Raw genomic sequence first — 72,089 nt, 5'->3', positions numbered from 1 at the left:
CGAATGAACAGCCCCCTATCCTGAGACTCTGCCGTAGTGTTTTAGATTCCCTGACCAGTGGAAACAATCTCTCAGCGTCCACCCTATCAAACCTATTCACAATTGTGTGGGTTTCGTTGATATCACCGCCCAGTCTTCTAAACTCCAGGGAATTTCAGCCCAAATTTCTCAGCCCCTTTACATAGGAAAACCCTGTCATCCAGAGAAGAATCTCGTGAACATTTGCTGTACCACCTCCAATGCAAGTATATCGTTCATTCAATGTGGAGACGGAAACTGCACACAATATTCCAGATGTGGTCTCATCAGAACCTGAAAAGCTGCAGCAAGAGTTTAAGTACGACAAAGCTTAGCAGCATGCAGAAGACTGGAAGGAGATTGTGACTGTGGCTATTCGGCACTGCACACATTCCTGTATCAGTGTCCGGGGGGAAGAGGAAGATGAGATCCTGGTGTGGTTTTACCTTCTCATCTGTAAACTCCATCTCTTCTCAATACGTTGTGTCCTACACTGCCTGTTCCTGCTTTGGAGGCAACGCTTGGGTTCGCCAACTGTCTGTTTGTATCAAGCAGCGCATTGACCCTGGGATATGGACGGACGGAGGGATCTGGATAGGTGAGGTAGCGACAGAAGCAGAAAGAGGTGTGGCATGAATGTGTTTGGAATTTCATGTGTGTCAGTTACTTCCAGTGATGAATATCTGCCGTATGTTGTCTTGAATGTTTCACAGGAGCCGCAGGGTTTTGGAAATTGTAATTGATACATGAGCAGCCTGGAGTACTGTCTCACCTCACTGTCACTGTCACTCCAGCTGAGAGCAATCGGTGTTGCCATTGGCTGCAGAAGTCACTTGTATTACAGCTGTCATGGCATATTGTCGGAGATACTTGTCTCGAGTGCAAAAGGTCAGAAATGAAAAGTAAATGCTCTCCTTGATGAACTAAGTGAAAATGAAATGAAAATAGTTTATTGTCGCGAGTAGGCTTCAATGAAGTTACTGTGAAAAGCCCCGAGTCGCCACATTCCGGCGCAGGTCGGGGAGGCTGGTACGGGAATCGAACCGTGTTGCTGACCTGCTTGGTCTGCTTTAAAAGCCAGCGATTTAGCTGAGAGAGCAAAACTAGCCCCTGCAAATGAATAAACATTCATTCCCTGACCGGGAATCGAACCCGGGCAGCAGCGGTGAAAGCGCCGAATGCTGACCACCAGGAACGCTGATCTAATTAAGCGGGACGTTGCCCCAATTCTCTGGTGATCTCGTGGATTCGACCCTGGAACCACTCCGGCCTGGGCACGAGTCCATCAAGCTGATAAGCGAACCTGAACTGCTTCCTGATTGAATCGATAATCAGTGGAAGCAGAGCTGCATTTCCCCATAGGGGCTGGAAATGCTACATGCGCAGCAGGTCGGAAACAAATCCAGAGGAGAAGGACACTGATAGGCTTCAACGAACTGACCATGGCGATTGTGCAGTGAGGTAAAATCTGGGTGGCAATTGATCAGAGTTTACACATCACACTGACACAATTATCTCCCAGATATGGGTCCACATTTAATTCAAAATGACAAGAGAGCATTAAAATCTCCGACTTCCAATGACATAGAGGCAATTTTCACTCATAAACCAGTAACTGTGGTACCAAGAAAGCGGGATGGAGACAAGACTAAATTTGATTGGTGACACTCCGGCAGGAATAGAGAGCTGGAGTTCATCCTTGAACGCAGCAACGTTTAAACAATTGCGCAAAACGTGGGGCTCCAAACCACAATCCGAAACTCAGGCTCCAATGACTGAGCTAGTGGGCACTGGAATAGCAGTTGAACCAATGTCACTGCCCTGCCTTCGCAATGATTGTTGCGAATAGTGGTTCCTTGTTCTACTTGTTAAAAGCAGGAGCTACACAACAGGATCAACGTTGAGTGGCACTGATTCTGCAGAAGAGAACAATTACCTCAGCGAAACTGCATGAAACTTTCACAGCAGTGGGAATCAATCCCACATTCCTATATAGACTGGAATCGAAATCCTCTGTCTTGCACAACTTGTAAGAAGTCTTACACCAGGTTAAAGCTGTGCTCCGGAAGCTATGATTCCAAATAAACCTATTGTACTTTAACCTAATGTCAGAGGCAGTTTCTTTATTCAGAGAGTCGTAGGGGTGTGGAACGCACTGCCTGCAACAGCAGTAGACTTGCCAAATTTAAGGGCATTTAAGTGGTCACTGGATAGACATATGGATGAAAATGGAATAGTGTCGGTCAGATAGGCTTCAGATGGTTTCACGGGTCGGTGCAACATCGAAGGCTGAAGGGCCCTTATTACGCTGTAATGTTCTATGTCGTAAGACTTCTCCCTCTGCCCACCGCCAGCATCTCCATATCCGTGGATGGCTTGGCCATACTACCAGATTCTGGATTTTTTCTGACACTGGGAGAAAGTGCAAATTGCTCAGTCACCCGAAGCTGGAATAGAACCCGGGACGGATGAGCTGTGAAGCAGCAGTGCGACCATGTATGGTGAACCAGCCCAGAGACGCTGGTTTGCTATTCAAATGTTCTCTGCTGCGAACTGAACATTGAATTGCAGAGTTCCTCACACGTTGCAGCAAAACAACCGCTCTAGGTGAGGATCGAACTCACAACCTCGGCATAGCTCGCTGTCTGCACTGCTGTATAAGTACCGCGCGCTAACTGATTGCGCCACTGAAGCCTTCAACATGCACCAGTTCTTCAAAGTTTGGGAATCCATTGAATTTTGTACCGCAGATCTCCGTGAATCCACAGATCTTGCAGATATTGTAGCGTCGGATGGAGAGATTGTTGGACCCGAAGGGAATTAAGGGTTATCGGGATCGTGTTGGGAATTTGTTTTAAGGCTGGGGATTCGCTGTGATCTTATTAAGTGTCAGAGGAAGCGCAAGGAGGCTATTGGTCGATTGCAGCTCCTTAATTTATGTTTTATTTCAATGGCATTAGAGCAAACAGAATGGTAAACGGAAAATCCCCGAATCTGGTCGTCTGGCGAAGTGGTCCAATGATGTGGAAATGCCGCCATTGGACTGGGCTGGGCACAGGATGAAGTCTTACAGCACTAGGTTAAAGACCAATAGGTTTATTTGGAATCACTAGCTTTAGGAGCGGAGGTTTAAACTGATGTTGTAAGACGTCTTACAAGTGGTCCAAAGCAGTGGATTTCGATTCCTGCCTCCATAGCAATGTTGGTTTGATTCCCACTGCTGTCAAAGTTTCATGCAGTTTATCTGTGGTGACTGAATGTGCTATTCTACACAATCAGTGCCAACCCAAAGTTATGATGTGGAGGTGCCGGCGTTGGACTTGGGTGAGCAGAGTAAGAAATCTTACAACACCAGGTTAAAGTCCAACAGGCTTGTTTCAAATCACTAGCTTTCGGAGCACTGCTCCTTCCTCAGGTGAATGAAGAGGTATGTTTCAGACACATATATAAAGAGACAAACTCAAAGATGCAAGACATGCTTTGAATGCGAGCAACTGCAGGTAATTAAGTCTTTAGAGATCCCGAGATCTGTAAAGACTGTAAAGATTCGGACCTGAACCCAAAGTTAATCCAATTGTGCAGCTCCTGCTTTTAACAAGTACAACGAGGAACCAAAATTCCAATAACAATTATTTCGAAGGCAGGGCAGTAACATTGGGTCAGCTGCTATTTCAGTGCCCAGTAGCTCAGTCGTAAGAGCCTGAGATTCGGATTGTGGTTTGCAGCCCCACGTTTGGCGCAGTTGTTTCAACGTTGCTGCTTTTGTGAATGAACTCCAGCTCGCCATTCCACCCGGAGTGTCATCACTCAAACTTAGTCTTGCCTCCATCCCGCTTTGTTAGTATCAGGGTTACTAATTTATGAGTGGAAACTACTTCTGTGTCTCGGGAAGTCGGAGAGTTGAATGTTTAATTCAGCAAGATCTTAGGATCAAGGAGCTGCCAGATGCAAACAGGCAGTTCGGGATCCCGAGCTTAGCCTCGAAAGTAGGAACAGGCAGTGTAGGACACAAGGTATTGAGAAGAAATGGAGTTTACAGATAATAAATAGGAAATAGGAATGTGCGCAGTGCCACATATTCACAGTCACAATCTCCTTCCAGTCTTCTGCATGTTGCTCGGTTTTGTCGTCTTTAATGTCTTGCTACAGCTTTTCTGGTTCTGATGAGACCACATCAGGAACATCGTGTCAGTTTCGGTCTCCACATTGAAGAGACTATACAAGGGGGCATAACGATAAGATTGAGAGTGCGAGATATAGGAGGGATATCCGATATTGGTTCTTTGCTCCGAGAGTGGATAGGGTGTGGAATGGACTGCCTGCTGTGATAGTGGGGTGGAACACTTTAGTAACTTTCAAGCGGTCTTTCGATAGGACCATGGCTACAGCTGTCATGATGCTAATTGTATTGACATAAAATGATAGAATTATCTTACACAGACTGGAGCCTAAATCCTCCCCCTGAGCCCAATCAGTCACGTTACCACGTCTTTGTTTGCACTGGAGTGCTGAGCTTGTGGCATTTGAGTGCTACAGTGAGAGTTTGGTGACTGAGGGAGTGCTGAGCTTGTGGCGTTTGAGTGCTACAGTGAGAGTTTGGTGACTGAGGGAGTGCTGAGCTTGTGGCATTTGAGTGCTACAGTGAGAGTTTGGTGACTGAGGGAGTGCTGAGCTTGTGGCATTTGAGTGCTACAGTGAGAGTTTGGTGACTGAGGGAGTTAGGTGAGGAGGGAGTAAGGTGCTCCTTTCATTTCATTTCCTATATTTATCAAAGAGCGTGAAGGGAGCCAGGAGTTTAGAGTTCAGCTGGAAGTAGAGTCGGAGGGCGGAGGTCCAGTTGGTCCACGGGGCAGCTAATTTTGTAAAGTAAGAGGTGATGGAGGCTAGGGCAGTTGCATGCTCCTCCTGTAGGATGTGGGTGGTGAGGGATACCACTGGTGTCTCCGCTGACTATACCTGCGGGAAGTGCACCCAACTCCAGCTCCTCAGAGACCGTGTTAAGGTACTGGAGCTGGAGCTGGATGAACTTCGGATCATCCGGGAGGCAGAGGGGGTCATAGAGAAGAGTTATAGGGAGGTGTGCCACACCAAAGGTACTGGACAAGAGTAGCTGGGTTACAGTCAAGGCAAAGAAAACTAACAGGCAGACAGTGCAGGGATCCCTCGTGGCCGTTCCCCTTCAAAACAAGTATACCGTTTTGGATGCTGTTGGGGGGGATGACCTACCGGGGGAAGGCCCCAGCGGCCAGGTCTCTGGCACTGAGTCTGGCTCTGGGGCTCAGAAGGGAAGGTGGGAGAATAGAAAAGCAATAGTAATAGGAGATTCAATGGTTAGGGGAATAGATAGGAGATTATGTGGTCGCGAGCGAGACTCCCGAAAGGTATGTTGCCTCCCGGGTGCCAGGGCCAGGGATGTCTCTGATCGTGTCTTCAGGATCCTGAAGGGGGAGGGTGAGCAGCCAGAAGTCGTGGTGCACATTGGTACCAACGATGTAGGTAGGAAAAAGGGTGTGGAGGTAATAAACAAGTTTAGGGAGTTAGGCTGGAAGTTAAAGGCCAGGACAGACAGAGTTGTCATCTCTGGTTTGTTGCCGGTGCCACGTGATAGCGAGGCTAGGAATAGGGAGAGAGTGCAGTTGAACACGTGGCTGCAGGAATGGTGTAGGAGGGAGGGCTTCAGGTATCTGGATAATTGGAGCGCATTCTGGGGAAGGTGGGACCTGTACAAGCAGGACGGGTTGCATCTGAACCAGAGGGGCACCAATATCCTGGGGGGGAGGTTTTCTAGTACTCTTCGGGAGGGTTTAAACTAATTTGGCAGGGGAATGGGAACCGGATCTGTAGTCCAGCAACTAAGGTGGACGATAGTCAGGACGCCAAAGCACATAGTGATGCAGTGGGGAAGGTAACAATGACAAAGGAGAGTACTTGCAGGCAAGGAGATGGGTTGAAGTGTGTATACTTTAATGCAAGAAGCATCAGGAATAAGGTGGGTGAACTTAAGGCATGGATCTGTACTTGGGACTACGATGTGGTGGCCATCACAGAAACTTGGATAGAAGAGGGGCAGAAATGGTTGTTGGAGGTCCCTGGTTATAGATGTTTCAACAAGATTAGGGAGAATGGTAAAAGAGGTGGGGGGTGGCATTGTTAATTGAGATAGTATAACAGCTGCAGAAAGGCAGTTCGAGGGGGATCTGCCTACTGAGGTAATATGGGTTGAAGTTAGAAATAGGAAAGGAGCAGTCACCTTGTTGGGAGTTTTCTATAGGCCCCCCAATAGCAGCAGAGATGTGGAGGAACAGATTGGGAAACAGATTTTGGAAAGGTGCAGAAGTCACAGGGTAGTAGTCATGGGCGACTTCAATTTCCCAAACATTGAGTGGAAACTCTTTAGATCAAATAGTTTGGATGGGGTAGTGTTTGTGCAGTGTGTCCAGGAAGCTTTTCTAACACAGTATGTAGATTGTCCGACCAGAGGGGAGGCCATATTGGATTTAGTACTTGGTAATGAACCAGGGCAGGTGATAGATTTGTTAGTGGGGGAGCATTTTGGAGGTAGTGACCACAATTCTGTGACTTTCACTTTAGTAATGGAGAGGGATAGGTGCGAGCAACAGGGCAAGGTTTATAATTGGGGGAAGGGTAAATACAATGCTGTCAGACAAGAATTGAAGTGCAGAAGTTGGGAACATAGGCTGTCAGGGAAGGACACAAGTGAAATGTGGAACTTGTTCAAGGAACAGGTACTGCGTGTCTTTGATATGTATGTCCCTGTCAGGCAGGGAAGAGATGGTCGAGTGAGGGAACCATGGTTGACAAGAGAGGTTGAAGGAGACTTATATAAGGCTGAAGAAACAAGGTTCAGACAGGGCGCTGGAGGGATACAAGATAGCCAGGAGGGAACTGAAGAAAGGGATTAGGAGAGCTAAGAGAGGGCATGAAAAATCTTTGGCGGGTAGGATCAAGGAAAACCCCAAGGCCTTTTACACATATGTGAGAAATATGAGAATGACTAGAGCGAGGGTAGGTCCGATTAAGGACAGTAGCGGGAGATTGTGTATTGAGTCTGAAGAGATAGGAGAGGTCTTGAACAAGTATTTTTCTTCAGTATTTACAAACGAGAGGGGCCATATTGTTGGAGAGGACAGCGTGAAGCAGACTGATAAGCTTGAGGAGATACTTGTCAGGAAGGAAGATGTGTTGCGCGTTTTGAAAAACTTGAGGATAGACAAGTCCCCCGGGCCTGACGGGATATATCCAAGGATTCTATGGGAAGCAAGAAATGAAATTGCAGAGCCGTTGGCAATGATCTTTTCGTCCTCGCTGTCAACAGGGGTGGTACCAGAGGATTGGAGAGTGGCGAATGTCGTGCCCCTGTTCAAAAAAGGGAATAGGGATAACCCTGGGAATTACAGGCCAGTTAGTCTTACTTCGGTGGTAGGCAAAGTAATGGAAAGGGTACTGAGGGATAGGATTTCTGAGCATCTGGAAAGGCATTGCTTGATTAGGGATAGTCAGCACGGATTTGTGAGGGGTAGGTCTTGCCTTACAAGTCTTATTGAATTCTTTCAGGAGGTGACCAAGCATGTGGATGAAGGTAAAGCAGTGGATGTAGTGTACATGGATTTTAGTAAGGCATTTGATAAGGTTCCCCATGGTAGGCTTATGCAGAAAGTAAGGAGGCATGGGATAGTGGGAAATATGGCCAGTTGGATAACAAACTGGCTAACCGATAGAAGGCAGAGAGTTGTGGTGGATGGCAAATATTCAGCCTGGAGCCCAGTTATCAGTGGCGTACCGCAGGGATCTGTTCTGGGTCCTCTGCTGTTTGTGATTTTCATTAACGACTTGGATGAGGGAGTTGAAGGGTGGGTCAGTAAATTTGCAGATGATACGAAGATTGGTGGAGTTGTGGATAGTGAGGAGGGCTGTTGTCGGCTTCAAAGAGACATAGATAGAATGCAGAGCTGGGCTGAGAAGTGGCAGATGGAGTTTAACCCTGACAAGTGTGAGGTTGTCCATTTTGGAAGGACAAATCTGAATGCGGAATACAGGGTTAACGGTAGGGTTCTTGGCAATGTGGAGGAGCAGAGAGATCTTGGGGTCTATGTTCATAGTTCTTTGAAAGTTGCCACTCAAGTGGATAGAGCTGTGAAAAAGGCCTATGGTGTGCTAGCGTTCATTAGCAGAGGGATTGAATTTAAGAGCCGTGAGGTGATGATGCAGCTGTACAAAACCTTGGTCAGGCCACATTTGGAGTACTGTGTGCAGTTCTGGTCACCTCATTTTAGGAAGGATGTGGAAGCTTTGGAAAAGGTGCAAAGGAGATTTACCAGGATGTTGCCTGGAATGGAGAGCAGGTCATACGAGGAAAGGTTGAGGGTGCTAGGGCTTTTCTCATTAGAACGGAGAAGGTTGAGGGGCGACTTGATAGAGGTTTATAAGATGATTAGGGGAATAGATAGAGTAGACAGTCAGAGACTTTTTCCCCGGCTGGAACACACCATTACAAGGGGACATAAATTTAAGATAAATGGTGGAAGATATAGAGGGGATGTCAGAGGTAGGTTCTTTACCCAGAGAGTAGTGGGGGCATGGAATGCACTGCCTGTGGGACTGGTTGAGTCGGAATATTTATGGACCTTCAAGCGGCTATTGGATAGGTACTTGGATTAGGGTAGAATAAGGGAGTGTAGGTTAACTTCTTAAGGGCAGCATGGTAGCATTGTGGATAGCACAATTGCTTCACAGCTCCAGGGTCCCAAGTTCGATTTCGACCTGGGTCACTGTCTGTGTGGAGTCTGCACATCATCCCCGTGACTGCGTGGGTTTCCTCCGGGTACTCCGGTTTCCTCCCACAGTCCAAAGATGTGCAGGTTGGGTGGATTGGCCATGAAAAATTGTCCAAAATTCTATGATTAACCTAGGACAAAAGTTCGGCGCAACATCGTGGGCCGAAGGGCCTGTTCTGTGCTGTATTTCTCTATATCTATATCTATATCTATATCTTATTATCGATTGAATGAAATTAAATGTAAAGATTCCCAAAATTCCCAAGTGATTTTCCTGTTACACTTCTTCTTTCGTTTATTGCCAAGGATTCAGTCAGAAATGGAACATGTAAAGTAACACTGGGGTGAAACCATTCACTTGCACTCAATGTGACAAGAATCGCAGTTATCCAACCGATTGCCAGTCCAACAAATTCTCACTCTGGAGAGACTGTTCACCTGCGCCCAGTGTGAGAAGGGATTCACTCAGTTCTGCTCCCTGCTGTCACACCAAGTCCACACTGGGGAGAGCCTGTTCACCGGCTCAGAGTGTGGGAAAGGATTCACTGCCGCATTCCACCTGCTAAGGCATCAGCTAGTACATACTGAGGTGAGAGCTTTTTAATGCCCAGACTGCGAACGTGCTTTAAATCTTCAGGTTGTTGGTTCGAGGCCACCCAGTGACGGGTTTTTTTGCTGTTTTCTCCCCATCAGAATTCATTGTTCACAGTTCTGGGTTGTTATTGGGTCCTTGGGCAAAATATGTCTCAAGTGTTAACGGCTCTACTGTGTTCCGGTTTTGCCAAAATAATTCAGTCAATGAATATTCATGAGAAACATATTACATGTAATAAAATATGTATTTCAAATATGCGATTAAACTTGATAACTGGACTTAAAGCTTTAAATGTTGGCTGATCGTCCTACACAATTCCATCTTCCCACAGCTCACCTTCATTTCCGAATAGAACGAAAAGCTTGTCTATCCCAACCTGAAATGTGTTCAATGATGGAACATGTACAACCCTCTGGTGTTGAGAAGTTCAAAGGTTCACAACCTTTTGAGTGAAGTAATGTCTCCTCATCTCAGTCACGAATGAACAGCCCCCTATCCTGAGACTCTGCCGTAGTGTTTCAGATTCCCTGACCAGTAGAAACAAACCCTCAGCGTCCACCCAATCAAACATATTCACAATTGTGTGGGTTTCTTTGAGATCACCTCCCAGGCTTCTAAACTCCAGGGAATTTCTGCCCAAATTTCTGAGCACCTTTACAGAGGAAAACCCTGTCATCCAGAGAAGAATCTCTTGAACCTTTGCTGTATCACCTCCAATTCAATGTTATTGTCCATTCAATGTGGAGGCCGAAACTGCACACAATATTCTAGATGTGGTCTCATCAGAACTTGCAAAGATGCAGCAAGACTTTAAGTAAGACAAAGTTTAGCAACATGCAGAAGACTGGAAGGAGATTGTGACTGTGACTACTTAGCACTGCACACATTCCTGCATCAGTGTCCGAGGGGACCAGGAAGATGAGATCCTGGTGTGGTTTTACCTTCTCCATATGACCATAAGACATAGGAGCGGAAGTAAGGCCATTCGGCCCATCGGGTGCACTCCACCATTCAATCATGGTTGAATTCAACTCCATTTACCCGCTCTCTCCCCATAGCCCTTACTTCCTCGAGAAATCAAGAATTTATCCATTTCTGTCTCAAAGACACTCAACGTCCCGGCCTCCACCGCCCTCTGTTGCAATGAATTTCACAGACCTACCACTCTCTGGCTGAATAAATTTCTCCTCATATCGGTTCTAAAGTGACTCCCTTTGATTCTAAGGCTGTGCCCCCGCGTCCTAGTCTCCCCTGCTAATGGAAACAACTTCCCTACGTCCATCCTATCCAAGCCATTCATTATCTTGTAAGTTTCTATTAGATCTCCCCTCAACCTCCTAAACTCCAATGAATATAATCCCACGATCCTCAGACGTTCATCGTATGTTAGGCCTACCATTCCTGGGATCATCCGTGTGAAACTCCGCTGGACCCGCTCCAGTGCCAATATGTCCTTCCTGAGGTGTGGGGCCCAAAATTGCTCATAGTATTCTAAATGGGGCCTAACTACTGCTTTATAAAGCCTCAGAAGTACATCCCTGCTTTTATATTCCAAGCCTCTTGAGATAAATGACAACATTACATTTGCTTTCTTAATTACGGACTCAACCTGCAAGTTTACCTTTAGAGAATCCTGGACTAGGACTCCGAAGTCCCTTTGCACTTTAGCATTACCAATTTTGTCACCGTTTAGAAAATAGTCCATGCCTCTATTCTTTTTCCCAAAGTGCAAGACCTCGCACTTGCCCACGTTGAATTTCATCAGCCACTTCTTGGACCATTCTCCTAAACTGTCTAAATCTTTCTGCAGCCTCCCCACCTCCTCAATACTACCTGCCCCTCCACCTATCTTTGTATCATCGGCAAACTTGGCCAGAATGCCCCCAGTCCCGTCATCAAGATCGTTAATATATAAAGAGAACAGCTGTGGCCCCAACACTGAACCCTGCGGGACACCACTTGTCACCGGTTGCCGTTCCGAAAAAGAACCTTTTATCCCAACTCTCTCTTCTGTCTGACAGCCAATCGTCAATCCATGTTAGTACCTTGCCTCGAATACAATGGGCCCTTATTTTACTCAGCAGTCTCCCGTGAGGCACCTTGTCAAAGGCCTTTTGGAAGTCAAGATAGATAACATCCATTGGCTCTCCTTGGTCTAACCTATTTGTTATCTCTTCAAAGAACTCTAACAGGTTTGTCAGGCACGACCTCCCCTTACTAAATCCATGCTGACTTGTCCTAATCCGACCCTGCACTTCCAAGAATTTAGAAATCTCATCCTTAACGATGGATTCTAGAATTCTGCCAACATCCGAGGTTAGGGTAATTGGCCTATAATTTTCAAACTTTTTTCTTGTTCCCTTCTTGAACAGGGGGGTTACAACAGCGATTTTCCAATCCTACAGATTCTCATCTGTAAACTCCATCTCTTCTCAATACGTTGTGTCCTACACTGCCTGTTCCTGCTTTGGAGGCAAAGCTTGGGTTCGCCAACTGTCTGTTTGTATCAAGCAGCGCATTGACCCTGGGATATGGACGGACAGAGGGATCTGGATAGGTGAGGTAGCGACAGAAGCAGAAAGATGTGTGGCATGAATGTGTTTGGAATTTCATGTGTGTCAGTTACTTCCAGTGATGAATATCTGCCGTATGTTGTCTTGAATGTTTCACAGGAGCCGCAGTGATAAGGGTGGTGGGTTTTGGAAATTGTAATTGATACATGAGTACTGTCTCACCTCACTGTCAGTTTCATGTTCCAGCTGAGAGCAATCGGTGTTGCCATTGGCTGCAGAAGTCACTTGTATTACAGCTGTCATGGCATATTGTCGGAGATACATGTCTTACGTGCAAAAGGTCAGAAATGAAAAGTAAATGCTCTCCTTGATGAACTAAGTGAAAATGAAATGAAAATCGCTTATTGTCGCGAGTTGGCTTCAATGAAGTTACTGTGAAAAGCACCGAGTCGTCACAATGCGGCGCTTGTCCGGGGTGGCTAGTACGGGAATTGAACCATGTTGCTGGCCTGCTTGGTCTGCTTTAAAAGCCAGCGATTTAGCTGAGTGAGCAAAACAAGCCCCTGCAAAAGAGTAAATTTGCATTCCCCCTGACCAGGAATTGAACAGGGGCCGCGGCGGTGAAAGCGCCGAATCCTAACCACAAGACCACCAGGAACGCTGGCCCAATTCAGCGGGACGTTGCCCCAATTCTCTGGTGATCTCGTTGATTCGACCTTGGAACCACTCCAGCCTGGGCACCAGTCCATCAAGCTGATAAGCGAACTTGAATTGCATCCTGATTGAATCGATAATCACTGGAATGAGAGCTGCATTTCCCCATCGGGGCTGGAAATGCTACATGCGCAGCGGGTCGGAAACAAATCCAGAGGAGAAGGACACTGATATGCTTCAACGAACTGACCATGGCGATTGTGCAGTGAGGTAAAATCTGGGTGGCAATTGATCAGATTTTACACATCGCACTGACACAATTATCTCCCAGATATGGGTCCACATTTAATGCAAAATGGCAAGAGAGCATTAAAATCTCCGACTTCCAATGACATAGAGGCAATTTTCACTCATAAACCAGTAACTGTGGTACCAAGAAAGCGGGATGGAGACAAGACTAAATTTGATTGGTGACACTCCGTCAGGAATAGAGAGCTGGAGTTCATCCTTGAAAGCAGCAACGTTTAAACAATTTCGCCAAACGTGGGGCTCCAAACCACAATCCGAAACTCAGGCTCTAATGACTGAGCTAGTGGGCACTGGAATGGCAGCTGAACCAATGTCACTGCCCTGCCTTCGCAATGGTTGTTGCGAATAGTGGTTCCTTGTTCTACTTGTTAAAAGCAGGAGCTATGCAACTGGATCAACGTTGAGTGGCACTGATTCTGCAGAAGAGAACAATCAATCAACTCAGCGAAACTGCATGAAACTTTCACAGCAATGGGAATCCATCCCACATTGCTATATAGACTGGAATCGAAATCCTCTGTCTTTCACCACTTGTAAGAAGTCTTACACCAGGTTAAAGTTGTGTTCCGAAAGCTATGATTCCAAATCAACCTATTGTACTTTAACCTAGTGTAACAGGAGTGCAGAGTACTGGGCTAATGGCAAGATTCTTGGTAATGTAGATGAACACAGAGATCTCGGCATCCAGGTACTTAAATCCCTGAAAGTTGCCACCCAGGTAAATAGGGCTGTTAAGAAAACATATGGTGTGCTAGCTTTTATCAGTAGGGGGATTGAGTTTCGGAGCCACGAGGTCATGCTGCAGCTGTGTAAAACTCTGGTGCCGCCGCAGCTGGAGCACTGCGTGCAGTTCTGGTCACCACATTATAGGAAGGATGTGGAAGCTTTGGAAAGGGTTCAAAGGAGATTTACTAGGATGTTGCCTGGTATGGAGGGACGGTTTAACGAGGAAAGGTTCAGGGACTTGAGGTTGTTTTCGTTAGAGAGGAGAAAGCTGAGTGTTGACTTAATAGAGACATATAAGATCGTCAGAGGGTTAGATAGGGTGGACAGTGAGAGTCTTTTTCCTCGGATGGTGATGACCAACACGAGGGGGCATAGTTTTAAATTGAGGGGTGGTAGAAAAAGGACAGATGTCAGAGGCAGTTTCTTTATTCAGAGAGTAGTAGGGGTGTGGAACGCACTGCCTGCAACAGTGGTAGACTTGCCAAATTTAAGGGCATTTAAGTGGTCACTGGATAGACATATGGATGAAAATGGAATAGTGTAGGTCAGATAGGCTTCAGATGGTTTCATGGGTCGGTGCAACATGGAGGGCTGAAGGGCCCGTACTGCGCTGTAATGTTCTATGTTCTAAGACTTCTCCCTGTGCCCACCGCAGCCCAACGCCAGCATCTCCATAACCGTGGACGTCTTGGCCATACTACCAGATTCTGGATTTTTTCTGAAACTGGGAGAAAGTGCAAATTGCTCAGTCACCCGAAGCTGCAATAGAACGCGGGACGCAAGAGCTGTGAAGCAGCAGTGCGACGATGTATGGTGAACCAGCCCTGAGATGCTGGTTTGCTATTCAAATGTTCTCTGCTGCGAACTGAACATTGAATTTCAGAGTTCCTCACACGTTACAGCAAAATCAACTGCTCCAGGTGAGGATCGAACTCACAACATCGGCATAGCTCGCTGTCTGCACTGCTGTATAAGTACCGCGCGCTACTGGAACCCACAATATGCAAAAGTTCTTCAAAGTTTGGGAATCCATTGAATTTTGTACCGCAGATCTCCGTGAATCCTCAGATCTTGAAGATATTGAAGTGTCGGATGGAGAGATTGTTGGACCCGAAGGGAATTAAGGGTTATCGGGATCGTGTTGGGAATTGGTGTTAAGGCTGGGGATTCGCTGTGATCTTATTAAGTGTCAGAGGAGGCGCAAGGGGGCTTTTGGTCGATTGCATCTCCTTAATTTATATTTTATTTCAATGGCATTAGAGCAAACAGAATGGTAAACAGAAAATCCCGACTCTGGTCGTCTGGCGAAGTGGTCCAATGATGTGGAAATGCCGCCTTTGGACTGGGGTGGGCACAGGATGAAGTCTTACAACACTAGGTTAAAGACCAATAGGTTTATTTGGAATCACTAGCTTTAGGAGCGGAGGTTTAAACTGATGTTGTAAGACGTCTTACAAGTGGTCCGAAGCAGTGGATTTCGATCCCTGCCTACATTGCAATGTTGGTTTGATTCCCACTGCTGTCAAAGTTTCATGCAGTTTATCTGTGGTGACTGAATGTGCTGTTCTGCACAATCAGTGCCAGCCCAAATTTATGATGTGGAGGTGCATGCGTTGGACTTGGGAGAGCACAGTAAGAAATCTTACAACACCAGGTTAAAGTCCAACAGGTTTGTTTCAAATCACTAGCTTTCGGAGCACTGCTCCTTCCTCAGGTGAATGAAGAGGTATGTTCCAGACACATATATAAAGAGGCAAACTCAAAGATGCAAGACATGCTTTGAATGCGAGCAATTGCAGGTAATTAAGACTTTAGAGATCCCGAGATCTGTAAAGACTGTAAAGATTCGGACCTGAACGCAAAGTTAATCCAATTGTGCAGCTCCTGTTTTTAACAAGGACAATGAAGAACCACAAATTCACTAACAATTATTTCGAAGGCAGGGCAGTGACATTGGGTCAGCTGCTATTTCAGTGCCCAGTAGCTCAGTCGTAAGAGCCTGAGATTCGGATTGTGGTTTGCAGTCCCATGTTTGGCGCAGTTGTTTCAACGTTGCTGCTTTTGTGAATGAACTCCAGCTCGCCATTCCTGCCGGAGTGTCATCACTCAAACTTAGTCTTGCCTCCATCCCGCTTTGTTAGTATGAGGGATACTAATTTATGAGTGGAAACTACTTCTGTGTCTCTGGAAGTCGGAGAGTTGAATGTTTAATTCAGCAAGATCTTAGGATCAAGGAGCTGCCAGATGCAAACAGGCAGTTCGGGATCCCGAGCTTAGCCTCGAAAGTAGGAACAGGCAGTGCAGGACACAAGGTATTGAGAAGAAATGGAGTTCACAGATAGTAAATCGGAAATTGGAATGTGCGCAGTGCCACATATTTACAGTCACAATCTCCTTCCAGTCTTCTGCATGTTGCCCGGTTTTGTCGTCTTTCATGTCTTGCTAGAGCTTTTCAGGTTCTGATGAGACCACATCAGGAACATCGTGTCAGTTTCGGTCTCCACATTGAAGAGACTATACAAGGGGGCATAACGATAAGATTCAGAGTGCGAGATATAGGAGGGATATCCGATGTTGTTTCTTTGCTCCGAGAGTGGACAGGGTGTGGAATGGACTGCCTGCTGTGATAGTGGGGTGGCTACAGCTGTCATTATGCTAATTTTAATGACATAAAATCATAGAATTATCTTACACAGACTGGAGCCTAAATCCTCCCCCTTAGCCCAATCAGTCACGTTACCACGTCTCATTATCGATTGAATGAAATTAAATGTAAACATTCCCAAAGTTCCCAAGTGATTTTCCTGTTACACTTCTTCTTTCGTTTATTACCAAGGATTCAGTCAGAAATGGAACATGGAAAGTAACACTGGGGTGAAACCATTCACTTGCACTCAATGTGACAAGAAATTCACGCAGTTATCCAACCGATTGCCAGTCCAACAAATTCACACTCGGGAGAGACTGTTCACCTGCGCCCAGCGTGAGAAGGGATTCACTCAGTTCTGCTCCCTGCTGTCACACCGACAAGTCCACACTGGGGAGAGGCTGTTCACCGGCTCAGAGAGTGGGAAAGGATTCAGTGCCTTATTCCACCTGCTGAGGCATCAGCTAGTTCATACTGAGGTGAGAGCTTTTTAATGCCCAGACTGCGAACGTGCTTTAAATCTTCAGGTTGGTGGTTCGAGGCCACCCAGGGACGGCTTTTTTGCTGTTTTCTCCCCATCAGCATTCATTGTTCACAGTTCTGGGTTGTTATTGGGTCCTTGGGCAAAATATGTCTCAAGTGTTAACGGCTCTACTGTGATCCGGTGTTACCAAAATAATTTAGTCAATGAATATTCATGAGAAACATATTACATGTAATAAAATATGTATTTCAAATATGCGATTAAACTTGATAAACTGACATAAAGGTTTAAATGTTAGCTGATCTTCCTACACAATTCCATCTTCCCACAGCTCACCTTCATTTCTGAATTGAACGAAAAGCTTGTCTATCCCAACCTGAAATGTGTTCAATGATGGAACATGCACAACCCTCTGGTGTGGAGAAGTTCAAAGATTCACAACCTTTTGAGTGAAGTAATGTCTCCTCATCTCAGTCACGAATGAACAGCCCCCTATCCTGAGACTCCGCCGTAGTGTTTTAGATTCCCTGACCAGTGGAAACAATGTCTCTGCGTCCACCCTATCAAACATATTCACAATTGTGTGGGTTTCGTTGATATCACCGCCCAGTCTTCTAAACTCCAGGGAATTTCAGCCCAAATGTCTCATACCCTTTACATAGGAAAACCCTGTCATCCAGAGAAGAATCTCGTGAACCTTTGCTGTACCACCTCCAATGCAAGTATATCGTCCATTCAATGTGGAGCCGAAACTGCACACAATATTCCAGATATGGTCTCATCAGAACCTGAAAAGCTGCAGCAAGAGTTTAAGTACGACAAAGCTGAGCAGCATGCAGAAGACTGGAAGGAGATTGTGACTGTGACTATTTGGCACTGCACACATTCCTGTCTCAGTGTCCGGGGGGAAGAGGAAGATGAGATCCTGGTGTGGTTTTACCTTCTCATCTGTAAACTCCATCTCTTCTCAACACGTTGTGTCCTACACTGCCTGTTCCTCCTTTGGAGGCAACGCTTTGGTTCGCCAACTGTCTGTTTGTATCAAGCAGCGCATTGACCCTGGGATATGGACGTACAGAGGGATCTGGATAGGTGAGGTAGCGACAGAAGCAGAAAGAGGTGTGGCATGAATGTGTTTGGAATTTCATGTGTGTCAGTTACTTCCAGTGATGAATATCTGCCGTATGTTGTCATGAATGTTTCACAGGAGCCGCAGGGTTTTGGAAATTGTAATTGATACATGAGCAGCCTGGAGTACTGTCTCACCTCACTGTCACTGTCACTCCAGCTGAGAGCAATCGGTGTTGCCTTTGGCTGCAGAAGTCACTTGTATTACAGCTGTCATGGCATATTGTCGGAGATACTTGTCTCGAGTGCAAAAGGTCAGAAATGAAAAGTTAATGCTCTCCTTGATGAACTAAGTGAAAATGAAATGAAAATCGGTTTTTGGCGCGAGGAGGCTTCAATGAAGTTACTGTGAAGAGCCCCGAATTGCCACATTCCGGCGCGGCTAGCACGGGAGTTGAACCGTGTTGCTGGCCTGCTCGGGATGAGTGAGCTAAACCAGACGCTGCAATTGAATAACCGGGAATCGAACCCGAGCCACGGCGGTGAAAGCGCAGACTCCTAACCACTAGACCACCAGGGACTCTGGCTCAGTTCAGCGTGTCGTTGCCCCAATTCTCTGGTGATCTCGTGGATTCGACTCTGGAACCTTCCGGCCTGGGCGCGAGTCCATCTGAATTGCTTCCTGATTGAATCGATAATCAGTGGAATCAGAGCTGCATTTCCCCATCGGGGCTGGAAATGCTACATGCGCAGCGGGTCGGAACCAAATCCAGAGGAGAAGGACATTGATAGGCTTCAACGAACTGACCATGGCGATTGTGCAGTGAGGTAAAATCTGGGTGGCAATTGATCAGATTTTACAGATCGCACTGACACAATTGTCTCCCAGATATGGGTCCACATTTAATTCAAAATGACAAGAGAGCATTAAAATCTCCGACTTTCAATGACATAGAGGCAATTTTCACTCATAAACCAGTAACTGTGGTCCCAAGAAAGCGGGATGGAGACAAGACTAAATTTGATTTGTGACACCCCGGCAGGAATGGAGAGATGGAGTTCATCCTTGAAAGCAGCAACATTTAAACAATTGCGCCAAACGTGGGGCTCCAAACCACAATCCGAAACTCAGGCTCTAATGACTGAACTAGGGGGCACTGGAATAGCAGCTGAACCAATGTCACTTCCCTGCCTTCGCAATGATTGTTGCGAATAGTGGTTCCTTGTTCTACTTGTTAAAAGCAGGAGCTACACAACAGGATCAACGTTGAGTGGCACTGATTCTGCAGAAGAGAACAATTACCTCAGCGAAACTGCATGAAACTTTCACAGCAGTGGGAATCAATCCCACATTGCTATATAGACTGGAATCGAAATCCTCTGTCTTGCACCACTTGTAAGAAGTCTTACACCAGGTTAAAGCTGTGCTCCAAAAGCTATGATTCCAAATAAACCTATTGTACTTTAACCTAGTGTAATAGGAGTGCAGAGTACTGGGCTAATGGCAAGATTCTTGGTAATGTAGATGAACACAGAGATCTCGGCATCATGTACATAAATCCCTGAAAGTTGCCACCCAGTTTAATAGGGCTGTTAAGAAGGCAGATGGTGTGCTAGCTTTTATCAGTAGGGGGATTGAGTTTCGGAGCCATGAGGTCATGCTGCAGCTGTACAAAACTCTGGTGCGGCCGCAGCTGGAGTACTGCGTGCAGTTCTGGTCACCACATTATAGGAAGGATGTGGAAGCTTTGGAAAGGGTTCAGAGGAGATTTACTAGGATGTTGCCTGGTATGGAGGGAAGGTCTTACGAGGAAAGGCTCAGGGACTTGAGGTTGTTTTCGTTAGAGAGGAGAAAGCTGAGCGTTGACTTAATAGAGACATATAAGATCGTCAGAGGGTTAGATAGGGTGGACAGTGAGAGTCATTTTCCTCGGATGGTGATGACCAACACGAGGAGGCATAGTTTTAAATTGTGGGGTGGTAGAAAAAGGACAGATGTCAGAGGAAGTTTCTTTATTCAGAGAGTAGTAGGGGTGTGGAACGCACTGCATACAACAGTAGGAGACTTGCCAAATTTAAGGGCATTTAAGTGGTCACTGGATAGACATATGGTTGAAAATGGAATTGTGTAGGTCAGATAGGCTTCAGGTGGTTTCACGGGTCGGTGCAACATGGAGGGCTGAAGGGCCCGTACTGCGCTGTAATGTTCTATGTTGTAACACTTCTCCGTGTGCCCACCGCAGCCCAACGCCAGCATCTCCATATCCGTGGACGTCTTGGCCACACTACCAGATTCTGGATTTTTTCTGACACTGGGAGAAAGTGCAAATTGCTCTGTCACCCGAAGCTGCAATAGAACCCGGGACGCAAGAGCTGTGAAGCAGCAGTGCGACCATGTATGGTGAACCAGCCCAGAGACGCTGGTTTGCTATTCAAATGTTCTCTGCTGCGAACTGAACATTGAATTGCAGAGTTCCTCACACGTTGCAGCAAAAACAACTGCTCCAGGTGAGGATCGAACTCACAACATCGGCATAACTCGTTGTCTGCACTGCTGTATAAGCACCGCGCGCTAACCGATTGCGCCACTGGAGCCCACAATATGCAGCAGTTCTTCAAAGTTTGGGAATCCATTGAATTTTGTACCGCAGATCTCCGTGAACCCTCAGATCTTGAAGTTAATGAAGCGTCGCATGGAGAGATTGTTGGACCCGAAGGGAATTAAAGGTTATCGGGATCGTGTTGGGAATTGGTTTTAAGGCTGGGGATTCGCTGTGATCTTATTAATTGTCAGAGGAGGCGCAAGGAGGCTTTTGGTCGATTGCAGCTCTTAATTTATTTTTTATTTCAATGGCATTAGAGCAAACAGAATGGTAAACAGAAAATCCCGACGCTGGTCGTCTGGCGAAGTGGTCCAATGATGTGGAAATGCCGCCATTGGACTGGGGTGGGCACAGGATGAAGTCTTACAACACTTGGTTAAAGACCAATAGGTTTATTTGGAATCACTAGCTTTAGGAGCGGAGGTTTAAACTGATGTTGTAAGACGTCTTACAAGTGGTCCAAAGCAATGGATTTCGATCCCTGCCTCCATTGCAATGTTGGTTTGATTCCCACTGCTGTCAACGTTTCATGCAGTTTATCTGTGGTGACTGAATGTGCTGTTCTGGACAATCAGTGCCAACCCAAAATTGAGATGTGGAGGTGCCGGCGTTGGACTTGGGTGAGCACAGTACGAAATCTTACACCAACAGGTTTGCTTCAAATCACTAGCTTTCGGAGCACTGCTCCTTCCTCAGGTGAATGAAGAGGTATGTTCCAGACACATATATAAAGAGACAAACTCAAAGATGCAAGACATGCTTTGAATGCGAGCAATTGCAGGTAATTAAGACTTTAGAGATCCCGAGATCTGTAAAGACTGTAAAGATTCGGACCTGAACGCAAAGTTAATCCAATTGTGCAGCTCCTGCTTTTAACAAGTACAACGAAGAACCACAAATTCACTAACAATTATTTCGAAGGCAGGGCAGTGACATTGGGTCAGCTGCTATTTCAGTGCCCAGTAGCTCAGTCGTAAGAGCCTGAGATTAGGATTGTGGTTTGCAGCCCCATGTTTGGCGCAGTTGTTTCAACGTTGCTGCTTTTGTGAATGAACTCCAGCTCGCCATTCCACCCGGAGTGTCATCACTCAAACTTAGTCTTGCCTCCATCCCGCTTTGTTAGTATCAGGGTTACTAATTTATGAGTGGAAACTACTTCTGTGTCTCGGGAAGTCGGAGAGTTGAATGTTTAATTCAACAAGATCTTAGGATCAAGGAGCTGCCAGATGCAAACAGGCAGTTGGCGAACCCGAGCTTAGCCTCGAAAGTAGGAACAGGCAGTGTAGGACACAAGGTATTGAGAAGAAATGGAGTTTACAGATAATAAATAGGAAATAGGAATGTGCGCAGTGCCACATATTCACAGTCACAATCTCCTTCCAGTCTTCTGCATGTTGCTCGGTTTTGTCGTCTTTAATGTCTTGCTACAGCTTTTCACGTTCTGATGAGACCACATCAGGAACATCGTGTCAGTTTCGGTCTCCACATTGAAGAGACTTTACAAGGGGGCATAGCGATAAGATTCAGAGTGCGAGATATAGGAGGGATATCCGATGTTGGTTCTTTGCTCCGAGAGTGGATAGGGTGTGGAATGGACTGCCTGCTGTGATAGTGGGGTGGAACACTTTAGGAACTTTCAAGCGGTCTTTGGATAGGACCATGGCTACAGCTGTCATGATGCTAATTTTAATGACATAAAATCATAGAATTATCTTCCACAGACTGGATCCTAAATCCTCCCCCATAGCCCACTCAGTCACGTTACCACGTCTCATTATCGATTGAATGAAATTAAATGTAAACATTCCCAAAGTTCCCAAGTGATTTTCCTGTTACACTTCTTCTTTCGTTTATTACCAAGGATTCAGTCAGAAATGGAACATGGAAAGTAACACTGGGGTGAAACCATTCACTTGCACTCAATGTGACAAGAAATTCAGTAAGAAGTCTTACAACACCAGGTTAAAGTCCAACAGGTTTGTTTCAAACACGAGCTTTCGGAGCACGGCTCCTTCTTCAGGTGAATGGAAAGGCTTGTTCCAGAAATGTTTATATAGACACAGTCAGAGATGCCCCGGAATGCGAGCACCTGCAGGCAATCAAATCATCAAAGATGCAGAGAGAGAGGTAACTCCAGGTTAAAGAGGTGTGAATTGTCCCAAGCCAGTTCAGTCGGTAGGCCTCTGCAAGTCCAGGCTTGTTGGTGGGGGCCGAATGTAATGCGACATGAATCCCAGATCCCGGTTGAGTCCGCATTCATGCGTGCGGAACTTAGCTATAAGTTTTTGCTCAGCAATTTTGCGTTGTCGCGTCTCCTGAAGGCCTCCTTGTAGAATGCTGACCCGGATATCAGAGGCTGAATGTCCTTGCCTGCTGAAGTGTTCCCCAACTGGAAGGGAACAGTCCTGCCTGTTGATAGTCGCACGATGCCCGTTTATTCGTTGTCGTTTAACCAGGTTAATGGACTTTAACCTGGTGTTGTAAGACTTCTTACTGTGCTCACCCCAGTCCAACGCCGGCATCTCCACATCACAAGAAATTCACGCAGTTATCCAACCGATTGCCAGTCCAACAAATTCACACTCGGGAGAGACTGTTCACCTGCGCCCAGTGTGAGAAGGGATTCACTTAGTTCTGCTCCCTGATGTCATATCAACAAGTCCACACTGGGGAAAGGCTGTTCACCGGCTCAGAGAGTGGGAAAGGATTCACTGCCTCATTCCACCTGCTGAGGCATCAGCTAGTACATACTGAGGTGAAAGCTTTTTAATGCCCAGACTGCGAACGTGCTTTAAATCTTCAGGTTGATGGTTCGAGGCCACCCAGAGACGGCTTTTTTGCTGTTTTCTCCCCATCACATTCATTGTTCACAGTTCTGGGTTGTTATTGGGTCCTTGGGCAAAATATGTCTCAAGTGTTAACGGCTCTACTGTGTTCCGGTTTTACCAAAATAATTTAGTCAATGAATATTCATGAGAAACATATTACATGTAATAAAATATGTATTTCAAATATGCGATTAAACTTAATAACCTGACTTAAAGGTTTAAATGTTGGCTGATCTTCCTACACAATTCCATCTTCCCACAGCTCGCCTTCATTTCCGAATAGAACGAAAAGCTTGTCTATCCCAACCTGAAATGTGTTCAATGATGGAACATGCACAACCCTCTGGTGTGGAGAAGTTCAAAGATTCGCAACCTTTTGAGTGAAGTAATGTCTCCTCATCTCAGTCACGAATGAACAGCCCCCTATCCTGAGACTCTGCCGTAGTGATTTAGATTCCCTGACCAGTGGAAACAATCTCTCAGCGTCCACCCTATCAAACCTATTCACAATTGTGTGGGTTTCGTTGATATCACCGCCCAGTCTTCTAAACTCCAGGGAATTTCAGCCCAAATTTCTTAGCCCCTTTACATAGGAAAACCGTGTCATCCAGAGAAGAATCTCGTGAACATTTGCTCTACCACCTCCAATGCAAATATATCGTTCATTCAATGTGGAGACGGAAACTGCACACAATATTCCAGATGTGGTCTCATCAGAACGTGAAAAGCTGCAGCAAGAGTTTAAGTACGACAAAGCTTAGCAGCATGCAGAAGACTGGAGGGAGATTGTGACTGTGACTATTTGGCACTGCACACATTCCTGTATCAGTGTCCGAGGGGAAGAGGAAGATGAGATCCTGGGGTTGTTTTACCTTCTCATCTGTAAACTCCATCTCTTCTCAATACGTTGTGTCCTACACTGCCTGTTCCTGATTTGGAGGCAACGCTTGGGTTCGCCAACTGTCTGTTTGTATCAAGCAGCGCATTGACCCTGGGATATGGACGGACAGAGGGATCTGGATAGGTGAGGTAGAGACAGAAGCAGAAAGAGGTGTGGCATGAATGTGTTTGGAATTTCATGTGTGTCAGTTACTTCCAGTGATGAATATCTGCCGTATGTTGTCTTGAATGTTTCACAGGAGCCGCAGGGATAAGGGTGGTGGGTTTGGAAATTGTAACTGATAAGTGAGCAGCCTGGAGTACTGTCTCACCTCACTGTCACTGTTACTCCAGCTGAGAGCAATCGGTGTTGCCATTGGCTGCAGAAGTCACTTGTATTACAGCTGTCATGGCATATTGTCGGAGATGTTTGTCTCGAGTGCAAAAGGTCAGAAATGAAAAGTAAATGCGCTCCTTCATGAACTATGTGAAAATGAAATGGAAATCGTTTATTGTCGCGAGTAGGCTTCAATGAAGTTACTGTGAAAAGCCCCGAGTCGCCACATTCCGGCGCTTGTCGGGGAGGCTGGTACGGGAATCGAACCGTGTTGCTGGCCTGCTTGGTCTGCTTTAAAAGCTAGCGATTTTGCTGAGTGAGCAAAGCCAGCCCCTGCAAATGAATAAACTTTCATTCCCTGACCGGGAATCGAACCCGAGCCGCGGCGGTGAAAGCGCCGAATCCTAACCACTAGACCACCAGGGACGCTGGTCTAATTTTGCGGGACGTTGCCCCAATTCTCTGGTGATTTCGTGGATTCGACCCTGGAACCACTCCGGCCTGGGCACGAGTCCATCAAGCTGATAAGCGAACCTGAACTGCTTCCTGATTGAATCGATAATCAGTAGAATCAGAGCTGCATTTCCCCATTGGGGCTGGAAATGCTACATGCCCAGAAGGTCGGAAACAAATCCAGAGGCGAAGGACACTGATAGGCTTCAACGAACTGACCATGGCGATTGTGCAGTGAGGTAAAATCTGGGTGGCAATTGATCAGATTTTACAGATCTCACTGACACAATTATCTCCCATATATGGGTCCACATTTAATTCAAAATGATAAGAGAGCATTAAAATCTCCGACTTCCAATGACATAGAGGCAATTTTCACTCATAAACCAGTAACTGTGGTATCAAGAAAGCGGGATGGTGACAAGACTAAATTTGATTGGTGACACTCCGGCAGGAATGGAGAGCTGGAGTTCATCCTTGAAAGCAGCAACGTTTAAACAATTGCGCAAAACGTGGGGCTCCAAACCACAATCCGAAACTCAGGCTCCAACGACTGAGCTAGTGGGCACTGGAATAGCAGCTGAACCAATGTCACTGCCCTGCCTTCGCAATGATTGTTGCGAATAGAGGTTCCTTGTTTTACTTGTTAAAAGCAGGAGCTACACAACAGGATCAACGTTGAGCGGCATTGATTCTGCAGAAGAGAACAATCAACTCAGCGAAACTGCATGAAACTTTCACAGCACTGGGAATCAATCCCACATTGCTATATAGACTGGAATCGAAACCTCTGTCTTGCACCCCTTGTAAGAAGTCTTCCACCAGTTTAAACCTGTGCTCCGAAAGCTATGATTCCAAATAAACCTATTGTACTTTAACCTAGTGTAACAGGAGTGCAGAGGACTAGGCTAATGGCAAGATTCTTGGTAATGTAGATGAACACAGAGATCTCGGCATCCAGGTACATAAATCCCTGAAAGTTGCCACCCAGGTTAATAGGGCTTTTAAGAAGGCATATGGTGTGCTAGCTTTTATCAGTAGGGGGATTGAGTTTCGAAGCCACGTGGTCATGCTGCAGCTGTACAAAGCTCTGGTGCGGCTGCACCTGGAGTACTGCGTGCAGTTCTGGTCACCACATTATAGGAAGGATGTGGAAGCTTTGGAAAGGGTTCAGAGGAGATTTACTAGGATGCTGCCAGGCATGGAGGGAAGGTCTTACGAGGAAAGGCTCAGGGACTTGAGGTTGTTTTCGTTAGAGAGGAGAAAGCTGAGCGTTGACTTAATAGAGACATATAAGATCGTCAGAGGGTTAGATAGGGTGGACAGTGAGAGACTTTTTCCTCGGATGGTGATGACCAACACGAGGGGGCATAGTTTGAAATAGAGGGGTGGTAGAAAATGGACAGATGTCAGAGGCAGTTTCTTTACTCAGAGAGTAGTAGGGGTGTGGAACGCAATGCCTGGAACAGTAGTCGACTTGCCAAATTTAAGGTCATTTAAGTGATCACTGGATAGACATATGGATGAAAATGGAATAGTGTAGGTCAGATAGGCTTCAGATGGTTTCACGGGTCGGTGCAACATCGAAGGCTGGAGGGCCCGTACTGCGCTGTAATGTTCTATGTAGTAAGACTTCTCCCTGTGCCCACCGCAGCCCAACGCCAGCATCTCCATATCCGTGGATGTCTTGGCCATACTACCAGATTCTGGATTTTTTCTGACACTGGGAGAAAGTGCAAATTGCTCAGTCACCCGAACTGGAATAAAACCCGGGACGCAAGAGCTGTGAAGCAGCAGTGCGACCATGTATGGTTAACCAGCCCAGAGACGCTGGTTTGCTATTCAAATGTTCTCTGCTGCGAACTGAACATTGAATTGCAGAGTTCCTCACACGTTGCAGCAAAACAACTGCTCCTGGTGAGGATCGAACTCACAACCTCGGCATAGCTCGCTGTCTGCACAGCTGTATAAGTACCGCGCGCTAACCGATTGCGCCACTGGAGCCCAAAAAACGCAGCAGTTCTTCAATGTTTGGGAATCCATTGAATTTTGTACCGCAGATCTCCGTGAATCCTCAGATCTTGCAGATATTGAAGCGTCGCATGGAGAGATTGTTGGACCCGAAGGGAATTAAAGGTTATCGGGATCGTTTTGGGAATTGGTTTTAAGTCTGGGGATTCGCTGTGATATTATTAAGTGTGAGAGGAGGCGCAAGGAGGCTTTGGTCGATTGCAGCTACTTAATTTATATTTTATTTCAATGGCATTAGAGCAAACAGAATGGTAAACAGAAAATACCGACTCTGGTCGTCTGGCGAAGTGGTCCAATGATGTGGAAATGCCGCCTTTGGACTGGGGTGGGCACAGGATGAAGTCTTACAACACTAGGTTAAAGACCAATAGGTTTATTTGGAATCACTAGCTTTAGGAGCGGAGGTTTAAACTGATGTTGTAAGACGTCTTACAAGTGGTCCAAAGCAGTGGATTTCGATCCCTGCCTCCATTGCAATGTTGGTTTGATTCCCACTGCTGTCAAAGTTTCATGCAGTTTATCTGTGGTGACTGAATGTGCTGTTCTGCACAATCAGTGCCAACCCAAAGTTATGATGTGGAGGTGCATGCGTTGGACTTGGGTGAGCACAGTAAGAAATCTTACAACACCAGGTTAAAGTCCAATAGGTTTGTTTCAAATCACTAGCTTTCGGAGCACTGCTCCTTCCTCAGGTGAATGAAGAGGTATGTTCCAGACACATATATAAAGAGACAAACTCAAAAATGCAAGACATGCTTTGAATGCGAGCAATTGCAGGTAATTAAGACTTTAGAGATCCCGAGATCTGTAAAGACTGTAAAGCTTCGGACCTGAACGCAAAGTTAATCCAATTGTGCAGCTCCTGCTTTTGACAAGTACAACGAAGAACCACAAATTCACTAACAATTATTTCGAAGGCAGGGCAGTGACATTGGGTCAGCTGCTATTTCAGTGCCCAGTAGCTCAGTCGTAAGAGCCTGAGATTAGGATTGTGGTTTGCAGCCCCATGTTTGGCGCAGTTTTTTCAACGTTGCTGCTTTTGTGAATGAACTCCAGCTCGCCATTCCACCCGGAGTGTCATCACTCAAACTTAGTCTTGCCTCCATCCCGCTTTGTTAGTATCAGGGTTACTAATTTATGAGTGGAAACTACTTCTGTGTCTCGGGAAGTCAGAGAGTTGAATGTTTAATTCAGCAAGATCTTAGGATCAAGGAGCTGCCAGATGCAAACAGGCAGTTGGCGATCCCGAGCTTAGCCTCGAAAGTAGGAACAGGCAGTGTAGGACACAAGGTATTGAGAAGAAATGGAGTTTACAGATAGTAAATCGGAAATTGGAATATGCGCAGTGCCACATATTCACAGTCACAATCTCCTTCCAGTCTTCTGCATGATGCTCGGTTTTGTCGTCTTTAATGTCTTGCTATAGCTTTTCAGGTTCTGATGCGACCACATCAGGAACATCGTGTCAGTTTCGGTCTCCACATTGAAGAGACTATACAAGGGGGCATAACGATAAGATTCAGAGTGCGAGATATAGGAGGGATATCCGATGTTGGTTCTTTGCTCCGAGAGTGGATAGGGTGTGGAATGAACTGCCTGCTGTGATAGTGGGGTGGAACGCTTTAGGAACTTTCAAGCGGTCTTTCGATAGGACCATGGCTACAGCTGTCATGATGCTAATATTAATGACATAAAATCATAGAATTATCTTACACAGACTGGAGCCCAAATCCTCCCCCTTAGCCCAATCAGTCACGTTACCACGTCTCATTATCGATTGAATGAAATTAAATGTAAACATTCCCAAAGTTCCCAAGTGATTTTCCTGTTACACTTCTTCTTTCGTTTACTACCAAGGATTCAGTCAGAAATGGAACATGGAAAGTAACACTGGGGTGAAACCATTCACTTGCACTCAATGTGACAAGAAATTCACGCAGTTATCCAACCGATTGCCAGTCCAACAAATTCACACTCGGGAGAGACTGCTCACCTGCGCCCAGTGTGAGAAGGGATTCACTTAGTTCTGCTCCCTGATGTCACACCAACAAGTCCACACTGGGCAAAGGCTGTTCACCGGCTCAGAGAGTGGGAAAGGATTCACTGCATCATTCCACCTGCTGAGGCATCAGCTAGTACACACTGAGGTGAGAGCTTTTTAATGCACAGACTGCGAACGTGCTTTAAATCTTCAGGTTGGTGGTTCGAGGCCACCCAGAGACGGCTTTTTTGCTGTTTTCTCCCCATCACATTCATTGTTCACAGTTCTGGGTTGTTATTGGGTCCTTGGGCAAAATATGTCTCAAGTGTTAACGGCTCTACTGTGTTCCGGTGTTACCAAAATAATTTAGTCAATGAATATTCATGAGAAACATATTACATGTAATAAAATATGTATTTCAAATATGCGATTAAACTTGATAACCTGACTTAAAGGTTTAAATGTTGGCTGATCTTCCTACACAATTCCATCTTCCCACAGCTCGCCTTCATTTCCGAATAGAACGAAAAGCTTGTCTATCCCAACCTGAAATGTGTTCAATGATGGAACATGCACAACCCTCTGGTGTGGAGAAGTTCAAAGATTCACAACCTTTTGAGTGAAGTAATGTCTCCTCATCTCAGTCACGACTGAACAGCCCCCTATCCTAAGACTCTGCCGTAGTGTTTTAGATTCCCTGACCAGTGGAAACAATCTCTCAGCGTCCACCCTATCAAACCTATTCACAATTGTGTGGGTTTCGTTGATATCACCGCCCAGCCTTCTAAACTCCAGGGAATTTCAGCCCAAATTTCTCAGCCCCTTTACATAGGAAAACCCTGTCATCCAGAGAAGAATCTCGTGAACATTTGCTCTACCACCTCCAATGCAAGTATATCGTTCATTCAATGTGGAGACGGAAACTGCACACAATATTCCAGATGTGGTCTCATCAGAACCTGAAAAGCTGCAGCAAGAGTTTAAGTACGACAAAGCTTAGCAGCATGCAGAAGACTGGAAGGAGATTGTGACTGTGACTATTTGGCACTGCACACATTCCTGTATCAGTGTCCGGGGGGAAGAGGAAGATGAGATCCTGGTGTGGTTTTACCTTCTCATCTGTAAACTCCATCTCTTCTCAATACGTTGTGTCCTACACTGCCTGTTGCTGATTTGGAGGCAACGCTTGGGTTCGCCAACTGTCTGTTTGTATCAAGCAGCGCATTGACCCTGGGATATGGACGGACAGAGGGATCTGGATAGGTGAGGTAGCGACAGAAGCAGAAAGAGGTGTGGCATGAATGTGTTTGGAATTTCATGTGTGTCAGTTACTTCCAGTGATGAATATCTGCCGTATGTTGTCTTGAATGTTTCACAGGAGCCGCAGGGATAAGGGTGGTGGGTTTTGGAAATTGTAATTGATACATGAGCAGCTTGGAGTACTGTCTCACCTCACTGTCACTGTCACTCCAGCTCTGAGCAATCGGTGTTGCCATTGGCTGCAGAAGTCACTTGTATTACAGCTGTCATGGCATATTGTCGGAGATACTTGTCTCGAGTGCAAAAGGTCAGAAATGAAAAGTAAATGCTCTCCTTGATGAACTAAGTGAAAATGAAATGGAAATCGTTTATTGTCGCGAGTAGGCTTCAATGAAGTTACTGTGAAAAGCCCCGAGTCGCCACATTCCGGCGCTTGTCGGGGAGGCTGGTACGGGAATCGAACCGTGCTGCTGGCCTGCTTGGTCTGCTTTAAAAGCTAGCGATTTAGCTGAGTGAGCAAAACCAGCCCCTGCAAATGAATAAACTTTCATTCCCTGACCGGGAATCGAAACCGAGCCGCGGCGGTGAAAGCGCCGAATCCTAACCACTAGAACACCAGGGACGCTGGTCTAACTCACCGGGACGTTGCCTCAATTCTCTGGTGATTTCGTGGATTCGACCCTGGAACCACTCCGGCCTGGGCACGAGTCCATCAAGCTGATAAGCGAACCTGAACTGCTTCCTGATTTAATTGATAATCAGTGGAATCAGAGCTGCATGTCCTCATAGGGGCTGGAAATGCTACATGCGCAGCAGGTCGGAAACAAATCCAGAGGAGAAGGATACTGATAGGCTTCAACGAACTGACCATGGCGATTGTGCAGTGAGGTAAAATCTGGGTGGCAATTGATCAGATTTTACACATCGCACTGACACAATTATCTCCCAGATATGGGTCCACATTTAATTTAAAATGACAAGAGAGCATTAAAATCTCCGACTTCCAATGACATAGAGGCAATTTTCACTCATAAACCAGTAACTGTGGTGCCAAGAAAGCGGAATGGAGACAAGACTAAATTTGATTGGCGACACTCCGGCAGGAACAGAGCTGGAGTTCATCCTTGAAAGCAGCAACGTTTAAACAATTGCGCCAAACGTGGGGCTCCAAACCACAATCCGAAACTCAGGCTCTAATGACTGAGCTATGTGGGCACTGGAATAGCAGCTGAACTAATGTCACTGCCCTGCCTTCGCAATGATTGTTCGAATAGTGGTTCCTTGTTCTACTTGTTAAAAGCAGGAGCTACACTACTGGATCAAGGTTGAGTGGCACTGATTCTGCAGAAGAGAACAATCAATCAACTCAACGAAACTGCATGAAACTTTCACAGCAGTGGGAATCAATCCCACATTGCTATATAGACTGGAATCGAAATCCTCTGTCTTGCACCACTTGTAAGAAGTCTTACACCAGGTTAAAGCTGTGCTCCGAAAGCTGTAATTCCATATAAACCTATTGTACTTTAACCTAGTGTAACAGGAGTGCCGAGTACTGGGCTAATGGCAAGATTCTTGGTAATGTAGATGAACACAGAGATCTCGGCATCCAGGTACATAAATCCCTGAAAGTTGCCACCCAGGTTAATAGGGCTGTTAAGAAGACATATGGTGTGCTAGCTTTTATCAGTAGGGGGATTGAGTTTCGGAGCCACGAGGTCAAGCTGCAGCTGTACAAAACTCTGGTGCCGCCGCAGCTGGAGTACTGCGTGCAGTTCTGGTCACCACATTATAGGAAGGATGTGGAAGCTTTGGAAAGGGGTCAGAGGAGATTTACTAGGATGTTGCCTGGTATGGAGGGAAGGTCTTACGAGGAAAGGCTCAGGGACATGAAGTTGTTTTTGTTAGAGAGGAGAAAGCTGAGCGTTGACTTAATAGAGACATATAAGATCGTCAGAGGGTTAGATAGGGTGGACAGTGAGAGTCTTTTTCCTCGGATGGTGATGTCCAACACGAGAAGGCATAGTTTTAAATTGAGGGGTGGTAGAAAAAGGACAGATATCAGAGGCAGTTTCTTTATTCAGAGAGCAGTAGGGGTGTGGAACGCACTGCCTGCAACAGTAGTAGACGTGCCAAATTTAAGGGCATTTAAGTGGTCACTGGATAGACATATGGATGAAAATGGAATTGTGTTGGTCAGATAGGCTTCAGATGGTTTCACGGGTCGGTGCAACATCGAGGGCTGAAGGGCCCGTACTGCGCTGTAATGTTCTATGTTGTAAGTGCCCACCGCAGCCCAACGCCAGCACCTCCATATCGTGGACGTCTTGGCCATACTACCAGATTCTGGATTTTTTCTGACACTGGGAGAAAGTTCAAATTGCTCAGTCACTCGAATCTGCAATAGCTGCAAGAGCTGTGAAGCAGCAGTGCGACCATGTATGGTGAACCAGCCCAAGACGCTGGTTTGCTATTCAAATGTTCTCTGCTGCGAACTGAACATTGAATTGCAGAGTTCCTCACACGTTGCAGCAAAAACAACTGCCCCAGGTGAGGATCGAACTCACAGCAGCGGCATGGCTCGCTGTCTGCACTGCTGTATAAGCAGCGCGCGCTAACCGATTGCGCCACTGGAGCACGCAATATGCAGCAGTTCTTCAAAGTTTGGGAATCCATCGAATTTTGCACCGCAGAACTCCGTGAATCCTCAGATCTTGAAGATATTGAAGCGTCGCATGGAGAGATTGTTGGACCCGAAGGGAATTAAAGGTTATCGGGATCGTTTTGGGAATTGGTTTTAAGGCTGGGGATTCGCTGTGATGTTATTAAGTGTCAGAGGAGGCGCAAGGAGGCGCAAGGAGGTCGATTGCAGCTCCTTAATTTATATTTTATTTCAATGGCATTAGAGCAAACAGAATGGTTAACAGAAAATCCCGACTCTAGTCGTCTGGCGAAGTGGTCCAATGAAAATGAAAATGAAAATCGCTTATTGTCACGAGTAGGCTTCAATGAAGTTATTGTGAAAAGCCCCTAGTCGCCACATTCCGGCGCCTGTCCGGGGAGTCTGGTACGGGAATCGAACCGTGCTGCTGGCCTGCTTGGTCTGTTTTCGAAACCAGCGATTTAGCCTTGTGAGCTAAACCAGCCAGATGTGGAAATGCCGCCTTTGGACTGGGCTGGGCACAGGATGAAGTCTAACAACACTAGGTTAAAGACCAATAGGTTTATTTGGAATCACTAGCTTTAGGAGCGGAGGTTTAAACTGATGTTGTAAGACGTCTTACAAGTGGTCCAAAGCAGTGGATTTCGATTCCTGCCTCCATAGCAATGTTGGTTTGATTCCCACTGCTGTCAAAGTTTCATGCAGTTTATCTGTGGTGACTGAATGTGCTGTTCTGCACAATCAGTGCCAACCCAAAGTTATGATGTGGAGGTGCCGGCGTTGGACTTGGGTGAGCACAGTAAGAAATCTTACAACACCAGTTTAAAGTCCAACAGGTTTGTTTCAAATCACTAGCTTACGGAGCACTGCTCCTTCCTCAGGTGAATGAAGAGGTATGTTCCAGACATGTATATAAAGAGACAAACTCAAAGTTGCAAGACATGCTTTGAATGCGAGCAATTGCAGGTAATTAAGACTTTAGAGATCCCGAGATCTGTAAAGACTGTAAAGATTCCGACCTGAACCCAAAGTTAATCCAATTGTGCAGCTCCTGCTTTTAACAAGTACAACGAAGAACAACAAATTCACTAACAATTATTTCGAAGGCAGGGCAGTGACATTGGGTCAGCTGCTATTTCAGTGCCCAGTAGCTCAGTCGTAAGAGCCTGAGATTAGGATTGTGGTTTGCAGCCCCATGTTTGGCGCAGTTGTTTCAACGTTGCTGCTTTTGTGAATGAACTCCAGCTCGCCATTCCACCCGGAGTGTCATCACTCAAACTTAGTCTTGCCTCCATCCCGCTTTGTTAGTATCAGGGTTACTAATTTATGAGTGGAAACTACTTCTGTGTCTCGGGAAGTCGGAGAGTTGAATGTTTAATTCAACAAGATCTTAGGATCAAGGAGCTGCCAGATGCAAACAGGCAGTTGGCGAACCCGAGCTTAGCCTCGAAAGTTGGAACAGGCAGTGTAGGACACAAGGTATTGAGAAGAAATGGAGTTTACAGATAATAAATAGGAAATAGGAATGTGCGCAGTGCCACATATTCACAGTCACAATCTCCTTCCAGTCTTCTGCATGTTGCTCGGTTTTGTCGTCTTTAATGTCTTGCTACAGCTTTTCACGTTCTGATGAGACCACATCAGGAACATCGTGTCAGTTTCGGTCTACACATTGAAGAGACTATACAAGGGGGCAGAACGATAAGATTGAGAGTGCGAGATACAGGAGGGATATCCAATGTTGGTTCTTTGCTCCGAGAGTGGTAGGGTGTGGAATGGACTGCCTGCTGTGATAGTGGGGTGGAACACTTTAGTAACTTTCAAGCGGTCTTTGGATAGGACCATGGCTACAGCTGTCATGATGCTAATTGTATTGACATAAAATCATAGAATTATCTTACACAGACTGGAGCCTAAATCCTCCCCCTTAGCCCAATCAGTCACGTTATCACGTCTTATTATCGATTGAATGAAATTAAATGTAAATATTCCCAAAATTCCCAAGTGATTTTCCTGTTACACTTCTTCTTTCGTTTATTGCCAAGGATTCAGTCAGAAATGGAACATGGAAAGTAACACTGGGGTGAAACAATTCACTTGCACTCAATGTGACAAGAAATTCACGCAGTTATCCAACCGATTGCCAGTCCAACAAATTCACACTCTGGAGAGACTGTTCACCTGCGCCCAGTGTGAGAAGGGATTCACTCAGTTCTGCTCCCTGCTGTCACACCAAGTCCATACTGGGGAGAGGCTGTTCACCGGCTCAGAGTGTGGGAAAGGATTCACTGCCGCATTCCACCTGCTGAGGCATCAGCTAGTACATACTGAGGTGAGAGCTTTTTAATGCCCAGACTGCGAACGTGCTTTAAATCCTCAGGTTGTTGGTTCGAGGCCATCCAGTGACGGGTTTTTTTGCTGTTTTCTCCCCATCAGCATTCATTGTTCACAGTTCTGGGTTGTTATTGGGTCCTTGGGCAAAATATGTCTCAAGTGTTAACGGCTCTACTGTGATCCGGTGTTACCAAAATAATTTAGTCAATGAATATTTATGAGAAACATATTACATGTAATAAAATATGTATTTCAAATATGCGATTAAACTTGATAACTGGACTTAAAGGTTTAAATGTTGGCTGATCTTCCTACACAATTCCATCTTCCCTCAGCTCACCTTCATTTCCGAATAGAACGAAAAGCTTGTCTATCCCAACCTGAAATGTGTTCAATGATGGAACATGCACAACCCTCTGGTGTGGAGAAGTTCAAAGGTTCACAACCTTTTGAGTGAAGTAATGTCTCCTCATGTCAGTCACGAATGAACAGCCCCCTATCCTAAGACTCTGCCGTAGTGTTTTAGATTCCCTGACCAGTGGAAACAATCTCTCAGCGTCCACCCTATCAAACATATCCACAATTGTGTGGGTTTCTTTGAGATCACCTCCCAGTCTTCTAAACTCCAGGGAATTTCAGCCCAAATTTTTCAGCCCCTTTACATAGGAAAACCCTGTCATCCAGAGAAGAATCTCGTTAACCTTTGCTGTACCCCCTCCAATGCAATGTTATTGTCCATTCAATGTGGAGACCGAAACTGCACACAAAATTCCAGATGTGGTTTCATCAGAACCTGAAAAGATGCAGCAAGACTTTAAGTACGACAAAGCTTAGCAACATGCAGAAGACTGGAAGGAGATTGTGACTGTGATTACTTCGCACTGCACACATTCCTGCATCAGTGTCCGGGGGGACCAGGAAGATGAGATCCTGGTGTGGTTTTACCTTCTCATCTGTAAACTCCATCTCTTCTCAATACGTTGTGTCCTACACTGCCTGTTCCTGCTTTCGAGGCAAAGCTTGGTTCGCCAACTGTCTGCTTGTATCAAGCAGCGCATTGGCGCTGGGTAATGGACGGACAGAGGGATCTGGATAGGTGAGGTAGCGACAGGAGCAGAAAGAGGTGTGGCATGAATGTGTTTGGAATTTCATGTGTGTCAGTTACTTCCAGTGATGAATATCTGCCGTATGTTGTCTTGAATGTTTCACAGGAGCCGCAGTGATAAGGGTGGTGGGTTTTGGAAATTGTAATTGATACATGAGTACTGTCTCACCTCACTGTCAGTTTCATGTTCAAGCTGAGAGCAATCGGTGTTGTCATTGGCTACAGAAGTCACTTGTATTACAGCTGTCACGGCATATTGTCGGAGATAACTGTCTTACGTGCAAAAGGTCAGAAATGAAAAGTAAATGCTCTCCTTGATGAACTAAGTGAAAATGAAATGAAAATCGCTTATTGTCGCGAGTTGGCTTCAATGAAGTTACTGTGAAAAGCACCTAGTCGTCACATTCCGGCGCTTGTCCGGGGTGGCTAGTACGGGAATTGAACCGTGTTGCTGGCCTGCTTGGTCTGCTTTAAAAGCCAGCGATTGAGCTGATTGAGCAAAACCATACCCTGCAAAAAGTAAACTTTCATTCCCTGACGGGGAATCGAACCCGGGCCGCGGCGGTGAGAGCGCCAAATCCTAACCACTAGACCACCAGGGACGCTGGCCCAATTCAATGGGACGTTGCCCCAATTCAGTGGGACGTTGCCCCAATTCTCTGGTGATCTCGTTGATTCGACCCTGGAACCACTCCGGCCTGGGCACGGGTCCATCAAGCTGATAAGCGAACCTGAATTGCTTCCTGATGAATCGATAATCAGTGGAATGAGAGCTGCATTTCCCCATTGGGGCTGGAAATGCTACATGCGCAGCGGGTCGGAAACAAATCCAGAGGAGAAGGACACTGGTAGGCTTCAACGAACTGACCATGGCGATTGTGCAGTGAGCTAAAATCTGGGTGGCGTTTGATCAGATTTTACAGATCGCACTGACACAATTATCTCCCAGATATGGTTCCACATTTAATTCAAAATGACAAGAGAGCATTATAATCTCTGACTTCCAATGACATTGAGGCAATTTTCACTCATAAACCAGTAACTGTGGTACCAAGAAAGCGGGATGGAGACAAGACTAAATTTGATTGGTGACACTCCGGCAGGAATGGAGAGCTGGAGTTCATCCTTGAAAGCAGCAACGTTTAAACAATTTCGCCAAACGTGGGGATCCAAACCACAAACCGAAACTCAGGCTCTAATGACTGAGCTAGTGGGCACTGGAATAGCAGCTTAACCAATGTCACTGCCCTGCCTTCGCAATGATTGTTGCGAATAGTGGTTCCTTATTCTACTTGTTAAAAGCAGGAGCTACACAACTGGATCAACGTTGAGTGACACTGCTTCTGCAGAAGAGAACAATCAATCAACTCAGCGAAACTGCATGAAACTTTCACAGCAGTGGGAATCAATCCCACATTGCTACATAGACTGGAATCGAAATCCTCTGTCTTGCACCACTTGTAAGAAGTCTTACACCAGGTTAAAGCTGTGTTCCGAAAGCTATGATTCCAAATCAACCTATTGTACTTTAACCTAGTGTAACAGGAGTGCAGAGTACTGGGCTAATGGCAAGATTCTTGGTAATGTAGATGAACACAGAGATCTCGGCATCCAGGTACATAAATCCCTGAAAGTTGCCAGCCAGGTTAATAGGGCTGTTAAGAAGGCATATGGTGTGCTAGCTTTCATCAGTAGGGGGATTGAGTTTTGGAGCCACGAGGTCATGCTGCAGCTGTACAAAACTCTGGTGCGGCCGCAACTGGAGTCCTGCGTGCAGTTCTGGTCACCACATTATAGGTAGGATGTGGAAGCTTTGGAAAGGGTTCAGAGGAGATTTACTAGGATGTTACCTGGTATGGAGGGAAAGTCTTAAGAGGAAAGGCTCAGGGACTTGAGGTTGTTTTCGTTAGAGAGGAGAAAGCTGAGCGTTGACTTAATAGAGACATATAAGATCGTCAGAGGGTTAGATAGGGTGGACAGTGAGAGTCTTTTTCCTCGGATGGTGATGACCAACACGAGGGGGCATAGTTTTAAATTGAGGGGTGGTAGAAAAAGGACAGATGTCAGAGGCAGTTTCTTTATTCAGAGAGTAGTAGGGGTGTGGAACGCACTGCCTGCAACAGTAGTAGACTTGCCAAATTTAAGGGCATTTAAGTGGTCACTGGATAGACATCTGGATGCAAATGGAACAGTGTAGGTCAGATAGGCTTCAGATGGTTTCACGGGTCGTTGCAACATCCAGGGCTGTAATGCCCAACGAGTACTGCGCTGTAATGTTCTATATTGTAAGACTTCTTCCTGTGCCCACCGCAGCCCAACGCCAGCATCTCCATAGCCGTGGACGTTTTGGCCATAATACCAGATTCTGGATTTTATCTGACACTGGGAAAAAGTGCAAATTGCACAGTCACCTGAAGCTGGAATTGAACCCGGGACGCAAGAGCTGTGAAGCAGCAGTGCCACCATGTGTGGTGAACCAGCCCAGAGACGCTGGTTTGCTATTCAAATGTTCTCCGCTGCGAACTGAACATTGAATTGCAGAGTTCCTCACACGTTGCAGCAGAAGCAACTGCTTCAAGTGAGGATCGAACTCGCAACATTGGCATAGCTCGCTGTCGGCACAGCTGTATAAATACCGCGCGCTAACCGATTTGGCCACTGGAGCCCACAATATACAACAGTTCTTCAAAGTTTGGGAATCGATTGAATTCTGAACCGCAGATCTCCGTGAATCCTCAGATCTTGCAGATATTGAAGGGTCCGGTGGAGAGATTGTTGGACCCGAAGGGAATTAAAGGTTATCGGGATCGTTTTGGGAATTGGTTTTAAGGATGGGGATTTGCTGTGATCTTATTAAGTGTTAGAGGAGGCGCAAGGAGGCTTTTGGTCGATTGCAGCTCCTTAATTTATATTTTATTTCAACGTCATTAGAGCAAACAGAATGGTAAACAGAAAATACCGAATCTGGTCGTCTGGCGAAGTGGTCCAATGATGTGGAAATGCCGCCTTTGGACTGGGGTGGGTACAGGATGAAGTTTTAAGCTGTAATGTTCTATGTTGTAAGACTTCTTCCTGTGCCCACCCCAGCATCTCCATATCCGTGGGCGCCTTGGCCACACTACCAGATTCTGGATTTTCCCTGACACTAGGAGAAAGTACAAATTGTCACCAGAAGCTGGAATTGAACCGGGACGCGAGAGCTGTGAAGTAGCATAAGAACATAAGAACACAAGAACTAGGAGCAGGAGTAGGCCATCTAGCCCCTCGAGCCTGCTCCGCCATTCAATTAGCTCATGGGTGATCTTTTGTGGACTCAGCTCCACGTTCTGGCCCGAACACCATAACCCTTAATCCCTTTATTCTTCAAAAAACTATCTATCTTTACCATAAAAACATGTAATGAAGGAGCCTCAACTGCTTCACTGGGCAAGGAATTCCATAGATTCACAACCCTTTGGGTGAAGAAGTTCCTCCTAAACTCAGTCCTAAATCTACTTCCCCTTATTTTGAGGCTATGTCCCCTAGTCACCCGCCAGTGGAAACAACCTGCCCGCATCCATCCTATCTATTCCCTTCATAATTTTAAATGTTTCTATAAGATCCCCCCTCATCCTTCTAAATTCCAACGAGTATAGTCCCAGTCTACTCAACCTCTCCTCATAATCCAACCCCTTCAGCTCTGGGATTAACCTAGTGAATCTCCTCTGCACACCCTCCAGCGCCAGTACGTCCTTTCTCAAGTAAGGAGACCAAAGCTGAACACAATACTCCAGGTGTGGCCGCACTAACACCTTATACAATTGCAACATATCCTCCCGAGTCTTAAACTCCATCCCTCTAGCAATGAAGGACAAAATTCCATTTGCCTTCTTAATCACCTGTTGCACTTGTAAACCAACCTTCTGTGACTCATGCACTAGCACACCCAAGTCTCTCTGAACAGCGGCATGCTTTAATATTTTATCGTTTAAATAATAATCCCGTTTGCTGTTATTCCTACCAAAATGGATAACCTCACATTTGTCAACATTGTATTCCATCTGCCAGACCCTAGCCCATTCACTTAACCTATCCAAATCCCTCTGCAGACTTCCAGTATCCTCTGCACTTTTCGCTCTATCTCTCATCTTAGTGTCATCTGCAAACTTGGACACATTGCCCTTGGTCCCCAACTCCAAATCATCTATGTAAATTGTGAACAATTGTGGGCCCAACACCGATCCCTGAGGGACACCACTAGCTACTGATTGCCAACCAGAGAAACAGTGCCACCATGTATGGTGAACAAGCCCAGAGACGCTGGTTTGCTATTCAAATGTTCTCTGCTGTAAACGGAACATTGAATGCCAGAGTTCCTCACACGTTGCAGCAAAATACCTGCTTTAGGTGAGGATCGAACTCACAGCCTCGGCATAGCTCGCTGTCTGCACAAGTACCGTGCGCTAACCGATTGCGCCACGGGAGCCCACAAAATGCAGCAGTTCTTCAAAGTTTGGGAATCCATTGAATTCTGTACCGCTGATATCCGTGAATCCTGAGAACTTGCAGATATTGAAGCGTCGGATGGAGAGATTGTTGGACCCGAAGGGAATTAAGGGTTATCGGGATCGTGTTGGGAATTGGTTTTAAGGCTGGGGATTCGCTGTGATCTTATTAAGTGTCAGAGGCTTTTGGTCGATTGCAGCTCCTTAATTTATATTTTATTTCAATGGCATTAGAGCAAACAGAATGGTAAACAGAAAATCCCGAATCTGGTAGTCTGGCGAAGTGTTCCAATGATATGGAAATGACGCCTTTGGACTGGGGTGGACACAGAATGAAGTCTTACAACACTAGGTTAAAGTCCAATAGGTTTATTTGGAACCACTAACTTTAGGAGCGGAGGTTCAAACTGATGTTGTAAGACGTCTTACAAGTGGTCCAAAGCAGTGGATTTCGATTCCTGCCTCCATAGCAATGTTGGTTTGATTCCCACTGCTGTCAAAGTTTCATGCAGTTTATCTGTGGTGACTGAATGTGCTGTTTTGCACAATCAGTGCCAACCCAAAGTTATGATGTGGAGGTGCCGGCGTTGGACTTGGGTGAGCACAGTAAGAAATCTTACAACACCAGGTTAAAGTCCAACAGGTTTGTTTCAAATCACTAGCTTTCGGAGCACTGCTCCTTCCTCAGGTGAATGAAGAGGTATGTTCCAGACACATATATATAGAGACAAACTCAAAGATGCAAGACATGCTTTGAATGTGAGCAATTGCAGGTAATTAGGTGTTTAGAAATCCCGCGATCTGTAAAGACTGTAAAGATTCGGATCTGATCCCAAAGTTAATCCAACTGTGCAGCTCCTGCTTTCAACAAGTAGAACGAAGAACCACAATTCCAATAACAATTATTTCGAAGGCAGGGCAGTGACATTGGGTCAGCTGCTGTTTCAGTGCCCAGTAGCTCATTCGTAAGAGCCTGAGATTCGGATTGTGGTTTGCAGCCCCACGTTTGGCGCAGTTGTTTCAACGTTGCTGCTTTTGTGAATGAACTCCAGCTCGCCATTCCACCCGGAGTGTCATCACTCAAACTTAGTCTTGCCTCCATCCCGCTTTGTTAGTATCAGGGTTACTAATTTTTGAGTGGAAATTACTTCTGTGCCTCTGGAAGTCGGATAGTTGAATGCTTAATTCAGCAAGATCTTAGGATCAAGGAGCTGCCAGATGCAAACAGGCAGTTGGCCATGCCGACCTTAGCCTCGAAAGTAGGAACAGGCAGTGTAGGACACAAGGTATTGAGAAGAAATGGAGTTTACAGATAATAAATAGGAAATAGGAATGTGCGCAGTGCCACATATTCATAGTCACAATCTCCTTCCAGTCTTCTGCATGTTGCTCGGTTTTATCGTCTTTAATGTCTTGCCACAGCTTTTCAGGTTCTGATGAGACCACATCAGGAACATTGTGTCAGTTTCGGTCTCCACATTGAAGAGACTATACAAGGGGGCATAACGACAAGATTCAGAGTGCGAGATATAGGAGGGATATCCGATGTTGGTTCTTTGCTCCGAGAGTGGATAGGGTGTGGAATGGGCTGCCTGCTCTGATAGTGGGGTGGAACACTTTAGGAACTTTCAAGCGGTCTTGGGATAGGACCATGGCTACAGCTGTCATGATGCTAATTGTATTGACATAGAATCATAGAATTATCTTACACAGACGGGAGCCTAAATCCTCCCCCTTAGCCCAATCAGTCACGTTACCACGTCTTATTATCGATTGAATGAAATTAAATGTAAATATTCCCAAAATTCCCAAGTGATTTTCCTGTTACACTTCTTCTTTCGTTTATTGCCAAGCATTCAGTCAGAAATGGAACATGGAATGTAACACTGGGGTGACACCATTCACTTGTACTCAATGTGACGAGAAATTCACACAGTTATCCAACCGATTGCCAATCCAACAAATTCACACTCGGGAGAGACTGTTCACCTGCTCCCAGTGTGAGAAGGGATTCAGTCAGTTCTGCTCCCTGCTGTCACGCCAACAAGCCCACACTGGGGAGAGGCTGTTCACCGGCTCAGAGTGTGCGAAAGGATTCTGTGCCTCATTCCACCTGCTGAGGCATCAGCTAGTACATACTGAGGTGAGAGCTTTTTAATGCCCAGACTGCGAACGTGCTTTAAATCTTCAGGTTGGTGGTTCGAGGCCAACCAGGGACGCGTTTTTTGCTGTTTTCTCCCCATCAGCATTCATTGTTCACAGTTCTGGGTTGTTATTGGGTCCTCGGGCAAAATATGTCTCAAGTATTAACGGCTCTACTGTGATCTGGTGTTACCAAAATAATTTAGTCAAGAAATATTCGTGAGAAACATATTACATGTAATAAAATATGTATTTCAGATATGCGATTAAAGTTGATAACTGGACTCAAAGGTTTAAATGTTGGCTGATCTTCCTACAAAATTCCATCTTCCCACAGCTCACCTTCATTTCCGAATAGAACAAAAAGCTTGTCTATCCCAACCTGAAATGTGTTCAATGATGGAACAAACAAAACCGTCTGGTGCAGAGAAGTTCAAAGATTCACAACCTTTTGAGTGAAGTAATGTCTCCTCATCTCAGTCACAAATGATCAGCCCTCTATCCTGAGACTGTTGTAGATTCCCTGACCAGTGGAAACAATCTCTCAGCGTCCACCCAATCAACCCTATTCACAATTGTGCGGGTTTCGATGAGATCACCTCAAAGTCTTCTAAACTCCAGGGAATTTCAGCCCAATTTCTCAGCCCTTTACATAGAAAAACCCTGTCATCCAGAGAAGAATCTCGTGAACCTTTGCTGTACCACCTCCAATGCAAGTATATTGTCTCTTCAATGTGGAGACCGAAACTGCACACAATATTCGAGATGTGGTCTCATCAGAACCTGAAAAGCTGCAGCAAGACTTTAAGTACGACAAAGCTTAGCAACATGCTGAAGACTGGAAGTAGATTGTGACTGTGAATATTTGGCACAGCGCACATTCCTATATCAGTGTCCGGGGGCACCAGGGAGATGAGATCCTGGTGTTGTTTTACCTTCTCATCTATAAACTCCATCTCTTCTCAATACCTTGTGTCCTACACTGCCTGTTCCTGCTTTCGAGGCAAAGCTTGGGTTCGCCAACTGTCTGTTTGCAACAAGCTGCTTATTGACCCTGGGATATGGACTGACAGAGGGATCTGGACAGCTGAGGTAGCGACAGAAGCAGAAAAAGGTGTGACATGAATGTGTTTGAAATTTCATGTCTGTCAGTTACTGCCAGTGATGAATATCTGCCGTCTGTTGTCTTGAATGTTTCACAGGACCCGGAGTGATAACGTTGGTAGTTTTTGGAAATTGAAATTGATACATGAGCAGCCTGAAGGACTGTCTCACCTCATTGTCAATTTCATGTCACAGCTGACAGCAATGGGTGTTGCCATTGGCTGTTGAATTCACTTGCATTCCAGCTGAACATGGCATATTGTCAGAGATACTTGGCTATAGTGCAAAAGGTCAGAAATGAAAAGTAAATGCTCTCCTTGATGAACTAAGTTAAAGACATTGCCCCAATTCTCTGGTGATCTCATGGATTGGACCCTGGAACCACTCCAGCCTGGACAGGAGGCCATCAAGCTGAGAAGCAAACCTAAATTGCTTCCTGATTGAATTGATAATCAGTGCAATGAGAGCTGTATTTTCCCATCAGGGCTGAAAATGTCACATGCGCAGCAGGTCGGGAACAAATCCAGAAGAGAGGGACACTGATAGGCTTCAAAGAACTGACCATGGAGATTGTGCAGCGAGGTAAAGTCTGTGTGGCTCTTGGTCACATTTTAGAGATCACACTGACACAATTATCTCGCAGATCTTGTTCCAAATTAATTCAAAATGACAAGAGAGCATCTTGCTGAATTAAGCATTAAAATCTCCGACTTCCAATGACGTAGAGGCTGTTTTCATTCATAAACCAGTAACTGGTACGAACAAAGCGGGATGGAGACAAGAATACATTTGATTAGTGACAGTTTGGCAGGGATAGAGAGCTGGAGTTCATTCATGAAAGCAGCAACGTTGTAACAATGGCGCCAAACGTCGGGCTCCAAACCACAATCCGAATCTCAGGCTCTATCGACAGAGCTAATGGTCACTGGAATAGCAGCTGACCCAATGTCACTGCCCTGCCTTCGCAACAATTGTTGCGAATAGTGGTCCCTTGTTCTACTTGTTAAAAGCAGGAGCTACACAATTGGATCAACTTTGAGTTGTACCTGATTCTGCAGAAGAGAACAATCAATCAAATCAGCGAAACTGCATGAAACTTTCACAGCAGTGTGAATCAATCCCACATTGCTTTGTAGACTGGAGTCGAATTCATCTGCCTTGGACCACTTCTAATGAGCCTTAAAACACCAGGTTAAAGCTATGCTCCGAAAGCTAGTGTTTCCAAATAAACCTATTGGACTTTAACCTAGTTTTGTAAGACTTCTTCCTGTACCAACCCAACGCCAGCATCTCCATATCCTTGGACAACTCGGCCATACTACCAGATTCTGGATTTTCCCTGACACAGGGAGAAAGTGCAAATTGAATCTGGAACGCGAGAGGTGTATGTATGGTATATGCCATGTATGGTGAACCAGTCCAGACATGCTGGTTTTCTATTCCAATGTGAACTGAACATTGAATGCCAGAGTTCCTTACACTTTGCAGCAAATGGCTAGCTTTAGGTGAGGATCGAACTCACAACCTCGGCATAGTTCGCTGTCTGCACTGCTGCATAAGTACCGCGCGCTTACCGATTACGCCACTGGAGGCCACAAGGTGCAATACTCCTTCAACGTTTGGGAATCCATTGAATTCTGTACCGCAGAGCTCCGTCAATTCTCAGATCGTGCAGATATTGAAGCGTCGGACGGAGAGATTGTTGGACCCGAAGGGAATGAAGGGTTATAGGGATCGTGTTGGGAATTGGTTTTAAGGCTGGGGATTCGCTGTGATCTTATTAACTGGCAGAGCAGGCGCAAGTAGGATTGCAGCTCCTTAATTTATATTTTATTTAAATGACATTAAAGCTCAGAGAATGCCAAACAGAATATCCCAATTCTGGTAGTCTGGCGAAGTGGTCCAATGATATGGAGATGCTGGCTTTAGACTGGGTGGGGCACAGGATGAAGTCTTGCAACACGAGTTTAAAGTCCGATAGGTTTATTTGGATCACTCGCTTTTGGAGCGTAGCTTTAACCTGGTGTTGTGTGACTTGTTACAAGTGGTGCAAGGCAGCGGATTTCGATTCCAGTCTCCATAGCAATTTGGGTTTGAGTCCCACTGCTGTCAACGTTTGATGCAGTTTATCGGTGGTGACTGAATGTTCTGTTCTGCAGAATCAGTGCCAACCCAGTAATGATGTGGAGATGCTGGCGTTGGACTGGGGTGAGCACAGTAAGAAGTCTTACAACACCAGGTTGAAGTCCAACAGGTTTGTTTCAAATCACTAGCTTTCGGATCACCACTCCTTCCTCAGGTGAATGAAGAGGTATGTTCCAGAAACATATGGAGAGAGACAGACTCAAAGATGCAAGACAATACTTTGAATGCGAGCATTTGCAGGTAATTAAGTCTTTACAGAGCCCGAGATCTGTAAAGACTGTGACGATTCGGACCTGAAACCAAAGTTATTCCAATTGTGCAGCTCCTGCTTTTAACAAGTAGAACGAAGAACCACAAATCCAAAAACAATTGTTTCGAAGGCAGGGCAGTGACATTGGGTCAGCTGCTATTTCAGTGCCTAGTAGCTCAGTCGTAAGAGCCCGAGATTCGGATTGTGGTTTGCAGCCCCACGTTTGGCGCAGTTGCTTAAACGTTGCTGCTTTTGCGAATGAACTCCAGGTCGGCATTCCTCCCGGGGTGTCATCACTCAAACTTAGTCTTGTCTCCATCCCGCTTTGTTAGTATCAGGTTTGTGAGTGAAAACTGCCTCTGTCTCATGGAAAGTCGGAGTTTTGAATGCTTAATTCAGTAAGATATTAGGGTCAATGAACTGCTTGATACAAACAGACTGATGGCGAACACGAGCTTTGCATCGAAAGTAGGAACAGGCAGTGTAGGACAAAAGATATTGAGAAGAGATGGAGTTTACAGATGAGAAGGTAAAGATACACCAGGATCTCATCTTCCTGGTCCACCCCGGACACTGAATACAGGAACGTGCGCAGTGCCAAATATTCACAGTCGCAATCTCCTTCCAGTCTTCTGCACGTTGCTAAGCTTTGTCGTCTTTAATGTCTTACTGCAGCTTTTCAGGTTCTAATGAGACCACATCTGGAACATCTTGTGCGTTTTGGTCTCCACATTGAAGAGACAATATAGTTGCATTGGAGATGGTTACAGCAAAGGTTGCGGAGATTCCTCTCTGGGGTGACGTGGGTTTCCTATGTCAAGTGGCTCCGAAAGTTTGCAGATGATACTAAGATTGGTGGAGTTGCAGATAGCGAGGAGGACAGTCAGAGAATACAACAAAATATAGATAGATTGGAGAGTTTTGGCAGAGAAATGGCAGATGGAGTTCAACCCAGGCAAATGCGAGGTGATGCATTTTGGAAGATCAAATTGAAGAGCGGACTATATGGTCAATGGAAGGGTCTTGGGGAAAATTGATGTGCAGAGAGATCTGGGAGTTCAGGTCCATTTTACCCTGAGGGTGGCAACGCAGGTTGATCGAGTGATCAAGAAGGCATACAGCATGCTTGCCTTCATCGGACGGGGTATTGAGTACAAGAGTTTGCAGGTCATGTTACAGTTGTATAAGACTTTGGTTCGGCCACATTTGGAATGCTGCGTGCAGTTCTGGTTGCCACATTACCAGAAGGATGTGGATGCCTTGGAGAGGGTGCAGAGGAGGTTCACCAGGATGTTGCCTGGTATGGAGGGTGCTAGCTATGAAGAAAGGTTGAGTAGATTAGGATTGTTTTCGTTGGAAAGACGGAGGTTGAGGGGGGACCTGATTGAGGTCTACAAAATTATGAGAGGTATGGGCAGGGTGGACAGCAACAAGCTTTCCCCAAGAGTTGGGGTGTCAGTTACAAGGGGTCACCATTTCAAGGTGAGAGGGAGAAAGTTTAAGGGAGATGTGCGTGGAAAGTTTTTTATGCAGAGGGTGGTGGGTGCCAGGAATGCTTTACCAGCGGAGGTGGTAGAGGCGGACACGATAGCATCATTTAAGACAGGGATATGAATGGGCGGGAACAGAGGGAAGTAGACCTTGGAAAATAGGAGACAGGTTTAGATAAAGGATCTGGATCGGCGCAGGCTGGGAGGGACGAAGGGCCTGTTCCTGTGCTGTAATTTTCTTTGTTCTTTGTTCTTTGAAAGTTGCGCTGGAATTCCCTGGAATTTAGAAAAATGGGAGGTGCTTTCATTGAAACCCACACAATTCGGAATGGGTTTGATCGGATGGACGCTGAGAGATTGTTTCCGCTGGTCAGAGAATCTAAAACTGTGCGGCAGAGTCTCAGGATAAGGGGCTGATCATTTGTGATTGGGATGAGGAGAAATTACTTCACTCAATGAGTTGTGAATCTTTGAACTTATTGACACCAGATGGTTTTGCATGTTCCATCATTGAACACATTGCAGGTTAGGACAGCAAGTTTTTGGTCGATCCGGGAATGAATGTGAGCGGTTTGGAAAATTGAATTGTAACCCAAGATCAGCGAACAGTTCATGTTTTGAGTCCAATTATCGAGTTTAATCGCATATTTGAAATATATATTTTGTTATATGTAATATGTTTCCGATGAATATTCATTGAATAAATATGTTGGTAATAATGGACAACAGTTGAGCCGGTAACACTTCAGAGATATATTTATTGTTGGCAAAGGACCCAATAACAACCCAGAACTGTGAACAATGAGTGCTGATAAAAACAGCAAAGAGTCCGACCCTGGATGGCCGAGAAGCACCAACCTTTGAGTTAACAGTTGAACGTGTTGGTCAATTGCACCACAGAGACTGAAACTGCAGAAATTCACAAGACGTCCAAATCCAGAGAGTCACCAAGATCTCTGCATATCACAGCCCGATTCTATTTCTGGAATACCAGATCCAGATCGACATCATCAACTGACTGCTAACAATTCAGTGCAAGTCTATTTGTCTATTTTACCTCCAGAGCTAGATAGGGATAGAGAAATACAGCACAGAACAGGCCCTTCGGCCCACGATGTTGTGCCGAACCTTTGTCCTAGGTTAATCATAGAATTTTGGACACTATGGGCAATTTTTCATGGCCAATCCACCCAACCTGCACATCTTTGGACTGTGGGAGGAAACCGGAGCACCCGGAGGAAACCCACGCACACACGGGGAGGATGTGCAGACTCCACACAGACAGTGATCCGAGTCGAAATCGATCTTGGGACCCTGGAGCTGTGAAGCAATTGTGCTATCCACAATGCTACCGTGCTGCCCTTAAGAAGAAGTTAATCTACACTCCATTATTCTACCCTAATCCATGTACCTATCCAATAGCCGCTTGAAGGTCCCTAACGTTTCTGACTCAACTACTTCCACAGGCAGTGCATTCCATGCCCCCACTGCTCTCTGGGTAAATAACCTACCTCTGACATCCCCTCTATATCTTCCACCATTTATCTTAAATTTATGTCCCCTTGTAATGGTGTGTTCCACCCGGGGAAAAGTCTCTGACTGTCTACTCTATCTATTCCCCTGATCATCTTATAAACCTCTATCAAGTCGCCCCTCATCCTTCTCCGTTCAAATGAGAAAAGGCCTAGCACCCTCAACCATTCCTCGTATGACCTACTCTCCATTCCAGGCAACATTCTGGTAAATCTCCTTTGCACCTTTTCCAAAGCTTCCACATCCTTCCTAAAATGAGGCGACCAAAACTGCACACAGTACTCCAAATGTGGCCTGACCAAGGTTTTGTACAGCTGCATCATCACCTCATGGCTCTTAAATTCAATCCCTCTGCTAATGAACGCTAGCACACCATATGCCTTCTTCACAGCTCTATCCACTTGAGTGGCAACTTTCAAAGATCTATGAACATAGACCCCAAGATCTCTCTGCTCCTCCACATTGCCAAGAACCCTACCGTTAACCCTGTATTCTGCATTCATATTTGTCCTTCCAAAATGGACAACCTCATACTTGTCAGGGTTAAACTCCATCTGTCACTTCTCAGCCCAGCTCTGCATCCTATCTATGTCTCTTTGAAGCCGACAACAGCCCTCCTCACTATCCACAACTCCACCAATCTTCGTATCATCTGCAAATTTACTGACCCACCCTTCAACTCCCTCATCCAAGTCGTTAATGAAAATCACAAACAGCAGAGGACCCAGAAATGATCCCTGCGGTACGCCACTGATAGCTGGGCTCCAGGCAGAATATTTGCCATCCACCACCACTCTCTGTCTTCTATCGGTTAGCCAGTTTGTTAACCAACTGGCCAAATTTCCCACTATCCCATGTCTCCTTACTTTCTGCACAAGCCTACAATGGGGAACCTTATCAAATGCCTTACTAAAATCCATGTACACTACATCCACTGCTTTACCTTCATCCACATGCTTGGTCACCTCCTCAAAGAAGTCAATAAGACTTGTAAGGCAAGACCTACCCCTGACAAATCCGTGCTGACTATCCCTAATCAAGCAGTGTCTTACCAGATGCTCAGAAATCCTATCCCTCAATACCCTTTCCATTACTTTGCCTACCACCGAAGTAAGACTAACTGGCCTGTAATTCCCAGGGTTATCCCTGTTCCCTTTTTTGAACAGGGGCACGACATTCGCCACTCTCCAATCCTCTGGTACCACCCCTGTTGACAGCGAGGACGAAAAGATCATTGCCAATGGCTCTGCAATTTCATTTCTTGCTTCCCACAGAATCCTTGGATATATCCCGTGAGGCCCGAGGGACTTGTCTACCCTCAAGTTTTTCAAAACGCGCAACACATCTTCCTTCCTGACAAGTATCTCCTCGAGCTTATCAATCTGTTTCACACTGTCCTCTCCAACAATATGGCCCCTCTCGTTTGTAAATACTGAAGAAAAATACTTGTTCAAGACCTCTCCTATCTCTTCAGACTCAATACAGACTCCCGCTACTGTCCTTGATCGGACCTACCCTCGCTCTAGTCATTCTCATATTTCTCACATATGTGTAAAAGGCCTTGGGCTTTTCTTTGATCCTACCTGCCAAAGATTTTTCATGTTGCTGTGGTGTACAGGTTATTTCCTTTTACCTGACAGGGACATGTAGGTATAATGAATTCACGTCTCTCAGAGAGACTGAACGCAATTGTAGAGAAGGGAATTGACCACATGAAACCCAAGTCTCCACTCTTTTCCACTCACCAATACCAGTATTCACAGCTGTACCTCCTTCAAACATTGTGATCCTTTTCCCTCAGGATTTGTTCCTGGGTTTAATAATTCCCAGCTCTTTGTCCTCATTTTGAAATCAGATTCATTTCAATATCCAACACAAATTGAATGCCAAACCTGACTTTCAAACATTGGGGAACGGGCAGCATGGTGGCACAGTGGTTAGCTAATATATTGTCTCTTCAATGTGGAGACCGAAACTGCACACGATATCCGAGATGTGGTCTTATCAGAAAAGCTGTAGCAAGACGTTAAATACGACAAAGGTTGGCAACGTGCAGAAGACTGGAAGGAGATTGTGACTGTGAATATTTGGCACTGCGCACATTCCTGTATTCAGTGTCCGGGTGGACCAGGAAGATTAGATCCTGGTGTGGTTTTACCTTCTCATTTGTAAACTCCATCTCTTCTCAATACCTTGTGTCCTACACTCCCTGTTCCTGCTTTCGAGGCAAAGCTTGGATTCGCCACCTGTCTGTTTTCACCAAGCTGCTAAGTGAACTTTGGAGCTGGACGGACAGAGGGAGCTGGGTAGGCGAGGTAGCGACAGAAGCAGAAAGAGATGTGACATGAATGTGTTCGGAATTTCATGTGTGTCAGTTACTTTCAGTGATGAATATCTGCCGTCTGTTGTGTTGTAAGTTTCACAGGAGCCGCAGTGATCAGGTTGGTGGGTTTTGGAAAATGAAATTTATACATGAGCAGCCTGGACGACTGTCTCACCTCACTGTCGGTTTCATGTTCCAGCTGAGAGCAATCGGTGTTGCCATTGGCTGCAGAAGTCACTTGTATTACTGCTGTCATGGCATTTTGTCGGAGATACTGGTGAAAAAGGTCAGAAATGAAAATAAAAGGCTCTGATAGATGAACTAACTTAAAGACATTGCCCCAGTTCTCTGGTGGTTTCGTGGATTGGACCCTGGAACCACTCAGCCTGGGCATGAGTCCATCAACCTGATCAGCGAACCTGAATTGCTTCCTGATTGAATTGATAATCAGTGGAATGAGGGCTGCATTTTTCCATCAGGGCTGGAAATGTCACATGCGCAGCAGGTCGGGAAGAAATCCAGACGAGAAGGACACTGATCGGGTGCAAGAACTTACCATGGATATCGTGCAGTGAGGTATAATCTGGGTGGTGTTGCTCATTCTGGGTGAGTGTGCTTTACACTCAATTGGCTCTGTTTTATTCCTAAGCTCTAGAGTCGCCAGGTATCTTTATGATACCGCCACGAGGTTCAAGTTCAAGTTCAGATCAATGACTCATTACACCAGTTAGTAAGTTCAAACAAGACACGTTTATTATTACACTGTTATTTACTACTCATGCACATAATACTAAGACTAAACTGTTCCTACCACTACTAGGCCAATCCTTATCTGGAATAAGGGAACTGCTGGATCAGGGAACAATGGCCTCTTGCTTTGTCCTGGATCCGCAGGCTTCCAGTTGGTGTGGACTAAAGGGGTCAGGAGTGTCTATTCTCGTAGCGGGCGTTGTATGACACTTACTTTCCGGTGTACCAATTGGCCAGGCCTCTCCTTCTCACGTTCAAGTTCCTGTAGAGCTCCTGCAAAGGTGTTCTGCTGGGAGGACCGGCTAAGAGATCGAATTCGTCTTGGGACCATACTTTCATAGGTCCCTGGGGCTTGACGCCCATCTGGGTCGACCCTGTACCTGCTTACAATCGATTGGACCTCATATCAATCGATTGGTTTGAATTCCCTAATACTGTGGCTGCTTCCCGATCGCTGGGCGTTTCTTGGGGCTGTTTGTAACTTATTGTCCGGGACTCCTGCTTGCGCCGAAGAGTCTAGCTTGGCATTTGTTATTCTTAATTGTGTCCACTGTGCCCGGGAATCACCGGGAATCACTCAATTAATATGCGCAGCTTGCTAGTTTCTATGCTGTCTGGTTTCTTCATAGACAGAATCGACAGAGTCGCTCTGCAACCTGCTTGCCTCTCTGACATTGTCCAATTTTCCCTGCATGCGACTCAATGTTCCATTTTATGTCAGGAAGTGGCGAGCTTCGGTGGCTACACTGGCAATTGGTCAGATCTTACCGATCACACTGACACAAAGATCTCCCAGATCTGGGTCCAAATTAAATTCAAAATGACAAGAGAGCATCTTGCTGAATTCAGCATTAAAATCTCCGACTTCCAATGACATAGAGGCAGTTTTGACTCATAAACCAGTGATTGTGGTAAGAACAAAGCGGGATGGAGACAAGGCTAAATTTGATTGGTGTCACGCCGGGAAGAATGGAGAGCTGGAGTTCATCAATGAAAGCAGCAACCATTAAACAATTGCGTCAAACGTGGGGCTCCAAACCACAATCCGAATCTCAGGCTCTATCCACTGAGCTAGTGGGCACTGGAATAGCAGCTGACCCAATGTCAGTGCCCTGCCTTCGAAACAATTGGTATTCAAATAGTGGTTCCTTGTTCTACTTGTTGAAAGCAGGAGCTACACAATTGGACGAACTTTGAGTTGGCACTGATTTTGTAGAAGAGAACAGTCACCACAGCGAAACTGCATGAAACTTTGACAGCAGTGGGAATCAATCCCACGTTGATATATAGACTGGAATCGAAATCCACTGCCTTGGCCCACTTTTAATAAGTCTTACAACACCAGGTTAAAGCTATGCTCTAAAGGTAGTGATTCCAAATAAACCTATTGCATTTAACCCAGTGTTATCAGACTTCTTCCTGTGCCCACCCCAACCCAACGCCAGCATCTCCATATCCTTGGAGGATTTGGCCATTTTACGATATTCGAGATTTCCTTATTGCCATTCTCTTTGCTCTAGTGCCATAGAAATAAAAGGTAAACAAAGGAGCTGCAATGGACCAAAAACCTCCTTGCGCCTCTTCTGACACTTAAGAAAGATATGGAAATGCCGACGTTGGACTGGGGTGATTCACCTGAGGAAGGAGCAGTGCTCCGAAAGCTAGTGTTTGAAACAAACCTGTTGGACTTGAACCTGGTGTTGTAAGACTTCTTACAACACTTAAGAAGTTATAGCTTTACGGTCAGCGGTGGAGAGCATGTGATCCTTGATCTCAGGGCCGTGAGTTCAATTTGGGTGTAAATGTTTTGAAATTTTGCTGCTCTCATGGCTTAATGCCATTAAATAGGTACTGGTTCGACATCTGCAATCGCACAATCAATTTCTATCAGTTGCTTTGAACCAATATTGCAAACGAGTTGGCTGTTATGCTCATCTTTCTTGATGTAATAATTGATATAATTTATCTTATATTATTTGAAACTAGCATTCATAAAACTTTTGTGTGGGAACCTCCGGGCTCACAGCAGGACTGGCAAAGTTTGGACAATATTTTGTATTAGTCAATGCACACAAAGTTGAATTATTTCGGGAATATTTGTCGAAGCAGGAGGGTACAAACAAAAAAGCAGGACGATAATTGGCCCTTTCTCGGAATCATTATGTGACTGGACCATTTTGTATTAAAGAAAACAAACCAAATCTAGTAATGGACAACGAGAAAGAGGATTGTGTGATTAACGTTGAAAATATATTGTGCAGCTGTCACGGAGAGAACAGGAATGAATTTGTTTTAGAATCTCAGTGATTTTGACGACATGGATATCGGGAGTTTTCATTGCAATGTTTAAATTTTCACTCACACATTTTCTTCCCTGTGATTGGACCTCGATGTTGTGCCGAGCAATGATCACCCAACTCAAACCCACTCTATACCCATAACCCAACAACCCCCCCTTAACCTTACTTTTTAGGACACTACAGGCAATTTAGCCTGGCCAATCCACCTAACCCGCATATCTTTGGACTGTGGGAGGAAACCGGAGCACCCAGAGGAAACCCACACACACACGGGAAGGACGTGCAGACTCCTCACAGACAGTGACCCAACCAGGAACCGAACCTGGGACTCTGGAGCTGTGAAGCATTTATGCTAACTACCATGCTACCGTGCTGGGTACCATTCTACCCAGAGTTCAGCCAACCTACACCAGAATTGGTGACGGCGATGGGAGATGGGACAGTTCAGGAGAGGTACTGGTGGAATGGATTAATTTTGGTCATTGAATGACAATTAGCTACAAAAAGGGCAGTAATCACGTGATGGAGAAAGCAGAATGAAAGGAATTATCACGGCGAAAAGTGATGGAAGGCCATTGTAGCGTGACCGAGCGTTCTAAGGCGCTGGGTTTGGACTCCAGTCTTTATGGAGGAGAGGGTCCAGATCCTGCCGTTGCAGCATCCCATCTGACTCTCTTCAACAAATCGTTTTGATGGGTTCCATGGTTGACTGGTGCACTGCTGGATTTATGTGGGGGAGGAGGCGATGCAATATCAAGTACTGCTTGATAAAGAATAGGTGGGCAGCACGGTGGCCTAGTGGTTAGCACAACCGCCTCACGGCGCTGAGGTCCCAGGTTCGATCCCGGCTCTGGGTCACTGTCCGTGTGGAGTTTGCACATTCTCCCCGTGTCTGCGTGGGTTTCGCCCCCACAACCCAAAAATGTGCAGAGTAGGTGGATTGGCCACGCTAAATTGCCCCTTAATAGAAAAAATAATTGGGTAATCTAAATTAAAAAAAATAAAAATAAATAAAAGATAAGGAATAGGTTCGGCTGAATGCCATTGTTCTCGTCTGTGGGCATACTGTAATTTTATATGAATAAAATTGGCATCACGACAGCAGTAGCCGTGGCTGAATGGTGAAGGTGATCGAGTTGAAAACCATTGGGGTCGTGTCGGCGAGGAAAATCCAACTGACCGGGCTGCTCAGGGTTACTTCCTCAAGAGTGTTCCTAGAAAGTACAGTGCACAAGAAAGCTTATCGGCCCATCGAACCTCCACCGGCCGCTGAAAGTGCGCCTTACCGAAGCCCACGCCCACCCATAGCCCAGCAGCTCCAACTAACTGGGGCGACCCCAATGGATTTCAACTCTATGGCCTTCACCATTCAGCCAAGACTCCAGCTGTCAATACGCTTGTTTTATTCATATAAAGCCATAGAATGCTTACAGAAGAGAACGAGGGCATTCAGTTCGACATCTGCAATTACACAATCAGTTTCTTTGAGTTGCTTTGAACGAATATTTCCAATGAGTTGGATGTTGTGCATATGTTGCTTGATGAAATGCATGATCTAATTTTATTTAAAATTAATATTCACACATCTATTTGTGTGGGAACGAACTGATTCACAGCAGGGCTGGCAATGTTAGGGCAATATTTAGTTGTAGCCAAAGTAGACAAAGCAAAATTATGCTTGGAATATAAGTAGAAGCAGCAATCGAGGGAGTCTATCCCGCCCTCAGTGGTCTTACACTACCAACCATTCTATTAATGGCGACATTCACAAAACCAGGATACCACAAAAGCACCCGAGTTGTTTGGATTTGAAGATTTCATTTGGTTTAATTCCCCCTCTTGATGTTATGAAAAATATTGTAACCTGCATCGAGGTACTGGTTTAGAAATGCATCGTATTCCATGCTTGGTAGAGACTGAGGGGCATTGCTGAACCTCGTGTCACATTTTGTTTCGATGTCATAAGTTTCCATTGAGAGGGCAGCACGGTAGCATGGTGGTTAGCATAAATGCTTCACAGCTCCAGGGTCCCAGGTTCGATTCCCGGCTGGGTCACTGTCTGTGCGGAGTCTGCACATCCTCCCCGTGTGTGCGTGGGTTTCCTCTGGGTGCTCCGGTTTCCATCCACAGTCCAAAGATGTGCGGGTTAGGTGGATTGGCCAGGCTAAATTGCCCTTAGTGTCCTAAAAAATAAGGTTAATGGGGGTTGTTGGGTTACTGGGTATAGGTATATGTGGGCTTGAGTAGGTTGATCATTGCTCGGCACAACATCGAGGGCCGAAGGGCCTGTACTATTCTAATTCTAATTATGTTTACTTTGATTCATGATCCCCTCTGCAGAGTGCATTTTTATTTTATCCTGCAGTTTGTTGATTTTGTTTATTTCTTTAAAGAAAAGAAACACAGTCACGTCTCTTTGAATATCAACGTTTTCTGACCTTTTCGATTATGTTGTGCTATTTCTACCTTTTGCGACAAAGGGAATATTTCTCATTATTCCCATCTGTTATAGCCTACTACCGCTAGTTTGCATTTCTTTACAGTCATTGTGTCCGACCCACAGTGTACCTTACCACCTCATCTCAGGTCTTCGAGAGACATTAGTGAAAAAGCTGTCACTCAGTTTCCCTGGTGGTCTAGTGGTTAGGAATTGGCGTTTGACTGCAACAGTCTGGGTTTAGTTCCTGGCCCGAGTATGTGCAATCATTGCCCTCAACCAAACTGCTGAATGAAACGCAATTATTTTCTCATCAAAACCCACTCTGCCAGAATCAGTAGAGTAAGATTTTTAATTTTACATCACGATTCCCCCTTCCACCTCCTTTAACCTAAGGGGTAGAGTGAATAACAGGTAAACTCTTTCTTTATTTTCTTTTTTTTATCTAGAGGGGATGGCAGGGAAAGCAGTGCAATGTTCCTCCTGCAGAATGTTTGAGGTGAGGGACGCCGTCAGTGTCCCTGCTGATTTCACCTGTGGGAAGTGCATCCTTCTCCACATCCTGAGAAACGGCGTTAGGGAACTGGAGCTGGAGCTGGATGAACTTCGGATAATTCGGCAGGCAGAGGTGGTCATAGATAGTAACTTCGGAGAAGTAGTTACTCCGAAGAATCAAGACAGATGGGTGACGGTGAGAGGGGCTGGGAGGAAGCAGTCAGTGCCGGAATCCTCTGTGGTCGTTCCCCTCAGTAACAAGTATACTGTTTTGGATACTGTTGAGGGGGACGACCTACCGGGGTAAGCCACGGTGAACGGATCTCCAGCACTGAGTCCGTCCCTATGGCGCAGAAGGGAAGGAGGGAGAGCAGAAGAGCAATAGTTATTGGGGACTCGATAGTTAGAGGGACAGATAGACGGTTCTGTGGCAGCTAAAGAGACTCACGGATGGTATGTTGCCTCCCGGGTGCCAGGGTCCGTGACGTCTTGGACCACGTTTTCAGAATCCTTAAGGGGGAGGGGGAACAGTCACAAGTCGTGGTCCACATCGGTACCAACGACATAGGTAAGAGAAGGGATGGGGATTTAAAACAGGAATTTAGGGAGCTAGGGTGGAAGCTGAGAGCCAGGACAAACCATGTTGTAATCTCTGGTTTGTTGCGGTGCCACGTACTAGTGAGGTGAGGACCTGGGAGAGAGTGCAGATAAACACATGGCTGCAGGGATGGTGTAGGGGGGAGGGTTCAGGTACGTGGATAATTGGAGCACATTCTGGGGAAGGTGGGACCTGTACAGACAGGACAGTTTGCACCTGAACCAGAGAGGCACCAATATCCTGGGAGGGAAATTTGCTACGACTCTTCGGAGGGGTTTAAACTCATTTGGGAAAACGAGCTGTAGTCCAGAAGCTAGTGTTGAGAGTAGTGAGGTACCGAGGAGGGTATCAAGGTCGCAGGAGTGTACCGGCAGACAGAAAGGTGGGTTGAAGTGTGTCCACTTCAATGCAAAGAGCATCCGGAATAAGGTAGGTGAACTTGGAGCGTGGATTGGTACTTGGTACTACGATGTTGTGGCCATTACAGAGACATGGTTAGAACAGGGACAGGAGTGGTTGGTGGAAGTTCCGGGGTACAAATGTTTCAGTAAGAGTAGGGAAGGTGGTAAAAGAGGTGGAGGAGTAGCATTGTTAATCAAGGATAGTTTAACGACTGCAGAAAGGCAGTTCCAAGGGGATCTGCCTACTGAGGTAATATGGACCGAAGTTAGAAATCGGAAAGGAGCGGTCACATTGTTAGGGGTTTTTTATAGGCCCCCAAATAGAAATAGATGTGTGGAGGAAGAAATTGCAAAATAGGTTATGGATAGGTGTGGAAGTCTCAGGGTAGTTGTCAAGGGTGACTTTAACTTTCAAAACATTGATTGGAACCTCTATAGTCGAACAGTTCGGATGGGGCAGTTTTTGTACAGTATGTGCAGGAGGGTTTCCTGACGCAGTACGTGGATAGGCCGACTAGAGCGGGGTGGGGACATTGGATTTGGTACTGGGTAATGAACCGGGCCAAGTGTTAGATTTGTTTGTGGGAGAGCACTTTGGAGATAGTGACCACAGTTCGGTGTCTTTCACAATTGCAATGGAGAGGGATAGGGCCATATGGCAGGGCAAGATTCATAATTGGGGGAGGGGTAATTATGATGCAATCAGGCTAGAATTAGGGAGCATAAGATGGGATCAGAAACTGTCAGGGAAAGGCACAAATGAAAATTGGAGCTTGTTCAAGGAACAAATACTGCGTGTCCTTGATAGGTATTTTCTAGAGCTGTTGGGGAGGGTTTAAACTAATGTGGCAGGGGGATGGGAACCGATGCAGGAAGTTGGAAGGTAGTAAAACAGGGACAGAAGCAAAAGGAAGTAAGGGGAAAAGTGCAAGGCAGAGAAGACAGTGTCAAAAATCTAATAGGGCGACAGTACAAGGTACAGTGACTGAGGGGAGCTCAGTGAATAGGCCCAGTAATAACAAAAGGAATAAAACTGGAGATGTTAAGATTCAAAACAGAGGTTAAAAAAACCAACATAAGTGTACTTTACCTGAATGCTCGTAGTATTCGGAATAAAGTAAATGAGTTGATGGCACAAATCATCGTGAATGACTATGATTTAGTGGCCATTACTGAAACATGGTTAAAAGATGGTCACGACTGGGTGTTAAATATCCGAGGGTATCAAACTATTTGGAAGGACAGAGTGGATTGTAAGGGAGGTGGTGTTGCTCTGTTATTTAAGGATGACATCCGGGCAATAGTAAGGGATGACATCGGTGCTATGGAGGATAAGGTTGAATCCATTTGGGTGGAAATCCGGAATAGTAAGGCGAAAAAGTCACTGATAGGAGTAGTCTATCGGCCACCAAATAGTAACGTTATGGTGGGGCAGGCAATAAACAAAGAAATAACTGATGCATGTAGAAATGGTACAGCAGTTATCATGGGGGATTTTAATCTACATGTAGATTGGTTTAACCAGGTCGGTCAAGGCAACCTTGAGGAGGAGTTTATAGAATGTATCCGCGATAGTTTCCTAGAACAGTATGTAATGGAACCTACGAGGGAACAAGCGGTCCTAGATCTTGTCCTGTGTAATGAGACAGGATTTATTCATGATCTCATAGTTAGGGATCCTCTCGGAAGGAGCGATCACAATATGGTGGAATTTAAAACAGAGATGGAGGGTGAGAAAGTAAAATCAAATACTAGTGTTTTGTGTTTAAACAAAGGAGATTACAAGGGGATGAGAGAAGAACTAGCCAAGGTAGACGGGGAGCTAAGACTTTATGGTGGAACAGTTGGGGAAAAGTGGAGAACCTTCCAAGCGATTTTTCACAGTGCTCAGCAAAGGTTTATACCAACAAAAAGGAAGAACGGTAGAAAGAGGGAAAATCGACCGTGGATATCTAAGGAAATAAGGGAGAGTATCAAATTGAAGGAAAAAGCATATAAAGTGGCAAAGATTGCTGGGAGATTAGAGGACTGGGAAATCTTTAGGGGGCAACAGAAAGCTACTAAAAAAGCTATAAAGAAGAGTAAGATAGAGTATGAGAGTAAACTTGCTCAGAATATAAAAATAGACAGTAAAAGTTTTTATAAATATATAAAACAAAAAAGAGTGGCTAAGGTCGTTTAGAGGATGAGAAGGGAGTTTTAATAATGGGAAATGAGGAAATGGCTGAGGAACTGAACAGGTTTTTTGGGTCGGTCTTCACAGTGGAAGACACAAATAACATGCCAACGACTGATAGAAATGAGGCTATGACAGGTGAGGACCTTGAGAGGATTGTTATCACTAAGGAGGTAGTGATGGGCAAGCTAATGGGACTAAAGGTAGACAAGTCTCCTAGCCCTGATGGAATGCATCCCAGAGTGCTAAAAGAGATGGCTAGGGAAATTGCAGATGCACTAGTGATAATTTACCGAAATTCACTAGACTCTGGGGTGGTCCCGGTGGATTGGAAATTAGCAAACGTGACACCACTGTTTAAAAAAGGAGGTAGGCAGAAAGCAGGAAATTATAGGCTAGTGATCTTAACTTCGGTAGTAGGGAAGATGCTGGAATCTATCATCAAGGAAGAAATAGCGAAGCATCTGGATAGAAATTGTCCCATTGGGCAGACGCAGCATGGGTTCATAAAGGGCAGGTCATGCCTAACTAATTTAGTGGAATTTGTTGAGGACATTACCAGTGCAGTAGATAACGGGGAGCCGATGGATGTGGTATATCTGGATTTCCAGAAAGCCTTTGACAAGGTGCCACACAAAAGGTTGCTGCATAAGATAAAGATGCATGGCATTAAGGGTAAAGTAGTAGCATGGATAGAGGATTGGTTAATTAATAGAAAGCAAAGAGTGGGGATTAATGGGTGTTTCTCTGGTTGGCAATCAGTAGCTAGTGGTGTCCCTCAGGGATCCGTGTTGGGTCCACAATTGTTCACAATTTACATAGATGATTTGGAGTTGGGGATCAAGGGCAATGTGTCCAAGTTTGCAGATGACACTAAGATGAGTGGTAAAGCGAAAAGTGCAGAGGATACTGGAAGTCTGCAGAGGGATTTGGTAGGTTAAGTGAATGGGCTAGGGTCTGGCAGATGGAATACAATGTTGACAAATGTGAGGTTATCCATTTTGGTAGGAATAACAGCAAACGGGATTATTATTTAAACGATAAAATATTAAAACATGCCGCTGTGCAGAGAGACTTGGGTGTGCTAGTGCATGAGTCACAGAAGGTTGGTTTACAGGTGCAACAGGTGATTAAGAAGGCAAATGGAATTTTGTCCTTCATTGCTAGAGGGATGGAGTTTAAGACTAGGGAGGTTATGTAGCAATTGTATAAGGTGTTAGTGAGGCCACACCTGGAGTATTGTGTTCAGTTTTGGCCTCCTTACTTGAGAAAGGACGTACTGGCACTGGAGGGTGTGCAGAGGAGATTCACTAGGTTAATCCCAGAGCTGAAGGGGTTGAATTATGAGGAGAGGTTGAGTAGACTGGGACTGTACTCGTTGGAATTTAGAAGGATGAGGCGGGATCTTATAGAAACATTTAAAATTATGAAGGGAATAGATAGGATAGATGTGGGCAGGTTGTTTCCACTGGCGGGTGAAAGCAGAACTAGGGGACATAGCCTCAAAATAAGGGGAAGTAGATTTAGGACTGAGTTTAGGAGGAACTTCTTCACCCAAAGGGTTGTGAATCTATGGAATTCCTTGCCCAGTGAAGCAGTTGAGGCTCCTTCATTACATGTTTTTAAGGTAAAGATAGATAGTTTTTTGAAGAATAAAGGGATTAAGGGTTATGCTGTTCGGGCCAGAAAGTGGAGCTGAGTCCACAAAAGATCAGCCATGATCTCATTGAATGGCGGAGCAGGCTCGAGGGGCCAGATGGCCTACTCCTGCTCCTAGTTCTTATGTTCTTATGTATGTCCCTGTCAGGCAGGGAGGAAATGGCCGTGTGAGGGAACCATGATTCACAAAACAGGTTGAATGTCTTGTCAAGAGGAAAAAGAAAGAGTATGTCAGGATGAGAAAACAAGGTTCAGTTGGGTCGCTTGAGGGTTACAAGGTAGCAAGGAATGAGCTAAACAAAGGGGGCATAGGAGTGCTTGGAGGGGACATGAGAAGTCCTTGGCGGGTCGGATCAAGGGAAACCCCAAGGCTTTTTACTCTTATGTGAGAAATAAAAGAATGACCAGGGTAAGCATAGAGCCGGTCAAGGACAGTAGTGGGAACTTGTGCATGGAGTCATAAGAAATAGGGGAGGCGTTGAATAAACACTTTTCTTCAGTGCTCACCAAGGAGAGGTGCCATGTTTTTGTGGATGTGAGTGTGATACACGCGGGTAGGCTGGAGGAGGTAGATGTTCTGAGGAAGGATGTGTGAGCAAATTTGAAAAACCTGAGGGTCGACAAGTCCCCTGGGCCAGATGGGATATATCCAAGGATTCGTTGGGAGTTAAGGGATGAGATTGTAGAGCCTTCGGATTTGATCTTTGCGTCCTCACTCTCCACGGAGATAGTGCCAGAGGACTGGAGAGTGGCGAATGTTGTTCCTCTGTTCAAGAAAGGGAATAGGAATAGTGTTTATCTATGACTGGTAATTATAGGCCAGTTAGTCTTTCTTCGGTGGTCAGTAAGTTAATGAAGGATAGGATTTATGACAATTTGGAAAGATGCAGCTTAATCCGCGATAGTCAACACGGATTCGTGAAGAGTAAGTCTTGCCTCACGAATTTGATTGAATTATTTGAGGAGGTAACTAAGTGTGTTAATGAAGGTAGAGCTGTTGATGTCATATACGTGGATTTTAGTAAGGCATTCGATAAAGTTCCCCATGGTCGACTCATGAAGAAAGTAAGGAGGTGTGGGATAGATGGAAATTTGGCCAATTGGATAAGTAACTGGCTATCACATAGATGATAGGGTGGTCGTGGATGGAAAATGTTCAGACTGGAGACCAGTTACCAGCGGAGTACCACAGGGATCAGTGCTGGGTCCTCTGCTATTTGTAATTTTTATCAATGACTTGGTGGAGGGGACTGAAGTGTGGGTCAGTAAATTTGCTGATGACACCAAGATTGGTGGAGTAGTGGATGAGGTGGAGGGCTGTGTAGGCTGCAAAGAGACATTGATAGGACGCAGAGCTGGGCCGAAAAATGGCAGATGGAGTTTAACCCTGATAAGTGCGAGGTGATTCATTTTGGTAGAACAAAATTCAATGCGGATTACAGGGTCAACGGCGGGGTTCTGATGAATGTGGAGGAACAGAGAGTTCTCGGGGTTCATGTCCACAGATCTCTGAAGGTTGCCACTCAAGTGGATTGAGCCGTGAGGAAGGCTTATAGTGTGTTAGCGTTTATTAACAGGGGGCTTGAGTTTAAGAGCTGCGGGATTATGCTGCAACTATACATGACCTTGGTGAGACCATATTTGGAGTATTGTGTGCCGTTCTGGTCACCTCATTATCGGAAGGATGTGGAAGCGTTGGAAAGTGAGCAAAGGAGATTTACCAGGATGCTGCCTGGTTTGCAGGCTAGGTCTTATGAGGAAAGGTTGAGGGAGCTAGGGCTTTTCTCTTTGGAGCGGAGGAGGATGAGAGGCGAACAAATTGAGGTTTATAAGATGATGAGGGGGATAGATAGAGTGGACGTTCAGAGACAATTTCCTCGGGTAAATGTAACTGTTGCAAGGGAGCATAATTATAAGATTCAGGGTGGGAGATATAGGAGGGATGTCCGAGGTAGGTTCTTTAATCAGAGCGACGTTAGGGTGTGGAATGGACTGCCTGCTGTGATCGTAGATTCGGACACTTTCAGAACTTTCAAGCGGTTATTGGATAGGCACATGGAGCAAACCAGAATGACAGGGTGTGGGATAGCTTGATCTTGGTTTCGGACAATGCTCGGCACAACATCGAGGGCCGAAGGGCCTGTTCTGTGCTGTACTGTTCTATGTTCTAATTGGAAATGTCACAAATGCAACCGGTCAGGGACAATTACAGAAACAAAAAGAGAAGGACAGTGATAGGCTGCAAAGCGCTTACGATAGAGATGATAAAGCAAGATAAGATCTGGATGGTATTGGGTCAGATTGTGCCGTTTACACTGACACAAATAACTCTTGATCTGGATGCAAATCTTTGGCTTACTAATAAGAAAACTGCTCACTGAATTAAGAATCAAACTCCCGAATTTCCAGTGAAGCAAATGCAGTTTTCCCTCATATAACAACAACTGTGACATTAAGATAGTGGGATGGGAATTATTCAGTTTCAGCAGTGGCACTGCTGGAGGCATAGAGAGCTGGAGTTCAACCATCAAAGCAGCAACGTTTCAAAACAATCAATGAAGGATCACATGCTCTACACCACTTATCATAGTGCTATAACTATCAGACTGAAATGGTAGGTCAGGAAGCTGACCACCAGAAGCCCAAGGGTCCAATACATTCCATTCGTTCATCATTAACATCAATGTGGAGATGTCGGCGCTGGACTGGGGTGGGTACTGTAAGAAGTTTCACAACACGAGGTTAAAGTCCAACAGTTTTAATTGAAATCACAAATTTGCTCCTTCATCGGGTAAAGTATCAATAACATCATTATGTGGAGATGCCGGCGTTGGATTGGGGTAAACAGAGTAAGGAGTCTGACAACACCAGTTTAAAGTACAACAGATTTGTTTGGAATCACTAGCTTTTGGAATGCAGCTCTCACCTGATGAAGGAGCTACGTTCCAAAAGCTAGTGATTCCAAACAACCCTGTTGGACTTTAACCTGGGTGTTGTAATAACATCACTCGCAGCTTCCATGTCTTAGCTGCACCTCCTTACAAACATTATGATCCAGTTTCCTCAGGATTTGTTCTGGGATTTAGTATTTTCTGGCTTTGGATCCTCATTTTGAAATGAGTTTTGTTTCAATATCCAACAGGAATTGAATTACAAACCTGACGGACAAAGAATAAGAAACAAGTCAATCGGTAACACAAATCCCATGTTGCTCATTGTCAAATTCAGAAGAGTCAGCTTTTCAATCAAATGAAGAAATGATGCAGTGAAAAGATTTAGAAAGTTGCTGTGACGTTTTGTGATTCAGCTGAGAGGTTGTTTCTCCCCTAGCTCCAGCGTCTCGAAATGGGCTCAGGCCCCAGATCATATGTCAGCCATTTAGGACTGAGGAGGCCATTCGGCCCATCGAATCTGCACCAGCCCTTGGAAAGAGCACCCGACTTTAGTTCACATCAGTGCCCATAAACTAGTAACCCCACCGATCGTTTTTGACACTGAGGCAATTTAGCATGGCCAATCAACCTAACATGCATACCTTTGGACTGCACCCCGACGCAGACACAGGGAGGAAGTGAAAACTCCACACAGTCACACGATACTAGAATAGAACCCGGGACCCGAGAGCTGTGAGGAAGCAGTGTCAACATGCATGGTTGTTCAGATGGTCTCTGCTGTAAACGGCACATTGAATGCCAGAGTTCCCCAGACGTTGTAGCTGCAGCAAAAAAATCTGCTCCAGGTGAGGATCGAACTAACAACCGCGTCATAGCTCGCTGCTTGCACTACTGTATAAGTACCGCGCGCTAACCGATTGCGCACAAGAAGACGGCTTGCAACACTACTTTAAAGATCAATAGGTTCATTTGGAATCACTCACTTTCTTTAACCTGGTGTTGTAATACTTCTCACAAGTGGTCTAAGGAAATGGATTTCAATTCCAGTCTCCATAGCAATGTGGGTTTGATTCCCACTGCCGTCAAAGTTTCATGCAATATATCTGTGGTGACTGAATGTTCTGTTCTGCAGAATCAGTGCCACACCAAAGTTATGATGTGGAGATGCCTGCGTTGGACTGGGCTGAGCACAGTAAGAAGTCTTACAACACCAGGTTAAAGTCCAACAGGTTTGTTTCAAATCACTAGCTTTCGGAGCACTGCTCCTTCCTCAGGTGAATGAATAGGTATGTTCCAGAAACATATATATATATAGACAAAGTCAAATATGCAAGACAATGCTTTGAATGCGAGCATTTGCAGGTAATTAAGTCTTTACAGATCCCTAGATCTGTAAAGACTGTAAATATTCGGACCTGAACCCAAAGTTAATCCAATTGTGTAACTCTTGCTTTTAACAAGTAGAACGAAAAACCACAATTCCAATAACAATTGTTTTGAGGCAGGGCACTGCAATTGAGCTCGCGAGAAGGTCAGTGGCCTTTGGATGATTGAAGGTGGAACACGGCAGAAAAGGTGGGAGGTTTGGCGTGGTCCACCTGTTGAAGCTGAGGGTGACATAGAACTCGAGAGACTTCTACTTTGCGACAGTGGAGGAGAGGGAGACATTGCTGAAGGTCAAGGGATTGAAATGAGGGATATGGGTGGGAGTGGGTTTTGGACTGAGGGGAGTGAGGCTGTGCTCAGCCTTAAGTTCTCCTTTTGGGTTGTTGATTGTTTTGTATTTGTCGGGGTAATGGTTGGGTTTTCGGATTGGATGATGGGAAAGCATAGTTTACCTTTGTTATAAGCCACAGTTGGTTTGATTGATTGATTTATTGTCACATGTACCTAATTACATTGATAAGTATTTTTCTGTGGCCAAGGAAATGTACGCAGTAGACAAAAAAAGAATAATAGAGTTACAGTGAATGCGAAAAAGTATACACAGTACATCGACAAATAATTAGTTGGTTACAGTATAGAACAAGGGCCAAATAAAGCAAATACAACATGAGCAAGAGCAGTATAGGCCGTTGTGAATTGTGTCTTGCAGGGAACAGATCAGCCTGAGGGAGAGCCGTTGAGGAGTCTAGTTGCTGTGGGGAAGAAGCTGTTGCTATGTCTGAGTCTTTAGACTTCTGTATCTTCTGCCTGATGGAAGGGCCTGGAAAAGGGCAAAGCCTAGTGTGAGGTGTCTCTGACAATGCTGTCTGCCTTCCTATGGCAGCGGTAACAATTATATTGGGTTATGGGATTATGGCAGTTTTCTGGCGTGCGGTTTTTGTACTGGTTTTGTTTGTGGGACAGTTTTAGGAGGACCGGGGCCGGAGCAGCGGCATCCACACCAGTACAGCACAGAACAGGCCCTTCGGCCCTCGATGTTGTGCTGAGCCATGATCACCCTACTCAAACCCACCCTATACCCGTAACCCAATAACCCCCCCTTAATCTTACTTTATTGGGACACTACGGGCAATTTAGCATGGCCAATCCACCTAACCAGCACATCTTTGGACTGTGGGAGGAAACCGGAGCACCCGGAGGAAACCCACGCACACACGGGGAGGACGTGCAGACTCCGCACAGACAGTGACCCAGCCGGGAATCGAACCTGGGACCCTGGAGCTGTGAAGCATTTATGCTAACCACCATGCTACCGTGCTGCCTGCAAGTGAAGGTTGGCTAGGAACGGAGTGTGGTGGAGGGAGGGGCCGCAGTTGTAGATAGCTAAACCAAAGTACACAGATCCTGCACCATAGTTCTGACCTGAATGTATTTCCCAGCTGAACAAACTACGACAGTTAGATGTGAACTGACACAAACTCAGCTGGTGGATGAACATGTGTTCCTCCCCATAAATGGAGCACTTAAACTGTGTCTTTGATTAATAATAGTCTTTCTAATAATAATCGTTATTATTATGATGATGGAGCATTTAACTGTGTTGCGGCAGTAAAAATGAGCTGGTTATGGATGAATTGTTATGAATGAAATGAAAATCGCATATTGTCACAAGATGGCTTCAAATGAAGTTACTGTGAAAAGCCCCTAGTCGCCACATTCCAGCGTCTGTTCGGGGAGGCTGGCACGGGAATTGACCGTGCTGCTGGGCTGCCTTGATCTGCTTTCAAAGCCAGCGATTTAGCCCTGTGCTAAACCAGCCCCTGCGAGAAGGTCAAGTTCTAATATCCCAAAACAAGAATGATACAATTGTGTTTTGTGACAAAGATTTCTCCAAGACAGACACATTATTTTACTGATTCAGTGAAGATAAATTCTGTCAACTACGATCTTGGGATTTGAACCTCGGCTGTGGGATTATCACGAGTGTGGTTTTACTACGATGCACCCATCTCCCCATTATAATTGAAAGACAATGTTGCCAGATATCATCATATGGGGAATTTTAGAGTCAAACAAATATAATGAGCACCAAAATACAGAAATCAGTGTCATCCGAGAAATTGAGTGGTGCCCACATCTGTCTCTCTAATTGTTAAAAAATAAAATGTTGGAACCTGTCAGTGGTCTGGCCAAGAATGTGGAGAGAGAAACAGTAAAGGACCAGTTTACTGAACATCCATCAGAACTGGAGAAAAGGTTGGAGATACGACAGATTTTGGGAAAGGTCACAGGCAGGGAACGGCATTGGGGAAAGACCAAAAAGAGAACTTTGTGATTCAGGGAATCTGAGAGATTCAGAAATAACAAAAAGGATGAGGATGCAGGGTAAAATGATGGGGATGGAACCAGTAAAGAAGCTAATGCTGGAGAGTCATTCAGTATCTGCCAGCTAGTTCTGCTCTGATTTGAAATGTGCTGCTTTTCTTGACACAGATCACTTCTGTCCCACACTGTAAACTCTCCATGCTTCTCCACGATTACCATCTACAAATACATATTTTGCGAACGCACACAAATCATACAATAAAAGTCTCATTAATTTCAAGCATTGAAATTAATGAAACATAGAACAATGAAGACTCGAAAGTGGCCATTCGAAAGAACTGTCTAGTTCAAATCATGCGGCGATGCCGGCGTTGGATTGGGGTGGACACAGTAAGCAGTCTTAAACCAGGTTAAATTCCAACAGGTTTGTTTCGATTCACTAGCTTTCGGAGTGCAGCTCCTTCACCAGGTGACCTAATGAGGAGGAGGAGGCGAGGCAATATAAATTACAAAGTGACAAGGAATAGGTGGAGCTGAATGCCTTCGTTCGCTTCTGTCAGCATCCTATGATTTTATATGAATGCAATTAGCATCATGGCAGCTGTTGCCGTGGCTGAGTGGTGAAGGTGGTAGAGTTGAAATCCATTGGGGCTGTGTCGGCGAGGAAATTCTCCACAGAGACTGGAGACTAAATCCAGCTCCTTAGACATCTCGGTCACGCTACATGACTTGTAATTGATTTTTAAAAAGAAACGTAAATATGCCAAATACTGCCGCATTACTTTCCTGATTCACTTCCTATTTCGTTCATTAGCAAGGATTCTCCGAATATCCAGTCAGAAATGGAAAAAAAATCAATTACCTGTCCGACCTGGGATGTCACTCTAGGAGAGACCATTCACCTGCACTGAATGTGGGAAGGAATTCAGCAAGTTATCCAACCTCTTCACAATGAGGGCAGACCATTCACCTGCTCCCAGTGTGGGAAGGGATTCACGCATTTCTGCTCCCTGCTGTCACACCAACAAATTCACACTAGGGAGAGGCTGTTCACCTTCTCAGAGTGTGGGAAAGGATTTGCTACCTTATTCCACCTGCTGAGACATCAGCTAGTACAGACTGAGGTGAGACCTGGTCAATGGCCAGCATACAAAAGTGCTTTAAATCTTCAGAGCCCAATGTTCTATCAACGTGTTCACACTGAGGAGGAACCAGCACAAACTTTATTCACTTAGTTCATAAATCTTCATTCTAAATGGTATCGATAATAACAACAGGTTTAAATTGTGCAAGAGGTGATTGACACTTTCTGTGTTGTTTGTTTGAGTGGAGATTTCGTATTGGCTAAATTTCCCAGCGGAGGTTGATTGAACGTTTCATGATCAACATTTAAACAGACAGTGGACTCACTCGGTGTGATAGTGGGTTCTAGTTCGATATCTGCAATCACACAATCAGTCTCGACCCGTTGCTTTGAACCAGTATTGCTAATAAGCTGGATGTTATGCACATCTTCGTTGATGTAATGATTGATCTAATGTAACTTATATTATTTGAAATTGATATTTATAAATCTATTTGTGTGGGATATTACTCACAGCAACTTAGTGACTCGCAGCAGGATTGGCAAAGTTTGGACAATATTTTGTTACAGTCAAAGTACACAAAGCAGAATTATGTCGGGAATATAAGCGAAGGCAAGAGCGCGCAAGCCAAGAAACAGGACAATCATTGGCCCGTTCTGGGCATCATTATGTGACTGGACCATTTTGGATTAAAGAAAATAAACCAGAATTAGTATGAATAATGTCGAAAAGATATCGTGTAGCTGTCCCTGGGTGAGAACAGTAATGAATTCGTTTCAGAATCTCAGTGACATTGACGACATAGATATCGGGAGTTTTCATTGCGATGTTAAAATGTCCACTCCCACATTATCTTCCCCATGATCCGACCAATCTGCCGGGATTTCAGCCAGGGTACACCAGAGAGTTGTGACTGAACTCGGGCATGGGACATTTCTGGGGAGATGCTGAGGTATGGGCTAAATTTTGCCATTGAGAGACAACTAGCGAGAAAGCAAGACAGTAATCACATGACAGAGAATGTAGAATGAAAGGAATTATCACTACGAAGAAAAGGCTACAGTAGTGGTAGTGGTGCCGAGCGGTCTAAGGCGCTGGGTTTAGACTCCAGTTCCTACGGAGGTGTGGGTTCAAATCCCATCGCTGCCATTATTTCAGCTGACTCTCTTAGCAAATCCTTTTGATGAGTTCCAGGCAGTTTACGAGTGCACTGCTGTATTTGGGTGGGTGGATGGGGAAACAACAGGCGAGGCAATATCAATTACAGCCTGACAAGGATTAGGTGGGGTTGAATGCCCTCGTTCTCTTCTGTCAGGATTCTATATGAATAAAAGTAGGATCATGACAGCTGTATCTGTGGCTGAGTGGTGAATGTGATAGACTTGAAATCCATTGGGGTCGTGTCGGCGAGGAAAATCCCACTGACCGCACTGCTCAGGGTTCCTTCCTCAAGAGACTTCATAGAAATTAAAGTGCAGAAGGAGTCTAACCCGGCCCCTGAAAATGCGCGTTAAATCAGCCCATACCAACCCGTAACCTAGTAACCACTGCTAATTTGACGAGCCCAATGGATTTCAGCGGTGAGGAAGTGAATACCCCACACAGTCACCTGACGCTGGAATTGAACTCAGAACTCGAGCTGTGAGGCAAGCAGTGCCGCCGACATATGATATTGACGCAAAGTCAATTATAAAGTCATTACAATGTTCTCTGATTTAAACAGCGCATTGGATGAAAGATTACCCACATTACCCCATTACCCACATATTGTTGCTGCAGCAAAATGCCTGTTCCAGATGAAGATCGAACTCACAACCTCGGCATAACCCG

The 72,089-nt window shown here is 45.4% G+C and overlaps 1 protein-coding gene and 5 non-coding genes across 6 annotated transcripts; 1 reads left to right on the top strand and 5 right to left on the bottom strand.

Annotated features, from left to right (window-relative positions):
* Window positions 1-2,617: 2,617 nt before the first annotated feature.
* trnai-uau lies at window positions 2,618-2,712 on the bottom strand. The gene is made up of 2 exons: window positions 2,675-2,712; window positions 2,618-2,653 (listed from the first exon to the last, which is right to left on the bottom strand). It is a non-coding gene; the product is annotated as a tRNA-Ile (tRNA).
* Window positions 2,713-14,439: 11,727 nt separating this feature from the next.
* Window positions 14,440-42,924, top strand: LOC119951498 (gastrula zinc finger protein XlCGF57.1-like). The gene is made up of 5 exons (XM_038774708.1): window positions 14,440-14,530; window positions 16,447-16,593; window positions 22,274-22,351; window positions 28,798-28,944; window positions 42,620-42,924. The coding sequence occupies exons 1-5, from the start codon at window positions 14,440-14,442 to the stop codon at window positions 42,922-42,924; spliced, it is 768 nt and encodes a 255-aa protein (XP_038630636.1).
* On the bottom strand, window positions 20,310-20,404 carry trnai-uau. Its single transcript has 2 exons — window positions 20,367-20,404; window positions 20,310-20,345 (listed from the first exon to the last, which is right to left on the bottom strand). It is a non-coding gene; the product is annotated as a tRNA-Ile (tRNA).
* On the bottom strand, window positions 24,811-24,882 carry trnae-uuc. The gene has a single exon. It is a non-coding gene; the product is annotated as a tRNA-Glu (tRNA).
* Window positions 26,819-26,913, bottom strand: trnai-uau. The gene is made up of 2 exons: window positions 26,876-26,913; window positions 26,819-26,854 (listed from the first exon to the last, which is right to left on the bottom strand). It is a non-coding gene; the product is annotated as a tRNA-Ile (tRNA).
* Window positions 36,813-36,884, bottom strand: trnae-cuc. The gene has a single exon. It is a non-coding gene; the product is annotated as a tRNA-Glu (tRNA).
* Window positions 42,925-72,089: the final 29,165 nt, after the last annotated feature.

The sequence above is a fragment of the Scyliorhinus canicula genome, chromosome 17 (genome assembly GCF_902713615.1).
Source record: "Scyliorhinus canicula chromosome 17, sScyCan1.1, whole genome shotgun sequence".
NCBI classification, from domain to species: Eukaryota; Metazoa; Chordata; class Chondrichthyes; order Carcharhiniformes; family Scyliorhinidae; genus Scyliorhinus; species Scyliorhinus canicula.
Note: the sequence above shows the minus strand (reverse complement) of the source record. Positions and strands in the feature narration are given on the sequence as shown.

Coding starts and splice junctions, on each gene's coding strand:
- LOC119951498 (XM_038774708.1), top strand. CDS start 14,440: ATGCTGGTTTGCTATTCAAATGTTCTCTGCTGCGAACTGAACATTGAA. Junction 16,594..22,273: donor ACTGTTCACCTGCGCCCAGC/GTGAGAAGGGAT, acceptor TTTATTACCAAG/GATTCAGTCAGAAATGGAAC. Junction 28,945..42,619: donor ACTGCTCACCTGCGCCCAGT/GTGAGAAGGGAT, acceptor TTTATTGCCAAG/CATTCAGTCAGAAATGGAAC.